The sequence below is a fragment of the Lagenorhynchus albirostris genome, chromosome X (genome assembly GCF_949774975.1).
Source record: "Lagenorhynchus albirostris chromosome X, mLagAlb1.1, whole genome shotgun sequence".
Taxonomy (NCBI): domain Eukaryota; kingdom Metazoa; phylum Chordata; class Mammalia; order Artiodactyla; family Delphinidae; genus Lagenorhynchus; species Lagenorhynchus albirostris.
In genome coordinates this window covers 38,378,000-38,449,396 of record NC_083116.1, presented here as the reverse complement: position 1 = coordinate 38,449,396, position 71,397 = coordinate 38,378,000, and the positions used below count along the sequence as shown (strand labels likewise).

The window sequence follows — 71,397 nt, the reverse complement described above, 5'->3', positions numbered from 1 at the left end:
TCCTGAAGGTGCTCCACATTCTGAAATGACTTCACATTCCTTCCCCACTTCCTTGCCTGTTTTGTGGTCCCTTCCCTCAAGGTTCTGCTTTCTCTTAGGGAGTTAATAGCCAGTTCAATGGGTGATAACCTTTTGAACTAACTAGCTGTTAGTCCTTTTTAGGACTGACTCTAATGTCAGGCTCCATGACGCCAATTTCCTCTGTTGGCCCTGGCCCTGTAGACAAGTGGCTTCTCCTTTCTAGACTCTTCTTTCTCCAGTCTGAAATATGAGGCAGTCCTCACCTCTGCTGGTGCCGGAGGATGTAGGAAGTGATGTGCGTGAACTCCCTGGTGCCATGGGCAGCACCCTTATCGGCGTCCCTCCCAGCTGCTTCTGAGGCTTAGTTGCCTTTGCGTCTTGTTTTGCTCCCGTCTTCCCTTCCCCTCAGTCATGTGATACAGGAAGAGAGCGCAAATGATATGGAATGTGAGCAGCTGCCAGCAGAGACGCTGCGACAAGTGACCATTCACCGGGACCCTATATATGGCTTTGGCTTCGTGGCCGGCAGTGAGAGGCCTGTGGTGGTGCGATCTGTGAGGCCAGGTAGGTGTCCCTCAGAGTGTCCCCGTGGCCCTGGCTCCTACCCCCCAACACCCACACATCGCCCCAAAGAGCAGAGCACCCGGGTATACTGTGTTGCCAAGGAACTCATGAAGAGTGGGTGAAGACTTGCCAACCAGTACCTGTGTGACGGAGCTAGGCTTTTAGGACTTACCCACACACACCACCGAGGCTGCTTGGGCTCTAGACAGAGGCTGTAGCTGATGGTTTGGTAGGGTCTGGGTCTTAATAAAACTTCCCTTTGCACAGAACCTTCATAGGAGAGCCATACTGCCTTGAGGAATACTCATCCGATTCAATTCAACAAATATGTATTGATCGCCTACTCTAAGCCCAGCAAGGTTATAGGGAAATACAAGACAGAGTTCCTGTCCCCAAGAATCTAGCCATCAGGCTCTGGAGACTAGTACACATTCATGAAATAGGTCATCCATTAAAGACTGGAGTCAGGATATAGACCATAGGTGGGAGAGGAGAGTGAAATCTCTGAATGCCACAGTGGCAATACAACACCTACCATTGAGGTAGGTACTACTGTGTGCTTTACATCATCTTGTTCAATCTTCACAGCTGCGCCCACAAGGTAAGTAATACCATTCCTATTTTACAAATGAGGAAACTGAGGCATAGAGGAAGGGAAATGACTTGTCCAGGGTCACTCTGCTAGGAAGCAGCAGAGCTAGGATTTGCACTTAAGCCTGTGTGATGCCATGCCGGGGGGAGCAGGGCTTGAATGGGACCATGCGGGGTGGACCAAGCGAGAACCCCACCGGAACTGTAAAGCCTGCTGTCACGAATGAAATGGGAAAGGGCCTGAGCACTGTTTTGTTCTGAATCTTGCTCGGCATTGACAGAAAAGACAGACCGAAAGGAGCTCTATTCCTGACTTGCTGGGCCTGAGGCATTAGATGTTTACAACAGTTTCTCGCTCTGTCAAGAGGAGCAGCCGGAGTACAAACTGGTCTAGCAGAAATTTGATGAATTTTGCAGTCCTCCAAGGAAAAGAAAAAGATTTTTGTAAGCTCGCTCTTCAACTAGAGGGCATAAAGTAAAAAAGCAATTCAGTACAAGAGTTCATGGCTGACCTAAGGCTCCCGAGTCAGTCATGCAGTTTGGCGAAAGGTTTTTGAGTCTCTGATCAGAAATCAAATCTGTCCTGGGAAAGAGGGACCCAGATAAAACTTAGTAACAGACCACCAGGAGCCCCTGGTTTAACTTCAGAGGAGACAGAATCCATAAGGTTGCTGCAGGTGGTATGAGAATGTAGAAGAAGGGGTTGGAGAAGTGGAGAGAAGGAAAGCCACAGGGGAGACCACAGGAGGCCACGGGGCCGGCAGGCTGATTGCAGAGAACTTGTTTTTGAGAGAGCAAGAAAAGAGAAGATGCATCCTATAGAGGAACAGTTATGGTTGAAGAAGCCAACAAACCATTCCGTGAAAATAGTAGTAAACTGAGCTTACGACTGCATCAGAGACCAAGGCTTGTGATGGAGATTGAGTTCCATGAGGAGCTCCTCCATTAAAAGGAAGGAAGGAAGGAGGGATGGATGGATGGAAGGAAGGAAGGGAGGAAGCAAAGAAGGGAGGGAGGGAATAGGTAGAGTGGCCTCTACCTAAAAGATTGGCATAATTGGCAGAAGTAGATAGGAGGAATGAAATGAGTTGAAGGAATTGTCCCTTGGAGGATATGATAACTACCATTTATTGAATTCTTACCAACATCAATCAGCTGTTTTAAGTGCTATACGTTCATCATCCCATTTATCCTCCCAACATTCTCATGATGTTACGTTTCCATTTCACAGATGAGGAAAGAAAGATTCAGAGAGATTAAATGTCTCGTCCACAACTAGTGAATTGCAGATATGAGGTTAAGAGTCTGGGCCTGGCTGGCTGGCTGCAAAGAGTGGACTCTTTACCACCATGCTCCCCATTTCTGAAGTCACTGTGCTGTCAGGAGACTGGGCCTGCTGGCTGAGCCACACTTAGCACACAGGCCCCACTCTGCAGAGCCGCTGAGCTGTGCTCAGGTGACACAGTGGCCTTGTTGTTGTTCATGTTTGTGGAATTTGCGCAGCACACTTCTTTGTAGAGAGAGGAATAGTTGGGATCTGGCCCTTTTGAGTGGATCCCAGTAAGCGTCCAGGCTGGTTTGAGAGAGGCATGTCGTTAAACATCCCTTTCAGGTTTGAGTTAAGCTGGGTCCAACTTCTCGTTCTCCCTGAATCTCTAAAAAGCTTTCCTCCAAGAAGGTCTTTGCTAAACACCACGAGCGGCATAGCCCGGGGCACCCCTCAAACCCACCCTTCACCCCAAACAGGAAGGTAAGGCCCTCAGGCAGGTCTGCTTTCTAAACCTTGACAGTAGAGATGGGAAGGAGGGAAAGGAAATTTCCAAGTGTCTGTGATTTAGGGTCTATGCCTTGTTCCCCTCATTTCTTGGAGAGTAGCATGTCTCAGAGGTGAAAGAAAATAAACCCTTCAGGTCTTTTAGTCCATCCCCTTGTCTCCAGGCAAGTGAGCGCCTACATCCTTCCAGACCAGTGAGTTTGGATATTGTTCAAGTAAGAAGATTCCTCGCCCCCTCCCATCACCTGTAGCCCCTCCAATAGTCTGGAAGCCATTCTCTGTGCCCAAGCAGATCCCTCCTGGTGAAACGGAAGTCTGTGCTCCTCTCTAGACCCAAGCCAGGAAGCACGCATGAACCTCGTCTGAGCACCAGGCCTTTGCTACCACACCACTCCCAGCCAAAGGAGGGCCACTCCATTCTCCTTCTCCAGTCCTCTGCCCTCCATCCACAACAGGCAGCAGTGGCCCGGGGCTCAAACAGCGGCCCTGCCACTGGTGCCACGCGGCCCACAGCGTCGCCTGCACCCACGTCAGCTCCCTCAGGCAGTGTCAACTCCCTCCCACCCAGGCCTGCGCTTTCCCAACCCTCATGCCTGTCTCCTCTCCTCTGCAGGAGGCCCCTCTGAGGACAAGCTCCTGGCTGGTGACCAGATTGTGGCTATTAATGAGGAGGACGTGAGCGAAGCCCCCAGGGAGAGGTTCATAGAACTCATCAGGTAATAGGGCCTTGGCAAGAGCTGAGTACGGCCCTCCCTATCCCACCAGTGGCGTAGCCATGGCTGCCACAGCTCTCCCTGGCCCTGAGAGAGGAGCCCTCCCAGGAAGGGCAGCCCGAGCCAGGGTTCCTGGCTACGCAGGACATCCGGGGCCCAAGGGCCCTCACACACTCTGGCTTAGCCTCGTCCAGTGATGTGAGCAGACATCACCGCTCACATCACTGGACAGCCTCCTGCCAGAGCTCACCTCACCTCCCTCCACCCAACTACTCCCCTTACCCATGCCCTTTGGTTTTCGACTTGCTGTGCAGTAAGTGACCAATGAGAACAAGTGAGTGACCAATGAGAACAATGAGTGACCAATGAGACAGACCAAGTGAGCAGTGAGAACCAAACAAGCCATTCAAAGGACATTCTGAGATAAGTACAATGTGACCAAGTCACTGTTTCCCATCGCCCCCCCAAAAAAAACACAAGAAGAAAATCCAAATCCCTGGCCAGTGGGTTGAAGGAGGGAACCTGCCATTGTGGATTTTGCTCACAGTGTGTGTGACCCCTTAGTGCCCTCCCCATATGGGGGCAGGTGAGAGAGAGAAAGGGGTGTTAGCAGGACCACCACCCTCTGTCCGTGGAGTAATCACATTGACTTTTCCTCTCCTTTACCTCTATACACACCAAGCCACCACATACCACACACACACACACACACACACACACACACACACCCCACATACCACACACACACACATCATGCACTACAAACATACCTGCTCTCACACACACACACACCACATACCACACACACACACACACACACACACACCATGCCGCTACATACCTTCCCACACACACCATGCCACCACATACCACATACATACACACCATGCATACCACATACTACACACCCACCCACATGCACACCATACACACACACACACAAAACGTGGCACCACACACACACACACCCCACATACCACACACACACACACATGCACTACAAACATGCCTGCACACACACACACACCCCACATACCACACACACACATCATGCACTACAAACATGCCTGCACACGCGCACACACACACACATGCACTACAAACATGCCTGCACACACACACACACACCCCACATACCACACACACACATCATGCACTACAAACATGCCTGCACACGCGCACGCGCGCACACACACACACACACACACACATACCGTAGGCACTCCCACATGCCCACCACATGCACACACAGCACCCCCACGCCCCCTTGCATACACGTGTTGATAAGGAATGAGATGGTAGAGACGATGGCTCTAGATTCCACGGGCTGACCTCAGTTTGGAGGACCTGGGCTGTCTCCCCTCAAATGGAACCCTGTGCTCGCCCTCCCACTCTCCCTCTCTGCCTGCTGTAGTCTGTTCCATCTCTGCGTCCGTCTCCTCAACCCTTCTTGATTTGGAGTGTTTCCATCCCACTTGTCTTTCTTGTTCTCCCAAAGCCCACCTGCCTCCAGACCCCCTCCCTCCCCTTCAAAGGCAGAGGAGCGGTACCCCCTTGCTAGCTCTGGAGGGGTTTGCAATACTCCCTCCTGAAGTCCAGAGCAGGTCTTCCTTTACATGCTCCCCCTCCAGCTTAATATCGTGGAATGTGTCTGGTCCCTGATGACCCTTAGTTTGTCTCTTCTCCAAGTTCAGTTTGTCCATTGCATTCCCCCACTCTCCACCCTTCACCCTTCACACTCCACCACCACACCAATATGGGGTGAGTTCTTTCAATCCCATCAGGGTATACTGGCGTTCTTTCAGGCTGACCCCTCGGAAGTCTTTGCTTTGCTTCTAGTGGATATCTTTGCACCCCAGAACAAGGTAGCCTGATTTTGTGAGGGAGCCCAGAGCATTTTCTGGGTCAAGACAGAGCTCACTCATTTGATAACCTCAGGGGCTAGCAGATCATTCATTCATTCAGTAAATATTTATTATAATGAGTGTCTACTGTGCATGAGGCATTGTTCTAGGCACTAAATATACAGCAGTGAATAAGCTAGATGAAAATCCTTGCCCATTGGAGTTTACATTCTAGTGGAAGGAGACACACCATAAGCAATAAACATGATAAATAAGTATTGTACAGTATACTAGAAGTTGATGAATGTTATTGAAGAATAGAAAGGGGATCAGGATAAAGAAGATCAGGAATGCTGGGCACAGGGGTGCAGAGTGCAACTTTAAATAGCACGGCCAGTGTCGGCCTCAATGAGGAGGTGACATTTGAAGAAAGACTTGGAGACTTCCCTGGCGGTCTAGTGGTTAGGACTCCATGCTTCCACTGCACAAGTTTGATCCTAAGATCCTGCATGCCGCGCAGCGTCGCCAAAAAAAAAAAAAAAAAAAGACTTGAAGAAAATGAGGATGTTAGAGAAGGCAAGAAGAACCCAGCGTAAAGGCCCTAAAGCAGGAGTGTGTCTGGTGTGTTTGGGGAACAGGGGAGAAGCCAGCGTGTGGAGTGGGGTAAAGAAGGGGGAGAGTTGTAGCTACTGCAAGGACTTTGGCTTTGCTCTACATGACATGGGGAGACGTGGCAGGGGCCGGAGTACAGGAGTCACATAATCCGATTTACACTAGGCACCTGCCCTGGTCAAGAGACAGGATTTTCTATGGTGTTTTCCCTGGAATACAACTCCTTCCTTCCCCTGGGAGCTTCCCAGACCCTGCAGATGATTCATCCCTGGACTCTGCCTCATTGAATATGGGAAATGGTCCAAGTCCTTGAGCAGGGAGCCTTGGCCTTTCTTGAATACCCAGAATCAAGGGCATCTTGACTCTGCTTCCTGAACACCTTTGTTCCCAGAAACATTTGAAAAAGGCCAACAAAGAGAGGGGAAGCTCCTTCAAGGCGAACTCTTTCCATTCCTTCAGTTCTTTTAAAGGATTATGTATTCCTGGAAGAGAATTTTCATACCTCACAGCTTGTTGGATCATTGGCGTAATTCTTGTCTGAAGAGTTTCAAATTCTTCATCCTTTTGAATATTTGCTATCTGGAGAGTCTTGCCTTCCATCTGTTGCTTCCTGGCTCTCATTTTTTTGGTCCTTCAATTAAAACAAATCTGCTGAGTATGAGTCATGATGACCAAATGACCTCCTTTGGGTTTTTCCTTTCAGTTTCTCCTCTTGCTTAAATACCAAATTGCCAATAATCATGGTACACATTTCCCAGGACTCTGACTGTGCTCCCTTTGAGTTTCATAATTCAGGTCTTTAGTTTTCCTTGAGAACTTTTTAGCCTATAGATAAAATTGCTCCTAGGGTTTGAGGATTTCTACAGAGAGAATGTGAGAAGGAATATTAAAAAAGACCTGAAAAATGACAACCCCAGAGATAATGGTAATACCGTCTTCAGACGCCTGTGTGAACCTATATGTATGGCATATGTCAGCCGTCACAAATGATGGCAGGCGAGGCAGCCATGCACATATTTAGATTGCCCTCTGTCCTAATCCATGTACCTGAATGCAGCCCAGGGGAGAATTCTGGTGTTGCTTCTTGTGCTAGATGAGTACCCAGTGCATGATACACTACTCTCCTGTTCCCTCTTCTCTCTGTAGGAACGCTAAGGAATTCATCGTTCTTACAGTTCTGCACACTCATCAGGTGAGTGAGCCTCTTTGCCATCCGCCCTTCCTCCTGACTGAGACAAGAGTATCCCCATATCGGAAAGTTATAGCCATGGGAGAAGGGGAGGAGAGAGACAAAGACCAACATTGTTGTGAGCCAGGGATTTAGGAGTGAACTTAGAAGCATACTTTCGGAACATCTTGTCTACACTCACATCCCAGACTTGAGGATTTTGAAGGGCTACACAGTGCTTTGTTCTGTCTTGTGCTCTCTGCTTTGCCCCACTTAAGCTGCCCCACCCCTGCCCCAGTTCCAGACATATTTTCTACCTCCTTTTTGCTGTGCCCCATCAAAATTTCCCTGTCCAGTGTCCGATTCCCTTAATCCTTGCAGATGGTGGATGCTAATCTTATTTACTCATTCACACAGGTGTATACTAAATGGCCTACAATATGTGAGACACAGCACTGTTTTGGGGGATTTACTGTAAAGTTGCTGGGGAGGTACAGTTGGACAAACAGGTTCATCTTTGTCCAGGTTCAGTCACTAACTGGCTATGTGACCCTGCGTGAGTTAGTTCCCGTTTCTGAACCTGTTTCATCATCTGTAAATTGAGGGATTTAGACTAGAACAGTGTTCCCTGAACTTGCCTATCATAATAGTCACGAGGACTGTTTATTAAAAGTGAAAGTCGTGCTTCCCTGGTGGCGCGGTGGTTGAGAGTCCGCCTGCCGATGCAGGGGACACGGGTTCGTGCCCCGGTCCGGGAAGATCCCACATGCCGCGGAGCGGCTGGGCCTGTGAGCCATGGCCGCTGGGCCTGCGCGTCCGGAGCCTGTGCTCCGCAACGGGAGAGGCCACAACAGTGAGAGGCCCGTGTACCGCAAAAAAAAAAAAAAAAAGTGAAAGTCCCCAGACCCTTCTTCTCAAAAGTTGAAATCAGAAGGCCCAGTGTCCATTGCTAGTCACATCCTTTTAGTCATCTTAACTCAAATTCACAAACCCAGGTGCAAAACTTCTGCATGCAAAACTCAGGGCCCTCCTCCCACCTCCAGCCTAGTTGTCCCTTTCCAGTGTCCCCAACTCTACCCTGCACCCCAGCACTTATGTCCCAACCCCATCGCATAGCCACAGGGGAGGTCACATCTGTTGGGGATGGGAGACATGAAATCAGAGGAGACTTCACAGAGGAGGCTGCACCTGAGCTCTACCTTGAGAGATGGGGCAGGATTTCCCAGGCACAGATGGAGGGAAAGATTACCCAGAGAGAGATGACATTTCTGTGCAAAGCGAGGGGCAGTGCATAGATGCAAGGCATGGGCTCACGAGTCTGGAAGACGGGGTTCAAATCAAACTCGGGCATTTACTGCCTCTCCTCATGGCCCCCAGCCATCTTCTGTGTCAATGTGAACCACACACACAAACATACAGACACGCTTTCTGGTATTTAGGCCTTTCTCAATTCCAATTCTCCTGTCTCAGGGCTTGCAAGCTCTACCCCTCAGTGGGTGTTACCAATAGGCCCCTCCCTCCCCACCTTACTGCACATGATTAGTTGCCTAGTGGGCAATGGGCAGTCAGCCCTCATTCCCCAATCACCTGCCATGAAAATGGCTACCAGTTCCCCCCAAAAATGATGCTTGTGGCGTGGTTGGAATTTACCTCTCTGATCAGAGACCCATTGTGGGTTACTTTGTTAGTCAGGTCTCCTCAAATGTCACTTCCTTGTACAAACCTTCCTGGACTATCCTTTCTAAGATAGAATCTACCTGCCACTATCTCCTGATACTGCTTAATTTTCCTAGCAGAGCTGAAATATTATATTTTTTTAACTTTTTGTTTTGAAATCATTGTAGAGTCACAGGAGGTTGCAAAGCTAGTACAGTGACATCCTTTACCATGTTTCTCCCAGTGGCTACATGTTACATACCTACAGTACCATATCAGAACTGGGGCACTGATGTCAGTACAATGTGTGCGTAAGTTTCAGTGTCACTCTATCACATGTGTGGCTTCGTGTATCAACACAGTCAAGATACTGGACAGTTCTATCACTGAAAGGATCCCACATGTTGCCCTTTTATGGTGCCCCTACTCACCACCCTCAATCCCTGTCAACCACTAGTCTGTTTTCCATTTCTGTAATTTCATCCTTTCAAGAATATTATATAAATGGAATCATAGAGTATGTAACCTTTGGTGGTTGGCTTTTTTCACTCAGCACAATGCCCTTGAGATTCATCCAAGCCATTGCTTGTATTAATAGTTTGCTCCTTTTTATTGCTGAATAGTATTCCATGGTATGGATGTACCACTGCTTGGTCATCCACCCATTGAAGGACATTGGGGTTGCTTCCAGACTTTGGCTAGCCCAGTTAAAGCTGCTATAAACATTCATGTACAGGTTTTTGTGTGTGTGAGCATTAAGTTTTCATTTCTCTGGGACAAATGCCCAAAAGTGTGATTGTTCAGTCATATATTAAATGTATGTTTAATTTATTAAGAAACTGCCAGGCTACTTTCCAGAGTGGCTGTATCATTTTACATTCCCATGAAATATTATACTTATAGGTATTTATTGTCTGTCTCCCTCAATAGAATGTCAGCTCCACGAGGGTAGAGGCTGTGGTTCACTGCTGTATCCCCAGCGCCTGGAACAACAGCTGGCATAGAATAGGCACTCAATAAGTATTTGTTGGAGGAACGAAGGAAATCCAACTTCCAGCCATCACGGCAACCTAAACTAAAACTAAACTAAACTCAAGTGTCCAAACTTAGGTGCAGAATGAAGAGCCTAACATCCCCCTGCATCTCTGTCCCAACTCTCATCCCAGTGCCCCCAACACCCCTTTGTCCCCCAGTTCTTATGCCCCCACTGCCCATCCCATGGCCTCTTTGCCATGGCCAGGCTGCTTTCCTTCTCTCCTTTGTACATTTCTTAGTTCTCACTGCCCTGCAGACTTCTGTCCTTGAGACTCATGTCTTCCAAACACCTTTGCCTGACTAACCTCAATGAGAGTTTCTAGTTCATTCATTTGTTCACCAAACATTTACTGAATGCTTACTATTCTAGGCACTCTTCCAGGCTTGGAATATGGCAGTGCACAGGACAGACATGGTTCCTACTCTCAGAGAGCTTACATTCTAGTTCTTGGCCTTGTGCTCTCTAAACCCTAGAAACATTGGAAAGTGGGTGAGCACATATACACAGGAGTGTATATTGTAAAAACAGGAGTGATAGGTAGAACAATTAGCAACCTGTACAGGAGGGGCCTTCCAATCAAAATGTAAGCCAGCCACAGGCACTGGAGCATAGTCTTGCAGGCCGTCTAACTGTGCCAGGTGTTAACCCTTTAGTTGATCTTTTATAAAGAGGTCCCAGGGGAGAGGTCAGGTGGCACCCAGGAAGCTTAGGGCACTGACTACTTACCAATCAGTGGGAGAGAATCCCTCAATAGTTTACAACAGGTATGGCCATACCAGTGCATCCCAACCAAATGTCAGCCTTGCATACACGTACAGTCGATCCTCAGTATTCACAGATTCCGTATTTGCAGATTCGTCCACTGCCTAAAATTTATTTGTGACTCCAAAATCCATACTCACGGCAGTTTCCTGGTCATTTGCTGACATGCACACAGCGTGAAAATTTTGAGTCTCCCAATGCACATTCCCAGCTGAGGTCAAACAAGACGATGCTCTGTCTTCTTGTTTTAGCTGTCCTGCAGAGCCGTCCAGAGGATGGAGATGGTAGGGGGCAGTGCAGTGTAGTGCAGGAAGCTCCAGCTCTGGGGACAGTTGGATGGGGTTTGAATGCCAACTCTGTTAATGGGGCAGCTTCAGGCAAGTCACAACACTTCAGAACCTCATTTTCTCCTGGTGAAATAAAGAAAATCGAATCTACCAGGATGAGTTGTTTTTAGAATTTAAGATTATAATCTATGTGAGATACACACACACACACACACACACACTTCCCCCAGGAACAACTGTTCAGTATTCATTAGTTCAGTGCTCACACAACTATGAATAGCAGAAATCAACCGAGAGAATCTTCTCTCACGTTAAAGTGAAAGCTTCTTGAAGACCCCCAGCACATGTTCACTGTTACAGCTCCTACATCACAGAACACGGTAGCACTTGGCATCTCATGGGTGCCTCTTACCAGACTCTCATGTTCAAGCTTGACAGTCTCCAGAAGAAAATCTCCTGATAGGTCCAGGTTGTGGCCCAAGAATCTGTACTTTTAATAAGAGCCACAAGTAATTCTGATGCTCAGTAGAATTTGGGAAACATTGAACCAGACAATCTTTAAGGCCCCTGCCACTCCTACATTCTGTGGCTGATAATGGTCTAATACGGTGGTTCTCTACTGGTTATACATTTGAACCTCCTGAGAAGCTCTTAAACATATTGATCCTTGGGGTCTAGCCTCGGACCAATTGAATTAGAAGCTCTGGGGATGGAGCCCAGGTATTGATCTTTTGAAAACTCTCCCCAAATGATTCTGATATGTAGCCAGGGTACACAGTCTAATGTGTAGTCTCTTTCTGATGGCATTTTCCTTTTAAAGGAGTGACTGTTACCATGACAGATCATTGGGGAGTATCTTGGGCAGTCATAGGGAATCTTTTCCCAGGGACCCTCAAACCATACTGCATAGATAGCCACTTATTAAGTCTATATGTATTTAAGAGTGTTCTTTAATCTTTGAGTGACCAAACTATTCCCCGTGATTGACTGAATATGTATTCATTTTGGTACCCTTAGACCTTGTCACATCGTATGCCCTCAATAAATATTTTAAAATAAAGTACTGGCTTGTGTCCTAGAATAGCCCTGGCAAAGCAAGCAGACAGTCCCTTCAGATGAAACCCTAGTTTTCTGGTTTTGAAAACTTAGCCTGTACCCAAAGAGTCTCAGTCCCCTCTGCTTGGAACCACCTGTCCAGAAAAAAAGCCAAAATAATGGGAACCACCGCAGAAGAATTAGTTTCCACAGAGCTTCTTCAGTATACTGCTTGGCAGAGAGTAGGTACTCAAACCCTATCTGCTGAATTGATAAAGTAATTTGATATTAACCCTAGCAATCAACTACTGCCTTCTATTTGCCTACTCTGCGCTTGGTGCTAGGGGAAGACACAGCAATATAAAATGTCATCTCTTCTTTTGCAGCCTGGTTAGGGAGATGAGCAATGATGGTGTGGATTCACGAGGAGTACTACAGGAAACCCAGGGAGGGGAATGACGAGGTTGGGGAAGGGTCCAGGACCAAGGTAGAGTTTGAGCTGGGTTTTAGAGGTGGCATTTAGCTGAGCAAAAGGGACACTGGGGGCCCTGAAGGGTGGGGATGGTGAAGAGATAGCATGAGGTAGACACAGAAGTGGGAAGAAGCCCCATGTGTCCAGGGAGCTGTGGGCAGAACACCCGACTAGGCGATAGATGGGGAGTGAGGGTTATGTGTGGTTTGTGGGGGACCTTGGAAGCCAGAGAGAGGACATGTTCCCCTCTAGGCAGTCCTGAATGCAGGAAGGAAAGACCCCTGGGTCCCTTATCAGTGGGCCCCTGACACCAGGATGGCCCTCCATTGTCTCCGGCTCCCACAGTGGTTGCTATGGGAATTGCTTATAAGTAGGCTCAGGTGTCAAAGAAAATGAGGCAGCAGAAAGGGAAATCAGGAGGCTGTCAAAGCTTCAGGAACCTGAGCTCCATGTTCTTAAAATCCTTTCACAATTATCAAAGTGCGGCCCTATCATACACTAAAACGTTTGGCCATATACCTGTCTTTGGCCAAGGTATAAGTGAACACAACCCTGAAATCTGCACTAATAGAGCCACCAAATTAAAAAATGGTCAAAGAATCACCAGCTGCTTAATTCAGTCCTGAGGGAAAAGCAGCCTCTCTCTTCTGTTGCTTATTCCACGGAGCCGCTGGCTTCATATTTACTTCAAGGGGCTTGCAATGGCCCCGGAGGTACTTAGCAATTCTAGTCCCCTGTTTCAGGCCAAAATTCATTTCAGCCAGAAAGGGTGCCCATTGCAAAATGAGACTCGCAGCTGCTTGGAGGAAAAATGGGGTCAGTCAGGAGCTCAGATGTCCCAGCTTTAAGGTACTCAGTCTATGCTTAGTGCGTTAGGACATTTCCAACAATTCCTGGGCACTACCCTCTCAGAGATTCTGACTCTTGAAGTCTGGTGTAGGCCTAGAAATCTGTGTTCTCTAACGAGCATTTCCCAGTGATTCTTATCATCAGGTAAGTTTTAGACATAGTGGGTGAGTGCATGCTAACGAGTTAGTGCAGGACTCTGAATTTCTTCTGTAAAGGGCCATATAGTAAATACTTTAGGCTTTGTAGGCCTAACGGCTGTGTTCCAATAAAGCTTTATTTACTAAAATATGTGGTGGGTAGGAGCTGGCCCACACAGGCCCATAGTCTGCTGGCCCCTGAAGTGGGTTCATTATTCCTTCTAGGTACCACATTTGGATGTTGACCAGGGCCTTCCCAATTCTCAATACTTTAATTCAAATGAGCGACTCTAGTATCAAGAACTTCAGGCCCCATATTTGCACTTTGAAGATGCTTTGGGACAGGGTGACCTTTGAGAGCCCCTCAAGTCACACTGCAAGACAGGTGTCACCTGTGTCGCAGCATAAAGCTAGACATGACTCTGTGACATGTAGCAGAGACCAGCTGGCAACGAGTGAGTCACCATCAGTGATCAAGGCTGAAGACCGAGAATAGGATGGAGTCTTAGAAACCAACAGGACAAGGGTCAATGAGGAATGAGGCACAAACAAGCTGAAAACAGCTGTACAACAGACACTGGAAATGACTGTAATCCTTGAGGATAGCGAGGAGGCTGTCCCCTCTCCATACGTGATACATAAGAGGGTACCAGTTAGGGTTCTTCATTTGTTCAAATCCATTCACTAGGACCAAGGTAGAACCAGACCAGTGAACGAAAGACCAGGAATGGACTTCCAGCTTCAGTCCGCTGTGGGGGGTGATGGCTAATCCAAGACTCAGAAAATCTGGGTTCTGTTTTTTGCTCCACTACTCAGTTATTTTGATGCATTGAGTAAACTGTATCCTCTTCCCTGGCCTCCGTTTCTTATGTAAAAATGAAGGGTGGACTAAATGGCCCATTCAGGTCTCTAGACATGCCTCATTCCACACTGTGCACGAGGGCATTCGATGACGGATGATCACAGAGAAAAGAGAGGGTGGCTGTCAGGTAGAACAGAGTTCACCTACCTTGTGTCTGGCACCTCCGGTGGAAATGTGACTACTGTGGAGACAGTCAAGCAGAGCTGCCTGAACAGAAGTACAGATCCTTCTATCTTGCCCCCTCCCTTTGCTCCTGCCACAGTCCACAGCCTCCACCCAAGATTTGAGCACCAAGTTGTGCAACACAAAGGCATTTCTCGACTTCCATGAACAATCAATACTGTAATCACTTTGTGCAACGATCTCCAGCCCTGGATTTCCTTGTGCTATATTGTCTGCTGCCAACAAATTGTCTCTGTGGCTCAGGAGGAGAAGTCTAAGGTTCCTTTAGCTCAGTGGTTCCCAACCTTAGCTGCATTTTGAAATCATCTGAAGCTTAAAAAGATACCAATACCTGGGCCCCAGCCCCAGGAATTTAAAAATGTTTTAAAAGCCCGGGGTTTTTTTTTAAAGCTCCTCCCTCCGGTGTTTCTGCCCTCTAGCCAGCACTGAGACTCAGTGGCTATCTGCAGTCTGCCCTCTGTGGGGAGTGAGATTGTCGGCTCCGGAAGAGAACACAGCTGGGACCAGGGCCCAAGAGCTGACGAGGACGTTTGTTGCTGGTGTGTCTTTATCTTAGGGCCCTGCCCTCCTGTGGCTGATCTAGTAAATGAATCCCAACCGCAGCGTTAATGGCAGAAAATAGCTTAATGTATTGCCTTCCCAGCTGGTGGGGACCCTTCAGGGCCCTAACACAAAGGAATGCTTGATTGTAGCGCTCGCAGGCTCCACGTCAAGACTGGTAGGGGAGATGCTTTGAAGGAGCCCCAAGCCTGATTTCCCCCTTCCTCATCTCAGTAAATGGCATCTCCATTCTTCCAGCTGACTCCTCTGTCTCACCTCCCACAACCAGTCCGTCAACATAGCATCTTGGTTCTATCTTCAGAATCTAGCCAGAATCCACTCACTTGGGATCATAGCGCCATTATTACCATCTTGGCCCAAGCCTCCATCATATTTTAAACTGTATTCCTGCAGTAGACTCCGAACAGGTCTCCCTCCTCTGGCTGCCACCCTCCCTCCTCTGGCTGCCACCCTCCTGTACTATTTTCCACACAGCAGACAGAGGCATCCGTTTTAAATGCAAGTCAGACCCTGTCTGCTCAAAACCCTCCGGTGGAGCAAAATCCAAAGTTCCTGACACGGCTTACAAGGCCCTATGTGATCCAGCCCCCAGACTCCTCTGCGGCTCCCCGCTCAGTCATTCCACTCCGGCCACACTGGGCTTCCTGGCTGTTCCCCACGCACCCCAGTCCTCCTCCCACCTTAGAGACTTTCTTGTTCTTTCTTCCTGGAAGGCTCTTGCTCCAGATGTCCTCATGGCGGTCTCAACCTCACTTCCTTCAGGCCTCTGCTTAAATGTCACGTCCTGGAAGAGGTCTTCCCTGACCGTCCCGTCTAAGATAACACCCCGGCCGCTCCCCACCCTCACGGCCTCAGTCTCTGCTGTAGTCCCTCACTCTGCTCGATTTGTCCTCGTGTCCTTATTTGCTACCTAAGAGATATTTCTGTGTTTATTGTCTGTCTGTCTGTCCCTGCTAGGATGGGCGCTCCCTGAGGCCAGGGAGTTTTGCCCATCTTGTTCACTGCTGGATCCCTCATCACCTGGAACTGTGCCTGGTACAGAGTGGGCCCTCCCTAAATTTGTCACACGGATGAATAAATGCCCCCAAAGACATGAGGGTGCCCCTCACCAGGGCTCCTGCATTTCCTCAAATCCACGGCCCACCCAGGAAAGACTTAGTTTCCAGCATTTGCTAACCATGCGTCCTGCTGAATTTGTGGGAGCTTTCGAAAATTGGAGAGCCTAGCTGATTGAGCATTTCTTATAGAATTGGATGAACAAAGTAGTGGAGAGCCCAGAACTAGGAAGCCAGGACACCTGGGTAAAATCCCTAATGGCTCTACTCCCCAATAGTGTAGAAATAGTGGAGAAATCCTTTTGGAGGGCTAGGCCTCCTTTCTTCCACATCTAAAATAATATTTTCTATGAGTCTCCATCCTAGGGGCAGGGCATATCTTTGAAGTGAATAAGATTATTTCTGTAAATCCTTTGCGATGTTCATATTCAGACGTAATAAAAACCACCATTTAGGTATATCTCACATTAAGAAAATCAAATATATAAAGCTTCAGTGCATGTTATTACAAAGAATTTTTGCAAACTCCCCTAGGCCTAGAGCATTAATAATGGGATTCAACTTACTCCAATTCGATTCATGCCCAGCGTACAGAGAACATACCAGTCACCTAAGGAAGCACTTAGCACATTGCCTTGCACCTAGTAGGGAATCAATACTTATTTATTGGCTTATTGATCAGCAGGGCAAAGGGTACCCATACGGAGACATCTTAAGTCCCATGCAGCAAAGGTCGGGTTTTTCCCAGGGATGGAGAACTCACCAGCCCTCTCTGTTCTTTTTCCAGTCCCCCAAATCCGCCTTCATCAGTGCTGCGAAGAAGGCCAAGCTGAGATCCAATCCCGTGAAGGTCCGATTTTCTGAGCAGGTGGCAATTGGAGAAACAGATGCAGTAAGTGCAGCTTCGGCCTCCTCCCCGCGGCCCTTGGCCAGAGTCGGCCTGGCCGTCGAGGTCTCGCTCTGGGCCAGTTGCTCATCTGCTGCTCCTCAGAATGGACAGCATTATGATGAAGGGGTTGGAGCGGGGACCTCGGGACTCTGGGTGGGTATTGAGTGAGGGGTGTGTGGCATCCAGAGAAGCCCTGGGCATTGTGGGGAGAAGGGATATGTATCAATACTCTCAGAATCCTCACGGTGCTTCAAGAAATTTCCGTCTCTAGCACAGTGCTCCATAAACATTGTTTGGCTACTTGAAGGAAGGAAATAGTGGTTTTCTGAAGAGGTGGTGACATTGAGCTCTCTTCACGTTGAAGTGATCCCACAGCTCCAGGTCTCAATTGGAGAAGACTGTGCAATGAAGGGTGAAGCAGCCTGGGGGAAATGATATAGACTCATTAAGTCACAGAGCTTTTAGTAGGCACCGGCTGTGTTCCCAGCGTTACAAGGGATGCAAAATAAATGCCTGTTCCCTGCCTCTGGATACCTCTCAGTGATGTTGGGAGTACAAGCGGCTCAGACTGAGACAGTGTAGAATCCACCGCAGGGTGGTATGATTTCGAGGAGCAGGTGATGCTTGACCGCCCATGCCATGCAGCGGCCAATCTGGGGGGTCATGGCCAGCCCACTCTTTCGCACTGCTTTGTGGGGTTAACGTGAACTGAGCCATCTGTTCCAGATAAGCAAATGAGAAGAGGTGGGTGGAGCGCAGAAAGATGTGTATTAAGCGGCCATGGATAACTCCGAGTCCTCTAGGAATCCGCAGAAGTTGGTGACATCCCATGGGGGTGGGTGAGGGAAGGACAGCCGGAGCTAACAGGCACTGTGTGCATTTACAGGCTGTCCTGGGCTGGGCTCTCGGGAGGCCCGTGGCATTTCTGTAGTGAGGAACAGCTGCAGCTGAGACAAGCTAGGAGGCCCAGCCTGAGTGGAGAAATCAGTAGGTTGCCAGGCACCCCTATAGTTCTTTGAGGCAGAGCCACCCAGACGAAGGGATGGATAGAGGACAGAGGTGTCTTCCGTCTCCATTTCCCTGACTCTCATACCCAAACTCCACCTAGGCCCTCCTCCATCCCTGTTCAAGGAAGGCTGTGAAGCCCAAGTGACAACTGGGCCCCATTGGCTAAGCCGTCGGAATAATTGGTGGCTGAGCTCCGTGTCGGTCACAGAAGAAGAGGTTGAAGAGAAGCCGGGGCCAGTGAGCAGAGAGGAAAGGGAGTGGTGTGGAGTCCTTGTGGATCGGAGTAAAGCAGATCCTGAGGTCCAAGTCACTAAGGGGACATCTGTGTCCTGAACCCTTGAACACCCAGAGGAAGTGAGGCTTGAATTTGGAGAGTACAGATAGGTACAACCTATCCCGTCTTGGCATCACCGAGTAACCCACCAAGGCCAGGCCACCCAGTGAAGAACCCCTCCTCTCCTCCCCCTCCCCTTCTTTCCCTCCTTTTTCCTCCTCTTTCTTCCTCTCCCTTCCCCACTCCCCCTTCCTCCCCCATGATTCCCCTCTCCACATGTCACGTCTAGCCACAGGCAGAAGCCGGCCCCCACTGCAGACCAGTCTGCACATAAATGCCCCAGTGTAGCTAGAAACCCCCCAGGGTTACTCTGTCGCTCCAGGACAGGCTCCCGGACAGGCCACCAAGCATGGTGGAGGCTCTTGTCTGGGAGAGACACAGGGATCAACCTTCTCACTCTCACTGTGCTCAGGAAATGATGTCACAATACACGCCCACCACCACCACCCCAGTGTGGACCGTAGCAGCTTCACCACCGGTCAGGTCGCGGGGGGAGTCCAGGCCCAGGTGACTCCCAGCTACCCTATCATCCCTTTCTCTTGGTGTTCCAGCGCTTTATTAAGTAGCCAGAGCAAAAATAAATCCTGTGGGTGTTCCTTGCCAGCTCTATTTTTAAGCAAGATCAATTAAGTAATTATCTGAGTCCAACCCAGTGTGCTAAATAAAACCAGCCACCGCTGAGCGTCATCAGCCTGGGAATCCGGGGCCTCTGGGCTTGGCGGGAGCGAGGCATCTCGGGATCAGGGAGAGGACCGGGGAGTCACTTTTCCAACTTTAGATCCCATCACTCCCCACTGTGGCTTGACTCCATCACGAAATGATCTGATGTCACGATAGCACCACCCCCCTCCTCCTACCACACCCTGACCCAGGAGGACTTGCTTATGTTTTCATACTTTGTCCATGACAGTCCCTAGATCTGGACTGTTCTTGTCTGGCCTCTCTAATAGTCCACGCCTGCCACCTCCTTTAAAATCAAAATCCAATTCACCTCATCTAGGAAACCGTAGCTATCTTATACCTGTTGGTTTGATTGGGTGTTATTGTTGTTCTCTAGTGGATTTGCGTATGTGTGCCAGGTCACTACTAGTGTAAGGCTAGACCCCGGTCCTCTGCGCTTGCTGTAGCCCCGGGTATTCGAAAATGGGCTTTGGGGGCTTCCCTGGTGGTCCGGTGGCTAAGACTCTGTGCTCCCAATCCAGGGGGCCTGGGTTCGATCCCTGGTCAGGGAAGTAGATCCCACATGCCGTAACTAAATGATCCCGCATGCCGCAGTGAAGATCCCTCACGCGGCAGTGAAGATCCTGGGTGCCGCAACTAAGACCCAGTGCAGCCAGATAAATTAATTAATTAAATATTTTTTTAATGGGCGTTGCCAGTGGTTCTCAATCAGGGTCAGTACCGCCCACTCTTAGAAAGCTTTTCGGAACACCTGAGGGTGTTTGGGGTCATCCCAACGATTTGGCATGTTATTGACATTTATTATCTCAGAGTCAGAGACGCTAAATGTCCTGCAGGGATTATGGCAGTCCCTGAATGATGAGTTGTTAGAGGTATGCAGGCATGAAAGAGCACTGTGGGTACCGGGAATGGTAAGATATGACTCTGGAAAAGTAGGCAGGGGCCGGGTCACAGAAGACCTAGGATGCCTTGAGGGAGGGAGACTGGCAGAGCAAAGGCATGGACATGGAAGTGATCTCGATGTGTGAAGGGCCAGGTGGAAAGGCAGGAGTCAGGAGATAGGAGCAGGTGAGTGAGGCAGGCTCCTAAGGCCTTCCATCAGCCCTTCAGAGTGTGGTGGTCTCTATGGGCCGAGCCCCCTCTGAGCTGTGGAGCTTTGAGCCACAGTAGACTGTGGATGTGCAGTGACATCGAATGAAGGGTGAGCTTTGGATATGGCCCAGTGTCTTCTTGGAGAATTCGGTTCTGGTCTCCACGTTAACATTATCATTGATGGGTTCTTTCCTCTGTATCTCTGTCCTTCCATACCTTTGGTTCCCTGTCTCCTTCACTCACTCCTTTCTCTTCCTTTCCACGCCCCTCCTCTGGCTTCCCTCCTCCTTCTAAATGAGTCCCCCTCCTTGTCCTTTCCCTGCCTGTTCACAGAAGATGATGAAGAAAGAAGCTCTTCTCCTCATCCCCAATGTCCTGAAGGTTTTCTTAGAAAATGGGCAGATCAAGTCGTTCACGTTTGATGGCCGGACCACTGTTAAGGTACCCACAGGGTCTCCTCTCCCGGATTGGTGTTGTCCTCTCTTAGGAGGTGCTCTCCTCTGGAGCACACACCACTGCTGGTCCTTGGGCTCCTCTGAGTCTGCACCAAGCCGCTTGCTACCAGAGCAAGGTGGTCTTGGTCTTTGAACTCCTGCTTCTGGGAGCACCCTGTTGCAAAAACATACAGTCCTCGGATGACTGTGGTGAGGGAAAGTTGAATGCCCGACTGTGTGCTAGTGACTGTTTGTGTGTATGTGTGTGCGTGCGTGCACGCATGTACACGTGCATGCATGTGTGTATGCATGCATGTGTGCACACATCTGCTAACTGTTTCGTGTCCATGTTACACTGCGTCCTTCAAGGAGTGCTTAGGAGCTAAGGAGTATGAAGATCATTAAACCATTTATAAAGCAAAAGTGATTTAAATGGATACAATAACACCTACGCAAGTTTACACACAGAAATCAACAAACCATCTCTCAGGAGATTAGCTTAGCCATGGCTTGCTTTTTAAATACCAGCCAGCTCTTAAGCACTGAACCAAGATTTGAAAAGTCCACCAACAGTCCCTTTGGCTATTCCTTTCCCAGGAAGAGCAATTAATGAGCTCCGATTCTTAACGGCTCAGCCAGGCATCTAGAAGTTGTAGTTATTCCCTTAGTCCTGAGGAGGAGAGGCGATGTACTATTAACCCTCAGGTTCAGCTCTGCTCTGGGATAGAAATATCTGCTCCTGCTTCTTCTGGATTCTCTCCAGAAAGAGAATGCCATCCCCAGAATGAATGTTTCCATGCAATCAGTGCTGCCTGCCCAGAAAACCCACCTTGGCCCACGAATGTCCTGAGGTGCCCCTGCTGGGGCTAAGACAACCCTATAAATAAAGCAAGCCCTGGGCCAGGAAACTTTCCCTAAGAGGAGTTATCAGGTGTTCAGAATTGGCTTTGCCAGCGGTTCTCAGCCAGGGTTGGCACTGTCCCCTCCCAGGTAGTTTTTAGGAATGTCTGAGGGTATTTGGGGTCATCCCCATGGTTTGGCATGCTACTGGCATTTGGCATCTCGGGGTCAGAGATGCTAGATGTCCTGCAAGGAATGGGACAGTCCCCGAATGATGAATTGTCCTGTCCAAAGTGCCAGTAGCGCCCGAGTTGCAAAAGCCTGGGCCTAACCCGTGTTGATTGAACCGAGAGTTTCTTAGGAAGGCTTAGGCCTGGGTGGGTCCCCCAGGGGACTTAGGACCAAAACACACTCCTTAGGGTGCCGCAGAATGGTCTCTTGACTATCGAAGTTTTCCGTCTATGGGAGGGACATTGAAACTAGGCCACCCAGGGGTGTCCAAGTTCCCCTCCTCCAGATGTGGGTATCTCTCTGTGTCAGAATCCTCCTTTGTGTTAAATCATGGACCGGTATGTCCGTTGTCGATCTGTCTCCACACTGGAGCATTTACTCCTCTCTTTCCCCGTGGAGGCTCCTCTGAGCGTCCTCCCACCTCACAATGTCACCACCGTTAGTGCTTCCAGGTAGCCCCAGCCTTCCAGGACAGCAGCGTCCCCTGGCTTGTGACCTTACCATGACTTCAGGGAGGGTGCACTGGCTGTTCATTGGAACTTGGACAGGCTGCCAGGCCGCTTGTCCCAGAGAGGTGCCTGGGTGAATTGACAGCCTGGCATGGGAGCTGTTAGACTTGTAACACCGGTTGGCAATCACCAGCTTGGCCGTCCACAGTCCCAAAGCAGCCGAACTGCAGAGAAAATCTCATCTCTCCCTGCCAGCACTTCAGCAACACTGGCGCCTCTGTGACTACTTGGATAATACAAAGAGATATTCTCAAGTACCCACCAATTTCCAGCCTAACATTTGAATAGCTAAACAGCTGTCAATGTTCACTGAGGGGCTTGTTTGGCAACCCTGGCTGGAAGGGAGCTTCGCATTCCCAAGCCTGCTTCTTTCCAGCCTTCGGGGGCTGAGCGATGCCGATTCTACGAACACACACGCTGGAAGCCAGTGTATGCTGAAGCCACAGCAAATAGATGGTAGAAGTCTCAAAACTGACATGTGGGCAGCCCCCATGGATCTGCTTCCAGACACCCTAATATCAAGAGTAGGGCAGCGGAGCAGAGTGCAGAAGTAGTCAAATTCATGACTGTACATAAAACACATGACATTGTTCCTCTGCGTGGATGCATTTTTCAAGTTGCTAAATTGATCGTCTCTCAAAGCCAGCTAAATCAAAGATGAACATTTTGCCAGTAACTCCAGTCATTCAATTTAGGTTATAAATCCAGAAATCGTCTACTTTTTAATCATGTAATTGTGGCTTTGGCTTTTGTTAATTCCTAAGTTGCGGGACAAACCAGAGTGAACGTTCTGACTCATGTGAGAAGCTGAGGGAAGAACCAACACAGTGCCTGGCACTTAGGACACACTCAGGAGACAATTTATTGAATGAAAGGAGAGAGAGGGGGAGGAAGGGCCATGACCTTCTTTTGCCATATGCCTGGCCCGGCCAAGTTCAGAAATACCTCCCTCCACCCCCTGCACCTGTGGTGTTCCCCAGGGCCCAGGCCTCTGAACAGCACTCCTGGGTCATTCTCCTCATCCTGGAGCGCCATGCCTGGGCTACCATAAAGGCCAGTGTCTCTGTCTGGCCCACTTTCCCAGCCTCAGCCTTCTCCCCAGGACTATCTTTCTGGATGTTCAGTCCCCGTCTCCCATTTTGGGTCCTGTCCTGCTTAGAGTATCTTAGAGCTGGAAGGGATCTCTCTCTCAAGGCTCTTTTGTCTTCCACAGGATGTCATGGTGACATTACAGGACCGGCTTTCCCTGAGGTACATTGAGCACTTTGCCCTTGTCCTTGAATATGCTGGGCCAGAACAGAACCACAAGTTCCTGCTTCTCCAGGACAAGCAGCCCCTGGCTTATGTAAGTAACTCCTTTGTCCTGGCCTGATAGCTTTGCAGATGGCCTTTAGTAGAGAAGAGGCCACCAGGTACTCTCCTTCTGGAAAATTCATCATGATACGCTCAGCCAGCTCCCAGAAGTCCCAATTCTCAATCAAGATCTTTATGACCCACCCACAGAGGCCTTTTCAAATGTCTCTTGGGAATTCCCTGGAGGTCCAGTGGTTAGGACTCTGTGCTTTCACTGCCAAGGGCCCGGGTTCAATCCCTGGTCAGGGGACTAAGATCCCACAAGTCACACAGCACAGCCAAAAAAAAAACTCTGTAAAATGTCTCTTGTGACCTAAGAAAGGCATGACAGTTGTTAGTCTTGGCGGTCACTAGTGGGGAAAGCATGGGGTGGTGATTTACCGCGTGCAAGACTGAATTGAGCAGTGTCAACTCCACTGTCTCCTGGAGGTCCTGCTAGACTTTTCCTCCTGCGAGGGGAAACTTTACCTTCAGGGTGAAGGCTGTAATATGGAAGGATGAGCGAGTGGAGTCTAGTGAGACCTCTGAGGCTAGGACACATGTGGGCTGGGAACGGGCTGGGTGCGACCAAGCATGGACAGCATGTCACCCGTGTCAAGTTCCAAAGTAGAGTAGGAGAAAGTGTCTTATCTTCCCAGCCTCTGGAAAAAGGCCAAGGAAATCCAGGATTGCTCGATAGTATTTTACCAGTGGTGATGCACCATGGAGAGCAAGAGAGGCAACCAGGGCCAATCAGTGTTCCCAGGGAGTGGAGACTTCCTTCCCTGGTGGTCCAGTCGTTGAGACTCCGCGCCTCCAATACAGGGGACGGGGGTTCAATCCCCGGTCAGGGAACTAAGATCCCACATGCCGCGTGCCGCGGCCAAATAAATAAATAATTTCTCAGTTGCTTCAAAAAAAATATATTCCCAGGGAGGTAGGGAAGGAGTTGGAGAGAGACGGCTGGGAAGAAATGTCTGAAGGAAGCGAAACAAAAGCTGAAATCAGACACGCAAAAATGAAAGGATTTAGGAAAGAAGAATTCTTCAAGTTTAGCTCTCAGCCAGATGCACTTCAGAGACTCACAGGTTCCCACCTGTGAAGGAAAGGTGGGTGTCCTGCCTGGAGGGATGCCTAAGCGCCTCCCCACCCCTCAAGGGGCCTTGTGGATCCAACTGGTCTCTTGTTCCAAATGGGATTTTTAAGCATTTTTATTACAAAAAAATCTCAAATATACACCAAAGTAGAAGGAATTGGATAATGAACCCTCATTACCTATCCCAGCTTCAGCAGTTACTGGTATATTGCCAGCTTGTTTCAGCTACACCTCCAAATGGGATTTTAAGTCTTTGATTTGCTTTCTCATAAGCAACTTCCTTTGCTTGAGGCTGAGCCCCTCTGCAAGGCAAAGGCATTAGCCCCGCAGCAAGAAGAGTCAGAGAAGTTGCCAGGAGCCCTTGCTTCCTACCTCATGTCCTGGGCCTTAGGTTGTTGATAAAGGCCAAGTCGTGGATAAGTGGTTCGAAAATTCTAGTCACTTTGGGTCAGAAGGGCAGAAAAGACTTAGCTCCTCATCACTTTCCCCAGTGGTAATTGGGATCAGCCAGGCCCTGCCTTGAAGAGCCGCCGAGCTGACTCCTGGCACCCAGCCACTGATCCCAGCTCTCTTTTCCTCCCACCTCTCACCCCTGGGATTCAGGTAGTGCAGCGGACACACTATCATGGAATGAAATGCCTCTTCCGGATAAGTTTCTTTCCCAAAGACCCGGTGGAGCTGCTGCGTCGGGATCCTGCTGCTTTCGAGTACCTCTACATCCAGGTAGAGTCTGGCTTGGGGATACACAGACAGACAGACCAATGGACAAACAAGCTGGCAGGCTGTTCTGCCATCACAATGAAGTCGCTATGTAAGTTTTTCCAACCTTCAGGTAGCTCTGAAGGCTCTCTTATTTTCTGCTACCACTGTAGGCCATGGTCAAGTTGGTTGGCCTGGCAACCTGAGCTGGCTCTGGCTCCAAGTCTTGTCTGTTTGTCTAGACAGATCTTATCAGTTTTCAGGAGGAAGCAACCCCAGTAACTCTGGCATCTTCACAGCATACCCTGGTTTAACAAGTGCATTTGAGTAACAGGAGGTCCCAATCCCCAATCCCGAGCTCCACGAAGGAGATGGTTCCCAGTTCAGTTCATCCAGAAACGTTTGCTGAGCACTTCCTCTGGGCCAGGCCCTGTGCTAGGTGCTGACAATCAAGGTGGTCAAAGAACTATCCTAGATCGCTAGAGCTCATAGGCAGATATGTGCACAAATAAAGGCAGTGTGACAGGCACGCACTATGAGGATGGCAGGGTACAATGTCAGTAGGGGCACTCAGGAAGCAATTTGCCAACTCTCCCTGGGAGGGGCACGATGCAGGCTTCACAGAGGAAGTGATGCATGCGTGCTGTTAGCCTTGAAAGATGAGTGGATGTTTGCTGGGTGCAGAGATGGATGTTTAGTTCAGATAGTTTGGAATTTGGTGACAGGACCTTGTCCACCCTCTCTCTCCCCTCTGTGATGATGTGTTCAGCTGTATTCCTTTTCTATACTGAACAGCTTTAGTGAGGTCTAATTGACGCACGGCAAACTGCACGTATTTAAAACGGCAGTGTGATAAGTTTTGACATATGTTTATATCCACGAAACCATCACCGCACTCAAGATATTAAACACATCCAACACCCCCAAAAGCCTCCCCAGGCTCCTTTGTAATTCATACTCCCATCTCCAGGCGGCCACCGACCTGCTTTCTGTCACTGCAGATTACTTTGCGTTTTCTACAGTTTTATACAAATGAAATCGTACGGTGTGAACACTTATTTTGATCTCACTTCTTTCACTCAGCATAATGGTTTTGAGGTCCACCCATGTTGTCGTGTGTATCAGTAGTTCATTCCTTTTCATCGTTGAGTAGTGTTCTGTCGTATGGATGTATAAAAATTTGTTTACAGTTCACCTGCTGATGGACATTTGGGTTGTCTCCATGTTTTGGCTACTACAAATAAAACTTCCGTGAACATTCACGTACAAGTCTTTGTATGACATATGCTTTCTTTTCTCTTGGGTAAATACCTAAGAACGGAATGGCTTGATTCATACGGTAGATCTATCTTTCTTTAATTTCTTGAAGAAACTCCAATGCTGTTTTCCAAGGTGGCTGTACCATTTTATGTAAGCAGCAGCCGTGTGTTAGAGTCCCAGTTTCTCCACATCCTCACCAGCACTTGGTGTTAGCAGTATTTTTGAAGTTTCCGTCATTCTAATAGCATGCAGGGGTATCTCATTCTGGTTTTCATTTGCATTTCCCTAATGACTAATGATGTTGAACACCTTTTCGTGTGCCTCCTTGTCATCATACAGCTTTTTTGGTGAAGTGTCTATTCCAATCTTTTGCCCACTTGTTAAATTGAGGTTGTTTGTTTACTTATTATGGAGTTTTGAGAGTTATTTGTGTATTCTGGATACAAGTCATTTGTCTGTTATTTGCAATTATTTTCTCCCGGTCTCTAACTTGTCTTTTCAGTCTCCAAAGAGTGTCTTTCACAGAGCAGAAGTTTGAATTCTGATGAAGTCCAATTTGTCAACTTGTTCTTTTATGGCTTGTGCTTCTGATGTCATATCTAAGAAGTCTTTGCCTAATCCAAGGTCACAAAGATTTTGCTCTTAGTTTTTTCTAGAAGTGTTATCATTTTAGGTTCTACATTTAAGTCTGTGGTCCATTTTGAGTTAACTTTTATATGTGGTACAAAGTATTGACCAAAGTTCTTCTTTTCTCCATATGGATATCCAATTGTTCCAGCATCATTGATTGAAAAGACCATCCTTTCTCCATTTAGTTGCCTTTGTGAAAAATCAGTTGCCTGTATATGTGTGGGTCATTACTGAACTCTCCATTCTATTCCATTGATCTATGTGTCTATCTTTATGCCAACGTCACACTCGTTTGATTACTGTAGCTTTATATTAAGTCTTAAAATCAGGTAGTGTCTGTTCTCCAACTTTGTTCTTTTTCAAAGTTGTTTTGGCCATTCTAGGTCCTTTGCATTTCTATGTGAATTTTAGAATTAGTTTGTTAATTTCTACCAAAAACCTGCCGTGATTCTGATTGAGATTGTGTTGAATCTATACATTGGTTTGAGTCTTCCAACCCATGAACACAATATATATCTATTTAGGTCTTCTCTAATTTTTCTCAGCAGTGTTTTCTACTTTTCAATGTACAGGTCTTTCACATGTTTTGACAGATTTATCCTTAATTATTTCGTTTTTTGATGCTATTGTAAATGGTTTTGATTTTAACTTTAATTTCTGATTGTTGCAAGCATGTAGAAATACAGTTGGTTTTGTATATTGATCTTATATCCTGCAACCTTGCTAACTCATTAGTTCTAGTAGTTTTTTTTTTGTAGATTCCATTGGATTTTCTGCATAGATGATCACTGATGGAGTATTCCTTTTACACTCTCTCCTATGCTGTAGTGATACCACTGTGGCTCTCTAGTCTCTTAGCTCATCCTGGTTTCACCTCAGCACAATGGGCAACTGGTCTAACCAAGGCTGAATCCTTGATAGCTGGGATTCTGACCTTCAGGGTTTGGGGGTTGTCATACCTTTGGCCAGTAGTTCCAGGAGACCCTTTTTAGGATAGCATAGGGAAGACTGACTCATCACTGCTTTGATCTGCAGACCCCAAGGAAAGAATATCTGCCCCATCCCTGCAATCCATCTCTCACTGTGGGCTTCTGGGCCAGAGACCTGTAGAGAATCCCTCCCAATGTCTCTCTTCCTTTGTTCCCATCTGAGCTGGTAGAGGAGCCTCCGATGGCTGGGGCTGGGGGGCGGTGAGTATAGGCCCCAGAGAAAAGGCAGAAAGGTCTTTTGTAACAGGAGGAAAGAAAGGGAGTGTTGCCATGTCTCACTTTTGCAGCGCCCTAGATGTTCTGACCATTTGTGCCTTGCCATTGTGTGTACCAGTCACTGAGAAGGGGGCTGTCCAGTATCCGCTGAATGAAGCAAATAGTGTCTCTGAGACCTGAGGTTCCTCTGTTACCTCTTCCCCAAGGGCAGAATCTTCCTCTTCCGCTTGATCTAGGATGCTTACTTACACCACGAGTTTCTTCTAGGATATAAGGGAGTCTGTGGGGTGGGGTGGGGGGTGGGGAGGGAACGTCTCCTTTAACTGACGGGTTTGGACTGCCCTCTCTCACAGAGTCGGAACGATGTCATCCGAGAACGCTTTGGAATGGACTCCAAGCCAGAGATGCTTTTGGGCCTTGCTGCCCTCCACATCTATATCACTGTCTCAGCTACTCGACCTAGTCAGAAGATCTCACTCAAGAATGTGGAGTGAGTTGCGCCAGGGCCCTTCCGGATGGGGGCAGATAGCTGTGTAGGGAGAAGGTGCAGTGGTTGAGCTGTGCTCTGCGTTTTAGGAATGTGGGCCTGGGATGGGAGTGAGAATTGGAATTCCTCACACCGAGACCAGGATGCCCTTGGGCTACAGCTTCTACTAGAGAACTGTGGCCAATGTTACTCGCCTGCCTCCAGCCCCTCTCTGTCTCTCTCTCCTAATCTCCATTCCTCCATCTCTGTCTCAGATTTCAGCTAGTTTCTGTCTTACCATTTTGCTTTCTCTGTCTCACCTTGTCTCTCTAATTTCTTACTTTTCTTCTGCTTTTAGGAAGGAGTGGGGCCTGGAACCCTTTCTTCCCCCCTCCCTCCTACAGGGCATCAAAGAGAAGAACCTCCGGAAATCTCTCTCTCAGCAGCTGAAGGCGCACCAAACACATCCTTCCAGCAGCACCAAGGTATCCAGAGTAGGCCACCGGGCACCCTGCTCGGGCACTAGTGGCCATGGGGGACTCCTGTGTGCTTTCCCAGCAGGTGTGGTCTTCTGGGGAACCCTCCCCACTGTTTTTGACTTGGATACACATCTAGCTTGGCCAGATATGGGGCATGATTGTGGAGAGGGGTTTTCCCCAAGCCTGAGACACCCCCAGAGACTGCTCAGTGGCAAGTAACTGGGAGAGCCCAGGGTCCTCAAAGCAAAGGGACAAAGGTGCAGGAGGAGAATATTCTTGGGTCGTTCCACCCATTTAGTCAGTGCTGATGAAGCACTTGTGGTGTGGACAGCACTGGACCCTGGGGAGACATGTTTCCCGTGGAAACAACTGCTCTGTCCCTCATCAGCTTTCTAATTCATCAGCCCTGGTACAGGGAATTCTGGGAGATAAAAGCCCAGCCCCATGGGGCAAGGCCTGACCTGGAGAATGGGTCGCCGGGTGGCGGGTGCAGGACTCAGGTCACTGCTGTGCTCTCCCGCGCTTTCCCACTCCCTGCCTTTCCAGCCCCGCAGGCCCTTCTCAGGCTTGCAAGGCTCAGTCTGCTTGCCTAGGAGGCAGGCGGGTGGTGAGGGGCACCAGAATCCACATGCAGATGGAGACACTGGACACAGTTGCCCCCTTATATTCCACCCATGCCAGATTCCCTGCATTACCAACTAGCTTCTCTTTTAAGATGCAGATTTCCCCCGAGAGTTAAGCCATTCCTACTTTGCTGTGCATATTTAATCAGATTGTTTTCTTCCCAGCTGAGAGCTTCAGGGCTCCCAACCATCTCCTCAGCAAACACTTTTTCTGAGCGCCCCCCACCCCCAGTGCTTGGGCCGGAGATACAAAGATGAAGAAGGCCCGGTCTCTGCCCTCAAGTCAGGCACAGGCTGGTGGGGAAACAAGAGGCAGTCACAACACAGTGCGACCAGTGCAGGTGCCCTGGAAGCGCGGAGGAACAGCAGCCAGCCCAGCCTGGAGGAGATGGAAAAGGCCAGGAGTCGGTGCATTTGATGCCAGAGTTGGGTCTTAAAGGACAGATAGAAGTTTGTCTAGATGAGTTGCGGGGAGGAAGACTTTCCCAGGCAGGGAGATCCAAAGAGATCAGCAGAAACCAGTGCGGAGGGTTCAAGGAAGCTGCCTGAGTGGGGTGCGGGCAAGAGAGGAGGCCGAAGAGGTTGGCAGGAACCTGTTCACGGAGGGCCTCGTGTGCCGTGGAAAGGGGTTATCCTTCACCCTGTAGGCAGCATGGAGCCACTGAAGGCTTTAAGCGGCCAGTGGTGTGATTATGTTTTAGGCTGTTCCCTCTAACTGAAAATGTGGAGGGATGGAGGGAAAGGAGTGTTAGTACTGAAGGTAACCCGGCTGCCACCGTGATGCAAGTGGGGGACATCCAGGCAATGACCACGGGGCTAGAGAAGAGGGATGGGTAGGGTGGAGAGGGACTTAGGAAGTAGAATCAAGATGATCTGGTGACTGGTGGCCCTCAGGTGAGAGGCTGAGGGAAGAGTCCAGTGTGACTCACAGGTTTCTGGCTCAAGTGCCCGGGGGATGCGGGTACCACTGATGGAGACTTTTCTGCCAGAGGAAGAGCAGGCTCGGGACTTAGAGGTGCTCAGGATAAAGGTACTGAGTGCGACCCCCAGTTGGGGAGGGCCAGTACCTAGTGGCCATCAGGGATCTCAGGAGAGAGGTATAGATGTCGTGGGGTGTTGGAGTTGGGGAAAGGCGTCGAAATTAACCGAGGAACAAAATGAGTAAGCTGGATTCTTCAGGAATGAAGGTCGGGGGATAGGAGGAGGGTTTAGGAAGGGAGATGGGATGCTAGAGTCTGGCAAGAGCTGTCCAAACTGGAACCTTCCTGTGGTTCTCCCGAGTGTCCCACAGTGGGGCTTTCTGACTGGTCTGACTAGTGCCTGTCCTAAGCTGTTGACCCTCCTTCCTGCGAACATGGGTTTGCTTTTCCTGTGCACCTCAAGTTTCTCATATTTCTGAGTCGGTTGTTTCCACAGGGCTCTGCAATTCAGGCCAAACTCCAGTATCTTCGAATTCTGAATGAACTTCCGACGTTCACGGGCGTTTTGTTCAACACTGTGGGCCTGGTCAGTGAGGGCAGCGAGGGGGAGGGAACCCTTCGGGGGCGCTTGTCCTTGGCTGGGGGGACAGGAGAGACTCCATTAGATCTTTCAGGTGGCATGCTCTGTCCTCTTCCTCCTTCTTCTCCCTCTTCCCTCTCGTGGTGCTCTGGTCCCGCCTCTGGTAAAATGGTGAAAGTAGGAGGCAAAAAAATAAAATAAAAAATTTCAGGAATTCCCCGGCGGTCCAGTGACTAGGACTCCACGCTGTTACTGCCCAGGGCCTGGGTTCGATCCCTGGTTGGGGAATTAAGGTCCCGCAAGCCTCGCGATGCGGACAAAAAGAAAAGATAAAATGTGAAGTAGGAGGCTATATTTGTTAACAGTATCCCTCTAGGCTCTTTTGTGCCCCCTTTTCTCAATTTCAGAGGTTAGCAAACTTGTTTTATAAAGGGCCAGATAAGTGAATAGTTTAGGCCTGGCCGGCAGGCCATGAAGGTCCCTGTCGCAACTACTCAGCCCTGCCTTTGCAGCATGAAAGCAGCCGTCGACAACGCAGAGACACATGGGCCTGGCTGTGTTCCAGTATCTCTTTGTTTACGGGACACTGAAATGTGAATTTCATGTGATTTTCACATGTCACAAAATACGGTTCTTTTGAATTTTTTCCAAGCATTTAAAAATGTATAAAACCATTCTTAGTCCGTGAGCTGGACAAAAACTGGCAGAGGGCTGGATTTGGCCTGTGGGCCAGAGTTTGCCGACCCCTGCCCTGTTTCATTGCTCTTACCCATATTCCCTCAATCCCCTAGCCCAGACGTCCCCCCTCCCTGCCAGGGCCTTCACTATAGCAACGCTCCTCTCCAGCGGGGCACAAGTGGTCCCCCTAAGACTGTGCCCCAGGCTAGTTTACCCTAGTGAGCCTCGGTGAAAGGAAATTCAAATCATCTTGCTGACTGGATCCAGGTGCTTGTCACGCTCTGGGGAACACGCTGTCATGCTCGTGGGGCAACTGATGGAAAGCCGCTTACCGAAGCGTCTAGAGCAGATGGAATAGGTTCCTCGGGAATGATGCTAATGCCAGGGAATGGGCCGGCAGAGGGCTCAGGCTTGATGGCGTCAAGGAGCCTGTCACGACCACTTAAGGGAATCCAGTCCGTCAGGCACAGAGGTGGCCACTTACATACTGGGATTTGAGGATTACGGAAAGCCCAGTGCTGAAATTCTTATAGGTCATTGCTCTGGGGTAAGACTGCTGTAATGCCTATTAAAGGGCAAATACCTTCTTAGGGAGGGAGGTCCCCCTCCACTCCTCCAGTCATTAAGCGCCCAGTCAACCTTTGACACCTTGGGCAGAGTTACTTTGTCACTTCAGCTTTTAGCACCAGGTGAGAAGTGCAAGTTCAAGTGGCTGTTGGTGAAGGAGGGTAAAGACCAAACACAGGATGCCACCTGTTCAGACAGAGCACCAGGTGGGAGCCTTGAGTGGCCTGAGGCAACAAATGGAAAATCCCTGGGGCTTGGTAGGAAGAGGGTGCTTCCAAGGCGCCAAAATAAACCTCACCTATTTGACGATTTTGCTAGAACCAGCCCTGCTGCTGCCCTCTTCACTCTCCCTTCTGCTGAGGCTAATGTGTCCATTTGGACCGATGATCCGGGGCCCTGGCCTGAGAACAGGGGCATCCCAGACCATTTTCCCCTCGAGGTTGTCCTCTGGCCCTGGCACTGAGCTCCAGATGTTTCCAGACCTTCCAGCAGAACCGGTCCAACGCCTGTTTTCTGTTTCCTCCTCCCGCCTCCTCTCCTCACTTCCTCTGCCCTTCTTTCTTTGAATGCTGCCCACCACGCTGGGGCACCAGGATGAGAAGCAGTCGGCCACCACCCTCCTAGTGGGACCCCGTCACGGCATCAGCCATGTTATTGACCTCAAAACCAACCTCACCACTGTGCTGTCCGAGTTCAGCAAGATCAGCAAGATCCAGCTGTTCCGGGAGAACCAGGGCGTGGCCCGGGTGGAGACCAGCATCATGGATGCCAAGGTAAGCGCGGCTTCGAGGGGCTACTTCTTCCCAGGAACAGGCCTTGGGAACAGAGGAAGAAGTAAACTTGAGAAACGGAGTGTCAACCCATTAGGTGAGGTTCAGTGATTCTGAAGTGGTTCAGACCCTGGGCCTTTGGGGGCTCATCTTTCTTTCTGTTCTCAACCCTCTGGGACACTGTCTTGACCCCATATTAAGATCAGGCGGTGCTAGGGAAGGCTAGAAAGTGTCTGATCAACGTGTGACAGGTTTTCAGCAATGGGCAGGGGGATTGGGGAACTCGGAGCTACCTCCCAGGCCATTGCTTCCCAATCTTTCTCGTGTCACAGCACACAGAGAAAATTATATTCATGCAGGACACTGGGTTAAATGGACCAGCCCCGGGGACTCTGGCCACCCCAGGCCCCGCCTGGCTGCCCCTGAGGCTGAAGGGATATGTGCATGCCAGTTAGGGAGCTCTGCCGTAGGCGTGCACACTTGGATCCATGGATGAGAGGGTGTCTGAGTATGTGGACAGAACCAAGGGGGCCTGGGGAGACAGGGAGCAGGCAGAACCTCGTCCCCATTTCACCTCCCAGGGTCCAGCTCTTCTCGAATCTTAGAACCTTTCCCATAGATCAGCTCGTTCAGACTGGCAAGCAGCTGTCGCCTGTACAGAGTCTGACAGCCGTGGTCAGCCGCCTCCTCCATGGCTCTCCTGTTTCAACACCCAGTGACCAGTGTGGGTGGCGGAAGGCCGGCCTGCCAGCTGGCGGATGCTCTTAGAGGAGGTGCAAGTTTCCTTTCTTAAAGGATTTCCCGGGGGGAGATATTGTTAGCAGATTAACAGGTGGAACGTTTGCTCTTTCTAAAAGAGCAAATTATTTATTTGTGTCTTTGTGAAACCCAGGAAGCTTTAATATGTTGAGTTTTCCACCTGTGATTCACAGGCTTCCCATTGGTTTAGGAACCTGCCCGGAGCTGATATTTCATTGGCTTGTGGCCACTACCTCAACCAATGATTGCTGCCCTCCTCAGATGTTGCTGGGTAAAAAGCCAAACGGACAGGTAGGGAAGCGTGGGAGGAAAGACAAGACATGCAGGGGAGATATGGCTTCCTGAGAAATAAAAAGCGTTTAAAACTAGAAACACCTTTCCAACCAAGTCTCCTATGTTCTACGAGTGATTCTCAATGTTGGCTACGCAATAGAATTTCCTTGAGAGCTTTTAAAAAATACAGATGACTGGACCCTACTCCCAGAGATTGTGATTTAATTGGTCAGGGTACAGCCTGAGCGTCAGGATTTATTTCTTTTTCACTTCCCAGGTGATTCTGTAGTACAGCCAGGTTTGAGAACCACTGACCTCTGGGTCCAAAGCTCTGGGAGGAACCAGCCCAAGCAGGGTCAGTGGACGTTGCCTGAGTGAGGAACACTATTCTCATTTCTAGGAGTGATCTGGCCACAGTTGTGGGCATGAATGCTGCCCAGGAGGGGTCTCGCTCTTAGTGGGGAGACTCACAAAGGCACATGACCTGCCTTAATCACACCACATTGGAACATGTATGGAGTTCTGGAATCAGACAGACCAGGTTCAAATCCCAGCTCTACCACTTCCTAGCTGTGTGGCCTTGAAAAGGTGTCTTAACTTCTGTGAACCCTGATTTCCTCAACTGCAAAATGGAGTGCCTTCCTCCATAGGTTGTCGTTCAGGATTAAATGAGAAAATGTAGGTAAAACGTCTTAGGACACTGCCTGACACAGAGTAAGTAGTCAACAAACGAGACCTGTTATTTTTCCGAAGCAAAACAGCAATGAGGAGAAGTTCATATGAAGTAAAATTTTGTAGGTAAGTGTGGTGTGGAACATGGAACAAAAGAAGAGGAAGGGGTTAACCAGAACTGGCTTCCCACAAGAGGGTATTTGAAGCTGGATCTTGAAGTGATAGGCATGGATTAGCAGGGAGAAGTGGGATGTGTTCACAGGAAGAGAGTAAGCACAGAAATAAGTAAGCCATATGTGCAGGTCGATAAGCATAGTTGCTTGACTGGAGAGGAGAATAACGAGAAAAGAGATTGGAGAGAGATTGGCAGTGGGCAGAAGAAGCTGGTGAAAAGCTTCGAAGGCCAGTCTGAGGAATTGAGAATCCTAGTGGGAATCCACTGTAGGCCCTTGAAGAGAGGAGTGACAGGATGGAAGCTGACTGGGACCAATGTACCAGATGGTTGTCTGCAAGGCTAGTGCCAAGCCAGGGAGGCGGGGAGGGGATCGTAGTGCTAGTGCAGGTGTGAAGTGACAAGGGCAGGGCCTGAGCTGGAGGAATAGCAGTGGTAATGGAAAAGAAAGAGTGAGGATGAAACGTAGAATCACTAAGAGTGCACGCGTATCCCCTTACACATTCCTGTCTTGCACACACAAAGCATAAGTCATACGTAACCCTTACTGCCTGCTGCCTATATTCTGAGTGCACTGAACGACAGTGCTGCGCACGCAGCACACGGACGGTCCAAATCGTGGGTGGGTGAAGAGGTGAGAGCCTACGTCGCAGGATAAACAGGACATCGTGTTGGTGCATGGAGGGGGCTACGAGAAGGTTGCACTTTGCTGAGTGAGTGCTGTGGAGGCAAGAACTCAAAGGTACCGGTCCCCTGGGACTCAAGGACCGTCATCTTGTACACTTATTCCTCCAGACCCCTGGATTCCGATTTTGTTTCCCTGTTTTCAGGGATGCTAGCATGAGGTAAGGCTACCCCAAAGCCAGTCCCCTCCCTAGCTGGCATCCCAAAGTGCTGGCTGTGTTTGAGCTCCCAGGGCACCCCAGGAAGGAGATGGGGCTAGAGCATGTCAAATTAATGCCTGCTATACCTTCTCAGGGCTGGCCATGCCTCCAACTCCATTCTCCTTTTCTCCTTTTCCATTTGAAGATGGCCTGGGCATATTTAGTTACAGTTTTCACTCAGCTTACTTGCTCTTAGTGGGGCAAACGTGAGGTAGTATGCAAATATCTTTCTTCAGGAGACAGCACAGTCTGGGAATGAGACAGCTCTGGGCCACTACCATACCCCATTACCACAGGAGCCCGTAAGGGGGGAAAGTAAACCATCAAAGGAAAGTCCCAAGGGATCTCTTGCGGTCCAGTGTGTCTCCTCTTCTCGTGTTTGAGCCTCATTGCTCTCGTGCTTTCTGTCGGGACAAGCATTACATTAGACGTCATGATCATTAAAATTCTATTTAAAATAAAATGTTGTTTCTGAAGGTTTCTAAGAAAACCTATCCAGTCTCTTTGCTTGCCTGCCTTTGATTTGATTTTTACCCCTGCTGGCAAAAATTGCTTCTGTGTCCCTTTTGCCAGCTGCATTTGGCCGGTGCTGGGACCCAGTGGGCTGTGGGTGGATGCAGACAAGAGGCTGCTGATGTGCTGTGCTGAACCAGTTCGGGCTGTGTTCGGCCCTCTCTGGGCACAAGGTTTTGCCTTCATGCTGTTTTATTACCGACATTGGGCTGTATTGGGGGTAAGAGAGAAGAGGGGAAATTGAAGGCAGACAGTTAAGTCCATCAGCCAGTTAGGCACTCAGCCTCCGATCTGTCCATCGGCCAGCAGACCAGCCAGCCAGGCGGCTAACCAGTCAGGATGTCAGGCTGGGAGGCATTGTGCCTGTCCTGCAGACAGCTCGTCAGCAAGGACATCAGCGAGTCAGGCTACTCTGCAGCCAGCTAGTCTATCAGTCTCTCCATCAGTCAGCCAGCCAGTCAGCCTGTGCTTTGGTCCAGTGGTCTCTCATTCTGTTTGTCAGCCAATGCCATTTCCTCAAAGAAGCTCCCTCCAGCTTCTGAAACCAAAGTAATCACACATGCACACATTCACACCCACCCATCCACCCATCCCCCAGTCCAGGGTATTCTGTGTTCTGGTAGGTCTCTCTACTTTTCCTTCATAGTGCTTATCATACCTTGCAATCATATTCCTCTGTGTGATTATTTCATTTATGTCTTTTTTTTTTTTTTTTTTTTTTGGCCACACCACGAGGCTTGTGGGATCTCAGTTCTCCGACCAGGGATTGAACCCAGGCCACCACAGTGAAAGCGCTGAGTCCTAACCACTGGACCGCCAGGAAATTCCCTTCATTTATGTCTTATTTCCTGATGGTTCATAAACTCCACGAGGGCAGGACCTGCGTTGGCCCCATTCTGGGATGCACAGCTGCACATCCCAACGGGTCGCGTGGTCCATGAGCCATCTAGCCAGTGCGTAGCAGCTTGCTGGGTGGACAGAGTGGGGCATGGGAGCATTTCAGTCAGAGGGAACAACATAGGTTAAGGTATGAATGGGTAAAACGACAAGGCCTCTCTAGCACCCTGTAAATGAGGTGGTGTTGCTGGAGCATACGGTGAGGGACGGTGGCGGGAGGAGGGCAGAGTTAGTGGGAGATATGCTTGGAGCTATAGGTTGGGTCACAAGAGGCTTTGTGTGATGTTGGAAGGCAGTGGGTTTTAGGTGATGTGCTATTAAAGATTTTAAGTGAGAGTTGTGTTTTAGGAAGACACTCAGGCAGCAATATGGAGGTGAAGTGGGTAGAGCCTAGAAGCAGAGAGGCCGATCAGGAGGCTACTGAAGGTCTTGAGGTTAGTGTGTCCCCACCTTTTCCATATCATGAAAATGCCACAATTTGTACGACCCACTGGAATAAACAGATGAGGCACCTTGTGGCCAGAGGCAACAGGACCCAGAAGCCGAGGGGCTCAGGATCTCAGCACACTTGTGACCCATTCACATATACCTTGAGAAGTTTTGGCCTTGGAGGAAGATGTTGAGGGTCCGAAATAAAGCAGTGGCAGCAGTGACGGCCATGATGTCTGTGAACGCTCTGGAGGCCAGCTTAGCAGGTCTTGGGACCTCATAGTAATGGCGGTAGCAGCTATCCATACCCAAACCTCTGTCATTGGTGGTAGGGGGTGAGGCAGAAAGGAAGGGCATCTTATTCTCCCCCACCCCCATTCTATTCCCCTTCTGTCTCTACTTTGTTGTACCCAGAGTTGACCATTCTGTTGTGATTAAGAAGCATGCATTAACTGGAGGTACAGACATCCCCTCTGCCCCTTCCAAATGATGACCCAAAGGTAACGTCTCATCCCTGGTCCCTTTCTCACTGGAGAAAGGAGACATTGCTCTTCCGAGTATGGATGGTTCCTTTTTTTTCCTGATGGTATTGAATGAGTTCCATAGGAGCATCGCTAACTCATTGCCTGTGGGGCAGAATCCGAATGCCTTACCGTGGCGTGCTGTAGAATTGGATGAACAATAACTATTAAACAACTCAAGAGAGGATTCGATCCAGCACAAGATTGTACGATATAGACCCAGCACTGTACGAGCTCTGAGATAGGAAGAGTTCAAGGGGGAAATAGACTAGAGATGGTGACTTTGGGATCCCCAGCTCAAAAGTGAAAGTTGATGCCCTCGTGGAGAACTGAGGGCTGAGCACTGAGCCTGGGACATCGAGTGGGGAGGTTGCACAAGAAGAGAGAGACAGAGATGGAGGTGGTCAGAGATTATAGAACCAGAGCACAGTGTCACCTCACAGAAACAGAAGCCAAGAGAAGAATTTCCAGTGGACAAGGAGATCACTGTTGACAAATGAAACAAGCTGAGAGGTGTGAAAATGAATACAGACAATTGTATTTGACTGGAAAGAAGCTTTTCTCTTAGATCAGGTGGCAAACTATGGCCCATGAACCAAACCTGACCCGCCACTGCTTATTTCTGGAAACAGTTTTCTTAGAATACCGTCACATCCATTTGTTTAGCTTACAGATGATCTATGGCTTTTCTAACACTACAATAGCAGAGGTCTTGCAACACAGCCCGTGTGTCCCACAAGGCCTAAAATATTTACGATTTAGCCCTTTGCAGAAAAAGTTTGCCAACCCATGGTCTATATGAACTGAAAATATTCAACTCAAGCTACATGTCAGGATCCTGAGAAATAGCAAAGAAAACTGGTACAACTTTAGCTAAAAGCTGAGCTGGTTTGGATTCAGAATTGTTCCCAAGGTGATGATCCAGCCAAAGAAGGCTAGTCTAGTTGGTGACCAAGTTCCATCAAGTCTTCATTATGTCCCTTTTTACTGCCAGTACCCTAGTGGGGGCCCTAATCACCCCTCACCTCACTCCTCACCCCTCACTAGTCAGAGAAGAGACTCATTCCCTGCTCTTAATTCTTTTAGCTCTTAATGCCTGGTCCGGGAACCCTCAAAAGACGAGATGCGCCACGACCCCATGGCTCCCTCTTCAGCCAGTCTTCAGTGGTCTTTATCTGGAGGCCACTGCCCTATGGCAGGGAGAATACTCTCATGGCTGACTTCAGTCTGACCCAGATTTATTTTCAAACCATAAAATTACAATGCAGATATTGGGAAGGTTTCTTAAAAAGGTACTGATTTTTTGGGTATATCGTTGCCAGGTCTCTGAAGCAATCAACTAGCTAACGCCAAGATTAATTTGACTGATTTACGGTCAGGAACAGAAGTCAACAGGGTATGCTAGTATTTTCCAACGTGGGTTAAACAAGACAAAACAGAAAAAGCAACCCTACTACCATGAGATGTTCTATGAAAATAGATTTTTCCATCAAATAATTGGAAAAAGTTGGAATACTAAAGCCCTCTGGAAGTTTCACAGTGCACGTTAATATATTAAAGGATCTGAGAATTCCCATAAGTATAACTATCTGCATAGCTTTGTTTAACTCAGCATTTCACCACGTATTTGACCAAGGAACTCTTTTAAGGAGCACCAGTTAACATCGTGAGAGCACTTTGGGAAACAGAGGAAAACGGGGGGGAGAGCATGAAGGTCTGAGCAGGACTGCAGACCATAAAGACTTTGTGGCCCAGAAGACACAGTGAGAACCAGGTTGCACAGAGTGTCCATGTCCGGGGGGCTGTTCTGGGTACCATAACGGGTTATAGCGATGAGCAAGAGATAGCTTGTGCACTTGAGGAACTTCCTGTCAAGGATGTTCCCCAACCTAGCCTAGACTCCCTGGTTCAGCCCTGCTCTCCCGGCAGGACTGCACATCTGCTGAGCCCCAGAAAACCCAAACAGCCACACAGCAGTCATGTGATGTTATATTTTAGTCTTTTTCAGTAAAAGTGGTTCATTAAATGTGTAATTAAAGGTTGATTTAGTTTTGATACCTGGGTAAGAATTTACTATAAATGAATTCTCAAATCAGAAGAAATTATTTGTCAGGCTATGTGCCTTAATTTGGGGTTCAGAAAGTATGTTCTCATAACTATGCAAGTCATCTTGCCTTTGCTGTTGTTCTGTTGGACACGCACCTGCTCCGCTCCTTCCTGTGTCTTCACATTTCCTCCCATGTCTCCCCCAGCCTCTGGTGCTGTTGATGGAGTGGCCCGAAGCCACCAACTTTGCCTGCCTGATTGCGGGGTACTGCCGCCTCCTGCTGGATTCCAGGAAGATGGTCTTCTCCAGGCCTGCTAGCCAGCCTCTCCCACCTCCAATGATCAAGGCAGGTAGGGCTGAGTCTCGGTTTTCAGTGTAACAGAGGCCCTTTGGACCCTGGAGACATGGAATGCTCACCCCATTCTGCCAGCGCCTGGTTTACCAGGAGCCCATGCTGTACCACTGCGTCCTACGTGGCACAAGACAGTGGAAAAGACAGCTGGCCTTCAGATGGGCCTGTCCCACAAAGGATGCCTGTGACAATACCTTGTGTCTTAGTTGATCAAGGAACGTAAGATAAAAATAGCAAACGAGCAATACGTAGAGCCAATTCGAGAATTGCATTGGATCTAAGGCAAAGCTTTAGAGCTACAGTGATCTAAGAGAGATGCACGGGTGTTCTGGCTTAGTTGAAAGTGGAGGTGGAAACTGAAGCTAAAACCTTTCTTTGTCCATCAGAGTCGGCATTGACAGAGCTGCCTGAAGTAAGAGGCCATGGAAGGCTGGGATAGGAAAGGCTGTGCAGGCCCAGAATGCAATCCAGCAGGAGGCTTGGAGATAGGAGGGGACGATCACTGAGAACAAACAGGGTCAAGTGCTGCCCCCAAACAGAAGGCTTCCCAGTTAGGCAACTCAGTACAGCCACCCCTCAGGGCTGTCCTGGTGATGACACAAACAGGGGCCTCAGGACAAATCGGCCCAGTCCAGATGCTGCTGCCCCGAACCAGAGTAGGAGGAGAAGGGGGAGACCCAAAGAACAGGTACTCTACGTATTAGACCCGAGGCTTTCCCCATCCCTGCACCCAAACATCACGGGTGGAAGCTGAGACTGACCACCCAGGAGTCACCCTCCTCACGTGCTGATGGCTCCATCCACTTGCCTTGCTGCTTGACTCTTTCTTCTCTCTTCAAAGCTGTCTTGGTTTACGGCGTGGTCCCATGTGATCTAGAGCGAGGAGTTTGAGAGTAGAAACACTCCTTTTTTTTTTTTGGTGGTGGGGGGCCATGCTGCACAGCTTGCAAGATCTTAGTTCCCCGACCAGGGATTGAACCTGCAGGGCCCCCTGCAGTGGAAGCGCGGAGTCCTAACCACTGGACCGCCAGGGAAGCCCCTTGAAACACACTCCTGATGGATGACCAGCACCCCGTGGGCCGTGTACCTACACCCACCCTCTCACCTCATGATCTCTTCATCACGAACGTCGTGACAGGCCCACGTTTACATCTCGTCACGTCCACAGGAATTAGAAGGCAATCCACCACAGATGTGGGAAAGGATAGGTGGCCTCAAAGCATATGAAGGAGGCTTCACATAGAGAAGCAAAGGAACTGACTTAGAATAGAAGGAGCCCAGGGGCTGAGCTGCCACACGCCTCCAGGTGAATAGCTCTGAAGCGGTGGCCATCCGTACTATCAAATCTCAGATGGCCAAAGGAAAGCAAGGCCGGCATTAGCTTTGTCAGTGTCCCCTGTGGTCTTCCTCTCTGTCATCACACCCAATGATACCTCTTACTGAGCAGGATAGAGAGGGAGAAAGGGAAAAGGGAAGCTGTTCCAAAGGCAAATCGATTTCTCTTGGAGGTGTTGCAGCCTGGAAAGGAGGCTTCTAGAAATGCCGGGCATGGCTTTAGAGCCCCTCCCTGATTCCTGAGAGCCTCCTTGGGCCTGCAGAGTGACGGGGGCTCAGGCCGCCTCTAGCACAAGGCCTCTCTGTCCATACAGGAGCCACATGGACCACGGTGGTGTCCCTGCTGTTTGCAGTGCTTCACTTCCCCAAGGCCCTGAGTCCACGCTTGGGGCCCAGATGTGTGGCATTTGGGACTGTTAGATGCTGGGTTCAACAGCAGCCACCCAGTGCTCTTGGCCAGTGGGACAGGGTGAGCCTCACAGCTCCGCTTGTCGGGGGCTGGTACGCACATCTTATCCCATGGCCCCAAGGACGGGCAAGGGGGACAGCAAGCGGCACCACTGAGGAGACCTCTGCCCAGGTTACAGTGAGGGGCCATCAGTCCCTGGTACAAAGTTGAGATGGGTTTCCTCCATTGGCCCGCACTTTCATATCAGAACAGAAGCCCCAGTGCTACCTGTTGTTTAGCAAAAGCCTATGGGAAACAGGAATCTTGCCAACCTCAGCGGGGCTTTTCCCTCGGGGGCCAAAACTCCAGCCTACTCAGGGCCTGGTCTCTCTGGCCGGCCCTCTACTCTCGTTCCTCTGCAGCCGCTGGCTGCCAGCTAGCCAACTCAATGCTCAGCCAGCTGAGCCAAAAGGATGCTGTTAAACCCACAAGTGGAAAAGGGAAAGCATCACCTCTCCTTTGAGACCGAGAAAACAAAAGGAAAATGGGGAAGTGGGATGGAAGGGATTACCTCTTAGGCTTTATCAGTAGTTTCTCCACAGTAGGTATTTCATTTATTCACCCAACAACTATTTCTCGAGTATTCATTATGTGCCAGGCCTTGCGGATAGAGCCATGAGTAACAGACGTGGTCCTTGCCCTCACTGAGCTTACAGTCTAGTGGGGGAATACGGACAGATGATTAAAGGGATAATGTCAATGCAGTAAGTACATTTGCATTTATTTAGGGGAAGTTCAGCTGACACAACAAAACAACACCTGGGCTTGAGAAAGGCTCAGACAAATACCAGTTCTCCAGCTGTACCGCTGGTGGGAAATTCAGAGGCAGCTACCATCTCTCCAGCCTTGAATTCGCTTGTGTCCTGGGGAAATCCAAGAAAATAAGGCTTTGGGGGCCCCAACTGGGATCACAGTTGGAGGAACTCACTCTACATTTTCTCCCATGGTTAGAAAACTGTTTGGTCTAGTGAATTGAATATTGGTTAAAGGCTACTACATAGCCCATGCGTGGCTTACTGATTTTCATGAAGTTAAAACTCCACAACATGCAGAGTGCTAAAGCTAGACTGAACATAACAGACTCTTTTTTTTTTAATGATGATTCAGAAAGAACATGAACGTATTCCAAGTCTTCTAGGTCATTATAACCAGTAATGATCATCGGACTATAGAATACAGCAAGGCCAAGTAATAGAAAGCTGGTTGGGTCAACATCGTGCTGTGTGTGTGCGTGTGCGTGTGTGTGTGTGTGATATATATTTGAGCATATATATATGCTGATCTACTTGGATCACCGTCCTGTTTCTTTGCAAGCATTTCTTTTAAGTCAGCCTGCCGAGTGGCTGAGTACAGAGCGATAGACTAGGGCATCCCTCTTGGGGAAAGCTGATGAGCAATTTACAGCAGATTCACAATCTGAGAGGCATGCTGTCCCAGCCATCAGCCTACCGCACCTGGCTTTACTGGCATTTCTAACCTTCTGTCCAGAGGAGATTTGGGCTTTTCCAGGCACATTTTCTCCTCCACACAGCCCCATGCTGCTTCTTGGATCTGCAAATCACAATACCGAGTGGCAGGCTGCGCATCACCTGGCCTTGATAACCTGATGTTGGGAGATGTTTCCGTCTTGCAGGGAGGGAAGCCACCTTTAGACTTCCAGATCTTGTCTGAGAGAAGACACCACCTGCTTATTGGACACGCCCATGGGAGCCACCTCTGATGGCAGCTTATTGCCAGGCTGGCTGTGCTGATTGTTCAGCTGTGTCACAGGGAGTTAGCACGGGTACATGGCGAGGACCCATGGACAGTGCCTGCGGGTAGAGACTTCCTGAACTGATAGTTTGTGCTCCTGGCTCAGTGCTCCCCTAGAGCACTTCTTACCTAAGGCACAGAGGTCATTACATACTACTCCCCCAGCTGACCCAGAGTTCCCTAGATACAGCCACTATGATCTAAATTGAACCCACTCAATGTGGTTACATTGACTGTATAGAGAGGCAACATGGCTTATGGAAAACAGCAGGGGTTGGGATCTGAAGTCAGAAAGACTTGGGTTCCAGTCCCTGCTCTGCCATGTCCCAGCTGTGTGATCATGAGGATAATAATAGTTCCTGCCTCATGAGGGATTGACAGGATCATGTGAGATAAACCCCATAAGGTCCTTTCAAGTACAGAGCACATTTTGCTCTTTTTATAATGATTGGGAGTTCATCATGTACCCAGGGCTGTGCTTTTTTTAAAAAAAATAAACAACTTTATTTAGACATAATTTCTAAGCCATAAAATTCACCCATTTAAAGTTCACAACTCAGTGTTTTTGAGTATATTTAATATATTCACAGGGTTGTACAATCCTTGCCACATTTTTTTTTTTTTTTTTTTTTTTTTTTTTTTTTTTTTGGTACGTGGACCTCTCACTGCTGTGGCCTCTCCCGTTGCGGAGCACAGGCTCCGGACGCGCGGGCCCAGCGGCCATGGCTCACGGGCCCAGCCGCTCCGCGGCATGTGGGATCCTCCCAGACTGGGGCACGAACCCTGTCCCCTGCATCGGCAGGCGGACTCTCAACCACTGCGCCACCAGGGAAGCCCCTTGCCACATTTAAAAAAAAATAAATTTGTTTATTTATTTGTTTGTTTGTTTATTTTTGGCTGTGTTGGGTCGCAGGCTTTCTCTAGTTGCGGCGACCGGGGGCTACTCTTCATTGCAGTGCGCAGGCTTCTCATTGTGGTGGCTTCTCTTGTTGCGGAGCATGGGCTCTAGGTGTGCGGGCTTCAGTAGTTGTGGCTCGCTGGCTCCAGAGCGCAGGCTCAGTAGCAACGGGCTTAGTTGCTCCGTGGCATGTGGGATCCCGGACCAGGTCTCGAACCCATGTCCCCTGCATTGGCAGGCAGATTCTCATCCACTGCGCCCCCAGGGAAGCCCCTTGCCACAATTTAGTTTTAGAATGTTTACACCCCTTCTAAAACAAACTCTGTACCCATTAGCACTCATTCCCATTCCCCCACCCAGCCCTAAGCAACCACTAATTGACTTTTCTGTCTCTATAGCTTTGCCTATTCTGGACATTTTGTATAAATGGAATTATATAATATATGGTCTTTTTGTAGCTTGGTTTTTTTCACTTAGCATAATATTTTCAAGGGTCATCCATGTTGCAGCATGTATCAGTACTTCATTTCTTTTTGTTGACTAATAATATTCCTTTGTATGGATAGACCACATTTTGTTTATCCATTCGTCAACTGATGGACATTTGGGTTGTTTCCACCTTTTGGCTGTTATGAATAATGATGTTATAAACATTGATGTACAAGTTTTTGTAGGGACACATTTTTTCATTCCTACTGGGTATTTATATCTAGGAGTAAGATTGCTGTTCTATGTTTAATTTTGAGAAACTGCAAACTGTTTTCCAAAGTGACTGCATCATTTTACATTCCCATCAGAAATGTTGGAGGGTTACAATTTCAACATATCCTCGCCAACACATGTATTGTTCATCTTTTTTATTATATCCATTGTAGCGGATGTGAAGTGGTATCTCACTGTAGTTTTGATTTGCATTTCCATAATAATTAGTGATGTTGAGCATCTTTTCGTGTGCTTATCGGTCATTTGCATATCTTTTTTTGTGAAATATCTATTCAAATCCTTTGCTCATTTTTAAATTGGGCTATTTGACCATAAAAGAGAGTTTATTTCTGGACTCTCAGTTCTATTCCATATAACCTATAATGTCTAAGTCTTATGCCAGTACCACAGTTTTGATTACCATTGCTTCGTAGTTAAGTTTTTAAATTGGGACGTATGAGTCCTCCTGCTTTGTTCTTCTTTTTAAGATTGTTTTGGTTATTCTGGGTCTCTTGTGATTCCATGTGAAATTTTGAATTACCTTATCAGTTTCTACAAAGTCAGCTGGGATTCTGATAGGGACTGTGTTGAATCTATAGATCAATTTGGGAAGTATTGCCATCTTAGCTATATTAAGTCCTCCAGTCCATGAACATAGAGTCTTTCCATTTATTTAAATCTTCTTCAAATTTCTTTCACAAATGTTTTGTAGTTTCCAGTATACAAGTCTTGTACTTCTTTTATTAAATTTATACCTAAGTATTTTATTCTTTTTGATGCTATTATAAATAGAATTGTTTCCTAATTTTACAATTAGATTGTTTATTGCTAGTGCATAAAAATACAATTGATTTTTGTATATTAAGCTTTTATCCTGTATGTAACCTTGCTGAGATTATTAGTTCTAATAGCTTATTAGTGGATTCCTTGGGATTTTTCTTTATATAAGATCATGTCATCTACAAATAGAGATAGTTTTACTTCTTCCTTTCCAGTCTAGATGACTGTATTTCATTTTACTGTCTAATTGTCCTGGCTAGAAATCCAAGTATGGTGTTGAATAGAAGTGGTTAAAATGGAAATCCTGGACTTTTCCTTATTTTAGGGGGAAAGTTTTCAGTCTTTCACCATCAAGTATGATGTTAAGCTTTGTTTTTATTTATTTATTTGTTTGCTTATTTATTTATGGCTGTGTTGGGTCTTCGTTGCTGTGCACGGGCTTTCTCTAGTTGCGGTGAGCGGGGGCTACTCTTCATTGAGGTGCGCAGGCTTCTCATTGCGGTGGCTTCTCTTGTTGCGGAGCACGGTCTCTAGGCGTATGGGCTTCAGTAGTTGTGTCACACGGGTTCAGTAGTTGTGGCTTGCAGGCTCTAGAGCACAGGCTCAGTAGTTGTGGCACACGGGCTTAGTTGCTCTGCGCCATGTGGGATCTTCCCGGACAAGGGCTTGAACCCATGTCCCCTGCATTGGCAGGTGGATTCTTAACCACTGCACCACCAGGGAAGCCCAGCTTTGGTTTTTTATAGTTAACCTTTATCGTGTGGAGGAAGTTCCCTTTTATTTTGTCGAGTTTTATCATGAAAGGTGTTGGACTTTGTCAAGTGATTTTTCTGTGTCTATTGAGATGATCATGTGGCTTTTGTCCTCTGTTCTATTAACATAGTATATTATATTAATTGATTTTTGGATGTTAAATCAACCTTGCATTCCTACAGTAAATCCCACTTGGTCATGGTGTATAATTCTTGGTATATGTTTCTGGATTCAGATTGCTAGTATTTTGTTGAGATCTATATTTTGTATCTAAATTCATAAGAAATATTGGTCTGTAGTTTTCTTGTGATGTCTTTGTCTGGTTATGGTAGCAAGGTAATATTGGCATCACAAAATGAGTTGAGAAGTATCCCTTCCTTTTCTATTTCTTGGAAGGGTTTTTGAAAATTTACTATAAATGCTTCTTTGAGCATTTGACAAAATTCACCAGTGAAGCCATTTGGGCCTGGACTGACAGACTGACTGACTGACTGGCTGACTTGATTGATTGATTTGGGGAGAGTTAATTACTAATTCAGTTTATCTTCCTGTTATTGGCCTATTCAGACTTTCTGTCTTCTTAAGTCAGTTTTGGTAATTTGTATATTTCTAGGAATTTGTCCATTTTATCTCAGGTTATCTAATTTGTTGGCATAAGCTTATGCAAAATATTCACCTTATAAATGATTCCATACCTGTAGAGTCAGCAGTGATGTCCCTTCTTTCATTCCTGATTTTAGTAATTTGAATCTTCTCTTTTTTGCCTGGTCTGTACAGCTAAAGGTTTGTTATTATTACTGATCTTTTCAAAGAACCAACTATTAGTTTCATTTATTTTTCTCCATTTTTGTATCCTCTATACTTTATTATTTATTTCCTTCTGCTTGCTTTGTTTTAGGTTTAGTTTGTTTTTTTGTTTGCTTTGTTTTGTTTTGTTTTGTTTTGTTTTTGGCTGCGCTGTGTGGCTTGCAGGATCTTAGTTCCCTGACCAGGGACTGCACCTGAGCCACAGCACTGAGAGCGTCGAGTCCTAAGCACTGGACCACCAGGGAATTCCCATAGTTCGCTCTTCTTTTTCAAGTTTTGTAAGGTGGAAGGTCAGGTAATTGATGTGAAATCCTTCTTCTTTTTTAAATGTAGGTGTTTATAAATTTCCCTCTAAACCCTACATTAGTTAGATCTCATAAGTTTTCATATACTGTCTTCATTTTCATTCATGTCCAAGTATTTTCGAATTTCCTTTGATTCCTCTTTTGACCCATTGGTTATTTAGGAATGTTTTATTTAATTTCCACGCATATATGAATTTCGCAAATTTCCTTCTGTTATTAATTTCTAATTTAATTCTGTTGTGCTCAAAAAACATACTTTATATGATTACATTCCTTTTAAATTCATTGAGGTCTATTTTATGACCTAACATATGGTCTGTCCTGGAGAATGTTTCAGGTGTACTTAAGCAGAATGTATATTCTGCTACTGTTAGGTGACATATTCTATAGATTTCTCTTTTTTTTTCTACATCTTTATTGGAGTATAATTGCTTTACAATGGTGTGTTAGTTTCTGCTTTATAACAAAGTGAATCAGTTATACATATACATATGTTCCCATATCTCTTCCCTCTTGCGTCTCCCTCCCTCCCACCCTCCCTATCCCACCCCTCTAGGTGGTCACAAAACACCTAGCTGATCTCCCTGTGCTATGCGGCCACTTCCCACTAGCTATATAATTTACATTTCGTAGTGTATATAGTTCCATGCCACTCTCTCACTTTGTCACAGCTTACCCTTCCCCCTCCCCATATCCTCAAGTCCATTCTCTAGTACGTCTGTGTCTTTATTCCCGTCTTGCCCCTAGGTTCTTCATGACATTTTTTTTCTTAAATTCCACAATATGTGTTAGCATACGGTATTTGTCTTTCTCTTTCTGACTTACTTCACTCTGTATGACAGACTCTAGGTCCATCCACCTCATTACAAATAGCTCAATTTCGTTTCTTTATATAGCTGAGTAATATTCCATTGTATATATGTGCCACATCTTCTTTATCCATTCATCCGATGATGGACACTTAGGTTGTTTCCATCTCCTGGCTATTGTAAGTAGAGCTGCAATGAACATTTTGGTACATGACTCTTTTTGAATTATGGTTTTCTCAGGCTATATGCCCAGTAGTGGGATTGCTGGGTCATATGGTAGTTCTATTTGTAGTTTTTTAAGGAACCTCCATACTGTTCTCCATAGTGGCTGTACCAATTCACATTCCCACCAGCACTGCAAGAGTGTTCCCTTTTCTCCACACCCTCTCCAGCATTTATTGTTTCTAGATTTTTTGATGATGGCCATTCTGACTGGTGTGAGATGATATCTCATTGTCGTTTTGATTTGCATTTCTCTAATGATTAATGATGTTGAGCATTCTTTCATGTGTTTGTTGGCAGTCTATATCTTCTTTGGAGAAATGTCTATTTAGGTCTTCTGCCCATTTTTGGATTCGGTTGTTTGTTTTTTTGTTATAGAGGTGCATGAGCTGCTTGTAAATTTTGGAGATTAATCCTTTGTCAATTGCTTCATTTGCAAATATTTTCTCCCATTCTGAGGGTTGTCTTTTGGTCTTGTTTATGGTTTCCTTTGCTGTGCAAAAGCTTTGAACTTTCATTAAGTCCCATTTGTTTACTTTTGTTTTTATTTCCATTTCTCTAGGAGGTGGGTCAAAAAGGATCTTGCTGTAATTTATGTCATAGAGTGTTCTGCCTGTGTTTTCCTCTAAGAGTTTTATAGTGTCTGGCCTTATATTTAGGTCTTTAATCCATTTTGAGCTTATTTTTGTGTATGGTGTTAGGGAGTGATCTAATCTCATACTTTTACATGTACCTGTCCAGTTTTCCCAGCACCACTTATTGAAGAGGCTGTCCTTTCTCCACTGTACATTCCTGCCTCCTTTATCAAAGATAAGGTGACCATATGTGCGTGGGTTTATCTCTGGGCTTTCTATCCTGTTCCACTGATCTATCTTTCTGTTTTTGTGCCAGTACCATACTGTCTTGATTACTGTAGCTTTGTAGTATAGTCTGAAGTCAGGGAGTCTGATTCCTCCAGCTCCGTTTTTCATTTTCAAGATTACTTTGGCTATTCGGGGTCTTTTGTGTTTCCATACAAATTGTGAAATTTTTTGTTCTAGTTCTGTGAAAAATGCCAGTGGTAGCTTGATAGGGATTTCATTGAATCGTAGATTGCTTTGGGTAGTAGAGTCATTTTCACAATGTTGATTCTTCCAATCTAAGAACATGGTATATCTCTCCATCTATTTGTATCATCCTTCATTTCTTTCATCAGTGTTTTATAATTTTCTGCATACAGGTCTTTTGTCTCCTTAGGTAGGTTTATTCCTAGATATTTTATTCTTTTTGTTGCAGTGGTAAATGGGAGTGTTTTCTTGATTTCACTTTCAGGTTTTTCATCATTAGTGTATAGGAATGCCAGAGATTTCTGTGCATTAATTTTGTATCCTGCTACTTTACCGAATTCATTGATTAGCTCTAGTAGTTTTCTGGTAGCTTCCTTAGGATTCTTTATGTATAGTATCATGTCATCTGCAAACAGTGACAGCTTTACTTCTTCTTTTCCGATCTGGATTCCTTTTATTTCCTTTTCTTCTATGATTGCTATGGCTAAAACTTCCAAAACTATGTTGAATAACAGTGGTGAGAGTGGGCAACCTTGTCTTGTTCCTGATTTTAGTGGAAATGCTTTCAGTTTTTCACCATTGAGGACGATGTTGGCTGTGGGTTTGTCATATATGGCCTTTATTATGTTGAGGAAAGTTCCCTCTATGCCTACTTTCTGGAGGGTTTTTATCATAAATGGGTGTTGAATTTTGTTGAAAGCTTTCTCTGCATCTATTGAGATGACCATATGGTTTTTCTCCTTCAATTTGTTAATATGGTGTATCACCTTGATTGATTTGCGTATATTGAAGAATCCTTGCATTCCTGGAATAAACCCCACTTGATCATGGTGTATGATCCGTTTAATGTGCTGTTGGATTCTGTTTGCTAGTATTTTGTTGAGGTTTTTTGCATCTATGTTCATCAGTGATATTGGCCTGTAGTTTTCTTTCTTTGTGACATCCTTGTCTGGTTTTGGTATCAGGGTGATGGTGGCCGCGTAGAATGAGTTTGGGAGTGTTCCTCCCTCTGCTATATTTTGGAAGAGTTTGAGAAGGATAGGTGTTAGCTCTTCTCTAAATGTTTGATAGAATTTGCCTGTGAAGCCATGTGGTCCTGGGCTTTTGTTTGTTGGAAGATTTTTATTCAGTTTCAATTTCAGTGCTTGTGATTGGTCTGATCATATTTTCTATTTCTTCCTGATTCAGTCTTGGTAGGTTGTGTATTTCTAAGAATTTGTCCATTTCTTCCAGGTTGTCCATTTTATTGGCATAGAGTTGCTTGTAGTAATCTCTCACGATCTTTTGTATTTCTGCAGTGTCAGTTGTTACTTCTCCTTTTTCATTTCTCATTCTATTGATTTGAGTCTTCTCCCTTTTTTTCTTGATGAGTCTGGCTAATGGTTTATCTATTTTGTTTACCTTCTCAAAGAACCAGCTTTTAGTTTTATTGACCTTTGCTATTGTTTCCTTTATTTCTTTTGCATTTATTTCTGATCTGATTTTTATGATTTCTTTCCTTCTGCTAACTTTGGGGGTTTTTTGTTCTTCTTTCTCTAATTGCTTTAGGTGCAAGGTTAGGTTGTTTATTCGAGATGTTTCCTGTTTCTTAAGATGGGATTGTATTGCTATAAACCTCCCTCTTAGAACTGCTTTTGCTGCATCCCATAGGTTTTGGGTCGTTGTGTCTCCATTGTCATTTGTTTCTAGGTGTTTTTTCATTTCCTCTTTGATTTCTTCAGTGATCACTTCGTTATTAAGTAGTGTATTGTTTAGCCTCCATGTGTTTGTATTTTTTACAGATCTTTTCATGTAATTGATATCTAGTCTCAGAGTGTTGTGGTCGGAAAAGATACTTGATACAATTTCAATTTTCTTAAATTTACCAAGGCTTGATTTGTGACCCAAGATATGATCTATCCTGGGGAATGTTCCATGAGCACTTGAGAAAAATGTGTATTCTGTTGTTTTTGGATGGAATGTCCTATAAATATCCATGAAGTCCATCTTGTTTAACGTATCAGTGAAAGCTTGTGTTTCCTTATTTATTTTCATTTTGAATGATATGTCCATTAGTGAAAGTGGGGTGTTAAAGTCCCCTACTATGAATGTGTTACTGTCGATTTCCCCTTTTATGGCTGTTAGTATTTGCCTTATGTATTGAGGTGCTCCTATGTTAGGTGCATAAATATTTACAATTGTTATATCTTCTTCTTGGATCGATCTTTTTATCATTATGTAGTGTCTTTCTTTGTCTCTTCTAGTAGCCTTTATTTTAAAGTCTATTTTGTCTGATATGAGAATTGCTACTCTAGCTTTCTTTTGGTTTCCATTTGCATGGAATATCTTTTTCCATCCACTCACTTTTAGTCTGTGTGTGTCTCTAGGTCTGAAGTGGGTCTCTTGTAGACAGCATATATATGGGTCTTGTTTTTGTATCCATTCCGCCATTCTGTGTCTTTTGGTGGGAGCATTTAATCCATTTACATTTAAGGTAATTAATGTTCCTATTCCTATTTTCTTAATTGTTTTGGGTTTGTTATTGTAGGTCTTTTCCTTCTCTTGTGTTTTTTGCCTAGAGAAGATCCTTTAGCATTTGTTGTAAAGCTGGTTTGGTGGTGCTGAACTCTCTCAGCTTTTGCTTGTCTGTAAAGGTTTTAATTTCTCCATCAAATCTGAATGAGATCCTTGCTGGGTAGAGTAATCTTGGTTGTAGGTTTTTCTCCTTCATCACTTTAAATATGTCCTGCCAGTCCCTTCTGGTTTGCAGAGTTTCTGCTTAAAGATCAGCTGTTAACCTTATGGGGATTCCCTTGTGTGTTATTTGTTGTTTTTCCCTTGCTGCTTTTCATATGTTTTCTTTGTATTTAATTTTTGACAGTTTGATTAATATGTGTCTTGGTGTGTTTCTCCTTGGATTTATCCTGTATGGGACTCTCTGTGCTTTCTGGACTTAACTATTTCCTTTCCCATATTAGGGAAGTTTTCAACTATAATCTCTTCAAATATTTTCTCAGTCCCTTTCTTTTTCTCTTCTTCTTCTGGAACCCCTATAATTTGAATGTTGGTGCGTTTAATGTTGTTCCAAAGGTCTCTGAGACTGTCCTCAGTTCTTTTCATTCTTTTTTCTTTATTCTGCTCTGCAGTAGTTATTTCCACTATTTTATCTTCCAAGTCACTTATCTGTTCTTTTGCCTCAGTTATTCTGCTATTGATCCCTTCTAGAGTATTTTTAATTTCATTTATTGTGTTGTTCATCATTGCTTGTTTCATCTTTAGTTCTTCTAGGTCCTTGTTAAATGTTCTTGCATTTTCTCTATTCTATTTCCAAGATTTTGGATCATCTTTACTATCATTACTCTGAATTCTTTTTCAGGTAGACTGCCTATTTCCTCTTCATTTTTAGGTCTGGTGGGTTTTTATCTTTCTCCTTCATCTGCTATGTGTTTTTCTTACTTCTCATTTTGCTTATCTTACTGTGTTTGGGGTGTCCTTTTTGCAGGCTGCAGCTTCAAAGTTCCCGTTGTTTTTGGTGTCTGTCCCCAGTGGCTAAAGGTGGTTCAGTGATTTGTGTAGGCTTCCTGGTGGAGGGGACTAGTGTCTGTGTTCTGGTGGATGAGGCTGGATCTTGTCATCTGGTGGGCAGGTCCACGTCTGGTGGTGTGTTTTGGGGTGTCTGTGGACTTATTATGATTTTAGGCAGCCTCTCTGCTAATGGGTGGGGTTGTGTTCCTCTCTTGCTTGTTGTTTGGCATAGGGTGTCCAGCACTGTAGCTTGCTGGTCGTTGAGTGAAGCTGGGTGTTGATGTTGAGATGGAGATCTCTGGGAGATTTTCGCCATTTGATATTATGTGGAGCTGGGAGGTCTCTTGTGGACCAGTGTCCTGAAGTTGGCTCTCCCACTTCAGAGGCACAGCACTGACTCCTGGCTGCAGCACCAAGAGCCTTTCATCCACACGGCTCAGAATAAAAGGAGAAAAAGTAGAAAGAAAGAAAGAAAGAAAGAGGGCTTCCCTGGTGGCGCAGTGGTTGAGAGTCCGCCTGCCGATGCAGGGGACACGGGTTCATGCCCCGGTCCGGGAAGATCCCACATGGCGCGGAGTGGCTGGGCCTGTGAGCCATGGCCGCTGAGCCTGCACGTCTGGAGCCTGTACTCCACAACGGGAGAAGCCATAACAGTGACAGGCCCGTGTACTGCAAAAAAAAAAAAAAAGAAAAAAAGGAAGGAAGAAAGGGGATGAAAGAAAATAAAGTAAGGTAAAATAAAATAAAGTTATTAAAATAAAAAAATAATTATTAAGAAAAAAAATTTTTAATTAAAAAAAAAAACAGACGGATAGAACCCTAGGACAAATGATGAAAGCAAAGCTATACAGACAAAATCTCCCACAGAATCATACACATACACACTCACAAAAAGAGGAAAAGGGGAAAAAATAATAAATCTTGCTCTCAAAGTCCACCTCCTTAATTTGGGATGATTCGTTGTCTATTCATGTATTCCACAGATGCAGGGTACATCAAGTTGATTGTGGAGCTTTAATCCCCTGCTCCTGCGGCTGCTGGGAGAGGTTTCCCTTTCTCTTCTTCGTTCGCACAGCTCCTGGGGTTCAGCTTTGGATTTGGCCCCGCCTCTGCGTGTAGGTCGCCAGAGGGCGTCTGTTCTTCACTCAGACAGGATGGGGTTAAAGGAGCCGCTGATTCGGGGGCTCTGGCTCACTCAGGCCGCGGGGGGAGGGAGGGGCACGGAGTGCGGGGCGAGCCTGCGGCGGCAGAGGCCGGCATGACACTGCACCAGCCTGAGGCATGCCGTGCGTTCTCCCAGGGGAGTTGTCCCTGGATCCCGGCACCCTGGCAGTGGCGGGCTGCACAGGCTCCCCGGAAGGGGGGTGTGGAGAGTGACCTGTGCTCGCACACAGGCCCCTTGGTGACGGCAGCAGCAGCCTTAGCATCTCCCACCCGTCTCTGGGGTCCGCGCTGTTAGCCGCGGCTCGTGCCCGTCTCTGGAGCTCCTTTAAGCAGCGCTCTTAATACCCTCTCCTCGTGCACCAGGAAACAAAGAGGAAAGGAAAAGTCTCTTGCCTCTTCGGCAGGTCCAGACTTTTCCCCGGACTCCCTCCCGGCTAGCCATGGTGCACTAACCCCCTGCAGGCTGTGTTCACGCAACCAACCGCAGTCCTCTCCCTGGGATCCGACCTCCGAAGCCCGAGCCTCAGCTCCCAGCCCCAATCCGTCCCGGCGGGTGAGCAGACAAGCCCCTTGAGTTGGTGAGTGCCGGTCGGCACCTATCCTCTGTGCGGAAATCTGTCCGCTTTGCTCTCCACACCCATGTTGCTGCGCTCTCCTTGGTGGCTCCGAAGCTTCCCCCGCTCCGCCACCTGCAGTCTCCGCCCGCGAAGGGGCTTCCTAGTGTGTGGAAACCTTTCCTCCTTCACAGCTCCCTCCCACTGGTGCAGGTCCCGTCCCTATTCTTTTGTCTCTGTTTATTCTTTTTTCTTTTGCCCTACCCAGGTACGTGGGGGGTTTCTTGCCTTTTGGGAGGTCTGAGGTCTTCTGCCAGCGTTCAGTAGGTGTTCTGTAGGAGTTGTTCCACGTGTAGATGTATTTCTGATGTATCTGTGGGGAGGAAGGTGGTCTCCGCGTCTTACTCTTCTGCCATCTTCCCCCTTTCTCTATAGATTTCTGTTAGGTCCAGTTGGCTTATAGTGCTGTTCAGGTCCTCTATTTCCTTGTTGATCTTCTGCCTAGTTGTTCTATCCATTATTGAAAGTAGGGTATTGAAGTCTCCAACTATTGCAGTTGAGTTGTGTATTTCTCCTTTCAATTCAGTCAGGTTTTGCTTCATGTATTTCACGGCTCCATTGTTAAGTGACGGCACCATGCTTTTGTGATGACTGTAAGCACTAATAAAAAGCAACACTGACACATTGACCCTGTCCAGCTGGAATTTGAAGGGCATTTGAGACTTTTTTTCCCCAGCATCTTAAGAATCATGATGAACTATAGGGTAATGGTTAAAAAATATGGGCTTTGCATAAAAAGAAACGAAATTGAGTTATTTGTAGTGAGGTGGATGGACCTAGAGTCTGTCATACAGTAAAGTAAGTCAGAAAGAGGAAAACAAATACCGTATGCTAACACATATATATGGAATCTAAAAAAAAAACAAAAAAAGGTCATGAAGACCCTAAGGGCAGGACAGGAGTAAAGACACAGACCTACTAGAGAATGGACTTGAGTATATGGGGAGGGGGAGGGGTAAGCTGTGACAAAGTGAGAGAGTGGCATGGACATATATACACTACCAAACTTAAAATAGATAGCTAGTGGGAAGCGGCCGCATAGCACAGGGAGATCAGCTCGGTGCTTTGTGACCGCCTGGAGGGGTGGGATCTGGAGGGTGGGAGGGAGGGAAACGCAAGAGGGAAGAGATATGGGGACATATGTATATGTATAACTGATTCACTTTGTTATAAAGCAGAAACTAACACACCACTGTAAAGCAATTATACTCCAATAAAGATGTTTAAGAAAAAAAAGAAACATGGGCTTTGTAGACCCTCAAACCTGGGCTCAAATCCAGACTGCCAGGGCATTCCCTGGCGGTCCAGTGGTTACGACTCTGTGCTTTCACTGCCAAGGGCCCAGGTTCAATCCCTGGTCGGGAAAGTAAGACCCCACAAGCCACGTGGCACGGCCAAGAAATAAATAAAAAGAATCCATACTGCCATTCACAACTCATGTGACCTTGTGTGAGTCACAAAACGAATGGATCAGTTTCTTTGTCTGTAAAATGGGGATAATGATAGCACCTACCTCACTGGGTTGTTGTGAGGATTAAACAGGATCATGTTTATGACCTTAGCCTAAGTTAATGCCTGCCATCTGTCTGTCTGTCTGCTGATAGCAAAGGGAATTGGCATTGTCTGAGTATATTCTCACAGATAACATGGGAAGGGGTCCCCAAAACAGACTAAAAGAGAGAAACCAGAAAGAAAGCATTTGCTGTGGATAATTCTCAGATGCACACACTTACCATCGTTAAAAGCTTTTGACTAGAACATTTTGCCACATGTATATAGAGCAGGCAGCCTAGCCCTGTATGAATACAGAGAAGTGCTATGATTTGAGGAGTTGACAAAAATGCTCCCCCTACCCTCCTCCCACATCCCAGCGTATCCCTCATATGCTTTACACATTCAGATACACTGAATTTTACTAGTAGAGCTCTATTCTTTTAGGGTCCCTCCATCGAAAATCCTCTTTGAAATACACACTCTTGGGATTGTACAAGCCTATTTTACACTTACCCACTGAACCACTCCTAACCTGTCAGATTCATTTCCTTCTGCCTCAAGAGATCCAGCATAACACGAGTGTAACAGAGCACTGGGGGTGGTTCAGATTCTGAATAGATTGGGGTTTGAGACAGGGACAGTTCCAGGGGGGACATAAAACAAACCTCACCCTACAGCTGACTCTCAGACCAGACATACCCGTGTAAGAGTCCAGCTGTGCCCAGATACCAAGGTGTTCACCCCCACCCCAGCCCATGCCTTTTCCCATTTCACAGGTGATGGGGCTATTAGCAGCCCAGGCCATTTGATTCCACTCACTTTACTTTCAGGGGCAGCGCAGCATGGCTGCCCCTTGCCCTCCTCTCTAGCAGCCAGATAGTGCTCCCTCTCAGTACCTACCACCCAGCTGGGCTCCAGAGACCCAGGCCCGAGACTCCAAGGAAACTCAGCCACAGTCCTCAGCACCAGGGCTCATGTGTTGATTCTCTTTCTGGGTTTAGATTACATGCACAGCGCCCACCGCCCTGTCACTGGGGGCCACCTGGGGAAAAAGGAGAGTAGTTATGTGGGCAGCATGGGCACCAGCCCCAGGAAGTCGAGCCGCTGCACGCCCCCGCCTGCCGACTCTGAGCTTGTCAGCTTTTGCTACCTCCACATGCGGGAACAAAGGAAGGATCAGGAAAGCCGGACAGACGTCAATGAGAACTTAATCTTCTTTGAGGAGACCAGGCCCCGGACCAAGTCTGACCCCACGTCCAAGAGTTCTGGCCAAGGTTATGTGATCCCTGATGACTTTGACGCAGCTAGCCTAGACCATGAGCCTTGTACCAGCAGGGCCCGTTCCTACACTTTGGACAATTCCCTTGGGGCTGAAGGCCTGAATTTCTACTGTGACTCTTGCAAAGCCAAACTCCAGGAGCAGCTGGGCCCTCGCAAAGGTGGGAGGCCTGGCTCCTCTCGTGACAATATGGTAGACTTGATGTCCCTCCCACCCCCCGGGAGTGAGGAGGAGGAAGAGGAGGAAGATGAGAGCACTTCGCTGTTGCCTTCCATTGCTGCCCCACCTCCTGGTTTCCGAGACAACAGTTCTGATGAAGAGGACCCCAAGCGCCGGGCCGTCCAGAGCCAGGAGCAAGGACGCCACCTGCGTGGGCTCCTGTACGATGAGATTCCGGTGACACTGATTGACAGCGTGCAGACCCGGACAGTCCGAGATCATGCCCAGGAGCTAGATGATGCCCTGGTGTCCACTCTGCAGGCTCTGGAAGCCCTGGCAGCCTCAGAGGATGGACCACATCCCCCAGCCCCTCAGACTGCAGGTAACAGCGCGTTCCTCCTCCCTCTTGCCTCCCTTTCCTTCTCCTGGCCAGGCAGACCCAGCAGGTGACATTTCTTCTTCCCAAGCAGAGGTCAAAGTCAGCGTGGTGTGTCAGGGCAGTGGATGGGCCAGAGACAGTTCAGGTAGGGTCGGGGGAGCGACGAAGCTGCGGCAGGGATCTACTGCTCAGCCCCCGCTAGAGCTCTGGCTCTCACCATTCCTATCGCTTTGGAAATGTCTTGCCGATGGACCCCAGGGATTGGGGCCGTGACAGCTACGGAGCCAGGCCAGGATGGAGGATCAGAGCAAGATTGTGAGACATATAGAAGACAGGCAAAGAACATCCAGCATGCATATGACTGGAAGAAAAACAAAATGACCAACTAACCACCTAGGGACCTGGGATCAGGGGAGCCAGGAGCCCTCACCGCTCAGGGCTGAGACCTTTATCCGCCTAAGAGCTTTGGCTCTCAGACGCATCCAAGTCCTGGCTTCTTCACCACTTTCAGTGTCACCTTTGCTTTGGCACTTAACCCTCTCTGAGCCTCACTTTTGTCATCTTCAATGGATTTGACAACAATAGTCCTATCACGTAGGGTTGTTGTGAGGATTAAATGATATCGTTCATGCAAAGTACATAAACGCTTCCTAGCACATAGTAAGGACTCTGTAAGTGGTAGCCACTATCATTGTTATTATTATTCGGTGGGCAAACTGTACAGCATGCATGCTATTCCCTGTTATAGACCCACATACATCCATCTTGTAGACAAACACGGATGTCAGACATGCACCCATAGTCACACATACATCCTTCCACACACATATGCCTTCAAACAAAGAGGTCAGTGATACAGTGACAGGAAGGAAATAGGGAGGAATAAGGCATATGAGAAAGCCTGTGAGGCGAGGGCAAGTGTGGACAGAGAGGGTGAAGCAATTGGGGTCAGAGGGAGCCTTGCTGACCAGAGCGAGTACCTGCCTTTTCTGTATGTGAGCGCATCCTTGGTGTCGGGCAGCCCCCATGTGTTCGGCCCCCAGGCCTGGCATTTCTCTTTGCTCAGAGTCTGGAGCTCCAAGCACTGGCTGCTCCCAGGCTAGAGGCCCATGTGATAGCCAGGTTGAGCTCAGCTAAATGGCCTCAGCTGCAGGGACTGTAGGCAGGCCTGGCCAGATGAGGAGGGCCAGAGAGAGAGGGAGCTATCTTTGCTGGCTCTCTTCAGGACAATTAACAAAAATTTCCTAGCTGTTGAATCTAAAAATAGTGATGATTAGCATGTTGTTTTGCCTGTGATCTGCATGTTAATTTGCCATCAAACTGCCCAGATCTTCTCTAGGCCTCTTTTGTTTCTCTCTCGGATTCCAGCCCTTCATCACCCCTCTCCCAGCTTGCCTTTCTTTGTCCCCTCCCCTCCCGACCTCCCACCCTCAGCCCTGCAGGCCCCCCAGGCCTGACTGGTTTTTTCCAGCTTGAAATCCTGCTGACTAACCTTGACCCTCATAGACTCTCTACATATGGTTGGAAAGGACTTGACACGAGTAAATGCTGCAGACCCTATCCCTGTCCCTCCAGGTCTGATTGTGCTGGCCACAATCACCCCTGAATCGTCGCTGGACTCGGGCCACGAAACCAACTCTTCGGAGCTCACGGACATGTCAGAGGTGATGTCAGCCATGAAGCAACACCAGAATACCACCTACTTCCTGGCCCAGCATCTCAACAAGGACAGCCTCCTGGCCCGCAAGGACCTGCCCTTCCGGATCCAGAGCTGTGCAGCCCAGGCCGTTCTCACGGCCCCTTACTCTCTCGGGCGCCCGGATCCCAACCCATCCCTCCAGCCAGCTGTCACAGGCCAGAGTCCTGGCGCCCCTGGTGCTCGGAGGAAGGTGCCCCCGTCAGAGGCGCAGCCACAGAACGAGCGAACGTACGCCCTGGCTGGGCACCCAGCACTGTCCCCTCAGCTGAGTGAGCAGAAGAATCTGAGCCTGCTGTCCCCAGTTCCTGAGGACAAAGGGCCTGGCCACACTCGGGCGGGCCTAGAGATGTCACTGAGGGCGGCCACACCGTCCCTCAGTGAAGAGCAGGTCTCTGAGCTAAGGGAGAGTCTGCCCAAGGAGGTCAGGTTGAGCCCCAAGCTTATCCTGGACCCAAAGGGCAGTGTGACCCCAGCCATCATCTCGGCCGCCCTACAGCAGGTGGTTCATACTAAGAGTCTGTCTGCCCCTGGCGGGGCCTTGGGGAGCACCCCCAACAGTGGGGAGAGGTTAGAGGCCAGCATGGTGAGGTCAGAGGTCAGCATGGGAAGGCCAGAAGTTAGCATGATGAGCGGCAGTGCCAATAAGAATCTTAAGTTCAAAATGAGTCCCAGTGCTCCAGAGGCCTCACGGAATTCCCAGCCGCAGCTGAGCCCAGAAGTCTCTTCCGGCTCCAGAGCGCCCACAGGCAGCCGAGCTGATAGCCTGCACCTCTCCTCACAAGAGGACAGGCTGCCTATTCAAAGTTTCCCTCCCAAAAGCTATCTTTCTCGAGTGAGTCGAGAGTCAGTGGGCAAGCAAGGTACCGGGGAGGTGGCGGGCAAGGGCGGGCCTGAGGGTGCTAAGCCTTCCCTGCACAAGCAGGGCACCGTCTCCGGCCAGGGGGAGAAGGGGCAGCTGGAGAGCACCCTCCAAAGCAGCAAGCTTGAAGACACCAGCCTGGTCCCCCGAGCCGGCTACCCCATGGTTCTGCAGAGCCCCAGCTGTCCGCCGCGAGGCCAGAGCCCCAGCTGTCAGCAGCGAGGCCAGAGCCCGCTGAGGCCTCAGGCTGCCAGCCGGCAGGTGAGCACCATGCCCTCCAGAAAGATTGAAACGACCCTGGATGGAGCCCACTTGGCCTCCGAAGGCCCCACCAAGCCCAAATCGTCCCGGGGCCCTTTCCGGCTCCGCAACTTATTCTCTGCCACCTTCCCAACCCGCCAGAAGAAGGAGACCGATGAGCGGCAGGCCCAGCTGCAGAAGGTGAAGCAGTATGAGCTGGAGTTCCTTGAGGAACTTCTCAAGCCACCAAGCCAGGGGGAGCTGTCGGGCACCGAGTACCTGCAACCCCCAGCTCCAGGCCGCTGCAGCTGCCAGCTCCGCAGCAGCCCCGTGCAGCAGGGGCCCGGCATGTCCCGAGAGCAGAGGCGCAGCTGTGATTGCAAGCGCATGTGCCGGGGGGCCCGGCCTCAGGCCCCCCAGACGCCGGTGCCCGGCCTCCGGGGGAGGGAGAGGGACAGGGTCCCCCCGACCCAGAGGCAGCCAGAGGCCGGCCTAGGCTTGAGCCTCGGCAGCCCCACCAGTGTCCGGCGCATGCGCTCCACCAGCCTGGAATCCCGAGAGTGCCGATCGGACCCTGAGAGCGGGGTTTCATGCCTGACCACATGTGCCTCGGGGGGCGAGTGTCTAGGAGCTCCCAACTACAGGAAACTGATGCGCCGCTACAGCATCAGTGAGCTGGACCAGGGCGACAGGGCCTCGCTGACCTCGGACGTCTACCCGCACCCACCCCTGGGCATGCTGCCCAGGGAGGCCAGGGAGGTAGAGGCAGGCCTCCCCCTAGGCGTGGGTCCCAAAAGCATGTCACTGGAATCCCCGACCCTGGGAGACCCCTCCTACGTCCACGTTGCCCCTGAGACCAAAGGCCCCAGACAGATGGCCGTGTTCTCACTGCCGGAAGAGGTGTACCGGAAGCCCGCGGAGCTGGACGAGGACAGTGAGAGTGGCAAGTGCTGCTCCATCCGCTACTGCTTCTACTACCGCAAGTGCGACATGGCGGATGACACCAGCGATGGCAAGGACGAGCTCTCCTACTCCATCCCCATGAAGATCCTGCCCGGCATGAAGCTGGACGAACAGGTGGTGCCCGTGGTGAGCAGGACCCTGCAGGTGCTGGATGCCGCCACCTGCAGCAGCCCGGAGGCCTCCCGCACCCAGGAGATCGACCTGCGGGTGTCCACCTTCGAGGGGAGCCTGGCCAAGATCAACGCCCTGCGGGCCCATGCCTACGGCCTGCCTGACGGCTTCCTGGCCGCCCGGCTGGACACCAACGAGCTGCTGACGGTCCTAAGGCAGTGCGTGGCCAGCCCCGAGGCCCGCGCCCCCAAGCCCTACGTCTCCCAGATCTCTGAGTACAAGCTCGAGCTGGCTCTCAAGTTCAAGGAGCTCCGGGCCTCCTGCCGCCGCGTGGCCAACGTGGACAAGAGCCCCACTCACATGCTGGCGGCCATCACGGGCAGCTTCCAGGTGCTGAGCAGCCTCATTGAGACGTTCGTGCGGCTGGTGTTCATCGTGCGCTCTGAGGCCCAGCGCCAAGAGCTGCTGGCCAAGGTGGAAGAGGTGGTGAGGAACTACACCTTCCTGCTGCGCGCAGCCGAGGAGTCCACCGCCCGGAGCCTTAAGCAGCAGCAGCAGGCAGCAGCCGCGGGGCACACGCCGGGCTCCCCCACTTCAGCGACTGTTATGAGCACATTCACCCGCTCCTTAAAAACCCTTATCAAGTAGGCCATCTGCCCGGGCCTGCCCCCCTTCCCCAACCGTGGCCCCAGGTTTGAGCTTTGTGGTCTTTGCATCTTGTGGTGAGTATAGGTGTCTGCTGGGCCAGTCAGGGTCCCAGAGCCCTCAGTCTCCAGGGAGTGACAGCTCCGTGCATTGAGGCTGTCCCTGAGGGCTCCGGGCAACTGCCACCCTGGGTATCCTCACCCCTTCCCTGGCCTCTGGGCGTCACTGTGAGGGCCAAGGCCCCCCCTCCCCCGTCACCACGCCCGCCGCAGATCTGTTTTGCCTCTCTTCTCTAGGGCTGAGACGTGACGTCGGGTCCACTTCCTGCTCCATCGTGGTAGCCGGAGGGAGGCGGGCCTGAAGCAGGGGGCCCGTGGGCCTTGAGCTCCTCTTGGCTCCTGTGCCCCTCTGGGGAGCAGTGGCAGTAGCAGCAGGCCACAGCGCCGAGCGAGCGGAGAGGCTCGGGCACGCAGTCCAGACGTGCCCACCCACCCTGGGCTCACACTAACTCGGCAGGAGCCACCCCGGAGGGCTTGTGCCCGGGTAGTGGGTCTGCAGAAAACAGCCGCGCTCAGCTGTTTGTGGCCGGCCCAGCAGGCTGGCGGCCTCAGGGAGCACTCGCCCCCGGGCCCAGTAGCTCCACACCAGCCATCCCCAAAGTGCCCTGCCCCTCGCTGACAGGCAGGGCGGCTCAGTCCACTAGGGAGCAAGCATCTGGGATCACCCCGCTCATTCTGGGTAAGGTACCTGGTGAACACGTCTGCCCTGGGGAGACCCAGCGCAGGCCTCAGAGCCCGCCTGGCCCAGCCCAGCGCAGGGGCTGTCGCTGCCGGCGTGCGGCTCCTCTCAACATCTCTCTACCAGACAGACTGTCCTTAGGAGTCCGACTTAGCTACAGATGGGGGGTGGGGGGTGGGGGGTGGGGGTGGGGGGGAGGGATCAGGGGGGCTGTTGATGACTATATCTTAAACTTCTGGAAGCTAGCGTGATATGTTAACCCTGAGTATATGCTTTTGGCTGTGTATTGACCCTGTGGATTTGTCTCTCTAAGAAAAGAAGCTGAGCGCCTTACCTGGTGCAGTCCGGCACCTCTCTCTCTCTCTCTCTCTCTCTCTCTCTCTCTCTCTCTCTCTCTCTCCCCCCCCCACTCCCCCGGAGTCATCTGGAAGGGAATCCACACTGTTTAGCATCCTCCTTGACACACATCTGCTGCCGTCACCGCCCCCACTACAGCGTTCCTGGGAGTGAAGACACGGAGTCCCTACTAATTGCCCATTGTAGGGAACAAAGAAAGCCAATGTTTCTTCTGTATAGATTGCTTCTCATCCACCTCTCCATACCCCCCATTTCCCACAAGCTCGTGCCCTGTGTCTGCCTCTCTTTCATCATTCCGTGAGAGGCTTACGTGAAACCTTCCGTTCTTATGTGAGTTTTATAAAGATGTACACTGTGCTTAACCCCCACCCATCCTTGGTGTCCCCGAGTGCGATAAAGGACCCCCCGAGTGGCGCTTCCTCCCAGCAAGGATTAGGGGAGCTCCTTCTGCAAAAGCCAGCCCCCCTCTTCCTTGCCTCTCCTCCCACAGGACCAAGTTGTTTAATGGGCCAGAGATGCAGCCAGTGGGGGACCGTTGCCCCCCGCAACCACCGCGACCCTGCCTGCTGACGTGGTCTGCCTCTTCTCCCAACATCTTGATCCTGCCCCTTCACCACTCAGGCCCCGCCTGTGTCATTCATTCCACCGCCATCCTTCACCTCTCCCTCGGCTTCACGGAGAGAACATATTTTCTAATGTCTGTATATAGTATATATACTACATAAAATATATAAATTCTATATTATACTAATTTATGTCTTGTTTTTCAAACAAGAATGATTAAATCTATTCATCTTACTATCCCAATAAGCCTTTGCAATGCCTCTGTGTGGGTGTCCTTGTGTCCTTGAATTGTTGGTTGCTGGGTGCTCCCCCAGGCCTCTGCGCCCATCTACCTGGGCCCTGGTGGTTGAGGAGAGATGAGGATCCTGCTCCTCCCGCCTCCCCTTTGCCCGTCTTAGAAGTCTCCTGTTGGTCATGGGAGTTGGATACTGTCTACTCCTTTCTCTTGACCTTGGGTCCTTTGGCTCACCTGGCCACCATGGCTGTGACCTCAGAGCTGATGGGTGGGCTGGGCACATAAAAACAATGTGCTCCTCAGCACCGGACAGCCTGGGAATTGGGAGATAGGGATTCAGGTCAGCTCTCAAATTGCTTTGGGAAATGGGGCCTCTCCCTCTGAAACGTTCCCAGTCACCTCAGAACGTAGCTTGACTGCCTTGTAGCTCAGGCTAGCCAATCCCTTGCAATGGCCTCTGGCGATTTCTTGGGAGAGGGTATTTCCATACAATAGAAGCAGCAGGACCCTAAGCAGAGCTGACTTCTCTGGCTTTTCAGAGAGTTACCTAATGGTGGGTGATGATTCTATTTCTCCTGTTCTAGGTCCTTCTGGTAATCACAGGTCCCCTCTAGCCTATGAGATGCCTTTGTGCCAACTAGAAAAAGATTCTCCCTGCAGGACCTACCCACCGTGATGAATTAGAAAACAACAGCAACAAAAAAAAACCAGTCCTCTGGGTGATGCTAGACCTGTGAGCACAGGTCTTGGTAATTTCAGCCCCACTTACTTTGATGGCCGGTTGTACAAACTATACAACCATTTACAGTAGCCCTGATGAGTAACTTCCTTCCACAGCTTGGGCACAGATGCTTTTTCTCATGTTTGCAAAAGTCGTGGCTAAAGTGCTTTGGGAGAGGGTAGACAGCAGAAGCAAGAAGAGCTAAAATTCTGCAGCCTGTGGAAGGAAAACCACATTCATAGAAAGACAGACAAAGTGAAAAGGCAGAGAACTTTGTACCAGATGAAGGAACAAGATAAAACCCCAGAAAAACAATTAAATGGGGCTTCCCTGGTGGCACAGTGGTTAAGAATCTGCCTACCAGTGCAGGGGACATGGGTTCGATCCCTGGTCCGGGAAGATCCCACATGCCAAGGAGCAACTAAGACCATGTGCCACAACTACTGAGCCTGCGCTCTAGAGCCCACAAGCCACAACTACTGAAGCCCACGCGCCTAAAGCCCGTGCTCCGCAACAAGAGAAGCCACCTCAATGAGAAAGCCATGCACCACAGTGAAGAGTAGCCCCCACTCACCGCAACTAGAGAAAGCCCACATGCAGCAACGAAGACCCAATGCAGCCAAAAATAAATAAAATAAAATACGTACATTTATGTTAAAAAAAAAACTTAAAAACAACTAAATGAAGTGGAGATAGGCAGCCTTCCAGAAAAAGAATTCAGAATAATGATAGTGAAGATGATACAGGACCTCGGAAAAAGAATGGAGGCAAAGATCGAGAAGATGCAAGAAATGTTTAACATTGTTTAACAAAGACCTAGAATAATTAAAAAACAAACACCTAGAAGAAGTAAAGAGCAAACAAACATAAACAATACAATAACTGAAATGAAAAATACACTAGAAGGAATCAATAGCAGAATAAATGAGGCAGAAGAACGGATAAGTGACCTGGAAGACAGAATGCTGGAATTCACTGCTGCAGAACTGAGTAAAGAGAAAAGAATGAAAAGATATGAAGACAGCCTAAGATACCTCTGGGACAACATTAAGCACAACAACATTCACATTATAGGGGTCCCAGAAGGAGGAGAGAGAGAAAGGACCAGAGAAAATATTTGAAGAGATTATTGTCGAAAACTTCACTAACATGGGAAAGGAAATAGCCACCCAAGTCCAGGAAGGGCAGAGTCCCAGGCAGGATAAACCCAAGGAGAAACACGCCAAGACACGTAGTAATCAAATTGACAAAAATTAAAGACAAAGAAAAATTGTTGAAAGCAACAAGGGAAAAATGACTAAGATGCAAGGAAACTCCCATAAGGTTAAGAGCTGATTTCTCAGCAGAAACTCACCAAGACAGAAGGGAGCGACATGATATATTTAAAGTGAAGAAAGGGAAGGACCTACAACCAAGATTAGTCTACCCAGCAAGGATCTCATTCAGATTCGACAGAGAAATCAAAAGCTTTACAGACAAGCAAAAGCTAAGAGAATTCAGCACCGCCAAACCAGCTCTACAACAAATGCTAAAGGAACTTCTCTAAGTGGGAAACACAAAAGAAGAAAAGGACCTACAAAAGCAAACCCATAACAATGAAGAAAATGGTAACAGGGACATACATATTGATAATTACCTTAAATGTGAATGGATTAAATGCTCCAACCAAAAGACACAGGCTCGCTGAATGGATACCAAAACAAGACCCATATATATGCTGTCTACAGGAGACCCACTTCAGACCTAGGGACACATACAGACTGAAAGTGAGGGGATGGAAAAAAGATATGCCATGCAAATGGAAATCAAAAGAAAGCTGGAGTAGCTATACTCATATCAGATAAAATAGACTTTAAAATAAAGAATGTTACAAGAGACAAGGAAGGACACTACATAATGATGAAGGGATCAATCCAAGAAGAAGATATAACAATTAGGAATATATATGCACCCAACATAGGAGCACCTCAATACATAAGGCAACAGTTAACAGCTATAAAAGAGGAATCGACAGTAAGACAATAATAGTGAGGGACTTTAACACCTCACTTACACCAATGGACAGTTCATCCAGAAAGAAAATTAATAAGGAAACACAAGCTTTAAATGACACAATAGAACAGATAGATTTAATTGATATTTATAGGACATTCCATCTAAAAACAGCAGATTGCACTTACTTCTCAAGCGCACGCAGAACATTCTCCAGGATAGATCACACCTTGGGTCCCAAATCAAGCCTCAGTAAATTTAAGAAAACTGAAATCATATCAAGCATCTTTTCCGACCACAACGCTATGAGATTAGAAATCAATTACAGGGGAAAAAAACTGCAAAAAAAAAAAAATACGGAGGCTAAAAAATACGTTACTAAATAACCAAGAGATCACTGAAGAAATCAAAGAGGAAATCAAAAAATACCTAGAGACAAAGGACAGTGAAAACACGAAGATCCAAAACCTATGGGATGCAGCAAAAGCAGTTCTAAGAGGGAAGTTTATAGCAATAAAAGCCTACCTCAAGAAATAAGAAACATCTCAAATAAAAAATCTAACCTTACACCTAAAGGAACTAGAGAACAAAGAGCAAACAAAACCTAAAGTTAGTAGAAGGAAAGAAATCATAAAGATCAGAGCAAAAATAAATGAAATAGGAACAAAGAAAACAATAGCAAAGATCAATAAAAATAACAGATGGTTCTTTGAGAAGATAAACAAAATTGATAAACATTTAGCCAGATTCATCAAGAAAAAGGGAGAGGACTCAAATCAGTAAAATTAGAAATGAAAAAAGAGAAGTTACAACAGACACTGCAGAAATACAAAACATCCTAAGAGACTACTACAAGCAACTCTGCCAATAAAATGGACAACCTGGAAGAAATAGACAAAGTCTTAGAAAGGTATAACCTTCCAAGACTGAATGAGGAAGAAATAGAAAATATGAACAGACCAATCACAAGTAATGAAATTGAAACTGTGATTAAAAATCTTCCAACAAACAAAAGCCCAGGACCACATGTCTTCACGGGTGAATTCTATCAAACATTTAGAGAAGAGCTAACACCCATCCTTCTCAAACTCTTCCAAACGAACTCTGCAAACGAATCAATGGACAAAGGATTAATCTCCAAAATCTATAAACAGCTCATACAGCTCAATATTAAAAAAACAAACAACCCATTCAATAAATGGGCAGAAGACCTAAATAGACATTTCTCCAAAGAAGACATACAGATGGCTAACAAACACATGAAAAGATGCTCAACATCACTATTATTAGAGAAATGCAAATCAAAACTACAATGAGGTATCACCTCACACCAGTTAGAATGGGCATTGTCAGAAAATCTGCAAACAACTAGTGCTGGAGAGGGTGTGGAGAAAAAGGAACCCTCTTGCACTGTTGGTGGGAATGTAAATTGATACAGCCACTATGGAGAACAGTATGGAGGTTCCTTAAAATCTAAAAATAGAATTACCATATGACCCAGCAATCCCACTACTGGACATATACCCTGAGAAAATCATAATTCAAAAAGAGGCATGTACCACAATGTTCATTGCAGCTCTATTTACAATAGCCAGGACATGGAAGCAACCTAAGTGTCTGTCAATAGACAAATGGGTAAAGAAGATGTGGTACATATATACAATGCAATATTACTCAGCCATAAAAAGGAACGAAATTGGGTCATTTGTAGAGACGTGGATGGATCTAGAGACTGTCATACAGAGTGAAGTAAGTCAAAGAGAAAAACCAATATCGTATATTAATGCATATATGTGGAATCTCTAAAAATGGTACAGATGAACCGGTTTGTAGGGCAGAAATAGAGACACAGATGTAGAGAACAAACATATGGACACCAAGGGGGGAAGGGGGGTGGTGGTGGTGGGATGAATTGGGAGATTGGGATTGACATATGTACACTAATATGTATAAAATAGATAACTAATAAGAACCTGGTATATAAAAAACTGAATAAAATAAAATTCAAAAATTCAAAAAATTAAAAATAAATGAATGAATAAATAAATAAAATTTAAAAATAAAAATATATATATATAGTGGTTTGGAAGCCAAGCATGGAGGAGGAGCCAGAGACAACACAGTCAGACTGGGAGCTGCCCATCAGGGATGGGCCTGCCAGGGATACTGTCCCACAACATCACGTTGGGACTCAGGAAATTGGTGCCAGTATAAAGTGAGGCCTGCCACCACTCAAGACGACCTGACTGGACAGTCCAGAAACTTGGGCTCCTGAACTACACTGGTAATTCCTTAAAGTCAGAAAGCATTCTTATTCGGTTCTATACTCTGGGTACCCACCCACCCGGTACCCACCCGGCACATAGTAGTTCTTCAATAAGTATTTGTTGAATGCATGAGTGTTGAATGAGATGACTGCCGTGAGTGAGTCCCCCCAGACCTCTGTACCTCGTGAAAAGGGTCCTCTCTCCTCTGGGAATGACTAATCCAGGTCAGTGCACTTGGACGAGGCCAGGCAGCCTGGCATCCTCCTATCAAAGATGAGGAGACAGGTCCATCACCCAGCGTCCCACGCACTCAGCTGAGTTTCACCAACTACTTTCCAAAAGCTTTGCCAACTCCCCAAGCTCCTTTTCTGTGGTCCCAGGGCCTTTCTCTGCAGAGCTGGGAGCCCTGAGTGGGGGCTGGCAGGGACATCTTCCCCCCAGTATCTTGCTCACCAGCTCTGGCCTGAGCTGGAGCCTGAAGCTGAAGCTCTCCAGCCATCCCATACCTGACACAAATCCCCAGAGCCTGACT

At 48.0% G+C, this 71,397-nt stretch overlaps 1 protein-coding gene across 1 annotated transcript; it reads left to right on the top strand.

Moving 5' to 3' along the window:
* The first annotated feature begins 16,969 nt into the window (after window positions 1-16,969).
* On the top strand, window positions 16,970-64,865 carry FRMPD3 (FERM and PDZ domain containing 3). The gene is made up of 11 exons (XM_060137643.1): window positions 16,970-17,074; window positions 20,520-20,627; window positions 23,414-23,545; window positions 25,232-25,351; window positions 28,776-28,912; window positions 29,247-29,373; window positions 31,407-31,496; window positions 33,329-33,508; window positions 40,878-41,022; window positions 58,659-59,477; window positions 61,050-64,865. The coding sequence occupies exons 2-11, from the start codon at window positions 20,523-20,525 to the stop codon at window positions 63,992-63,994; spliced, it is 4,800 nt and encodes a 1,599-aa protein (XP_059993626.1). The 5' UTR covers window positions 16,970-17,074; window positions 20,520-20,522; the 3' UTR covers window positions 63,995-64,865.
* The last annotated feature ends 6,532 nt before the right edge of the window (window positions 64,866-71,397 follow it).

Excerpts from the sequence above, each read along its gene's own strand:
- FRMPD3 (XM_060137643.1), top strand. The coding sequence starts at position 20,523 with ATGATGAAGAAAGAAGCTCTTCTCCTCATCCCCAATGTCCTGAAGGTT. Across the intron at positions 20,628-23,413 it reads ATGGCCGGACCACTGTTAAG|GATGTCATGGTGACATTACA; the intron begins GTACCCACAGGG and ends TGTCTTCCACAG. Across the intron at positions 29,374-31,406 it reads ATCCTTCCAGCAGCACCAAG|GGCTCTGCAATTCAGGCCAA; the intron begins GTATCCAGAGTA and ends TTGTTTCCACAG.